The sequence below is a fragment of the Argentina silus genome, assembly GCF_951799395.1.
Source record: "Argentina silus genome assembly, chromosome: Y".
Lineage (NCBI taxonomy): Eukaryota > Metazoa > Chordata > Actinopteri > Argentiniformes > Argentinidae > Argentina > Argentina silus.
Window position 1 is genome coordinate 10,427,682 of NC_139654.1, and position 72,089 is coordinate 10,499,770.

General features: G+C 44.7%; 2 long non-coding RNA genes and 1 pseudogene across 3 annotated transcripts; 2 read left to right on the top strand and 1 right to left on the bottom strand.

Annotated features, from left to right (window-relative positions):
* Window positions 1-15,405: 15,405 nt before the first annotated feature.
* On the bottom strand, window positions 15,406-29,045 carry LOC310823985 (protein phosphatase 1 regulatory subunit 21-like; annotated as a pseudogene). Its single transcript has 15 exons — window positions 29,012-29,045; window positions 24,961-25,013; window positions 24,715-24,864; window positions 24,502-24,603; window positions 24,299-24,387; window positions 24,085-24,221; window positions 23,706-23,798; window positions 19,220-19,398; window positions 18,743-18,835; window positions 18,261-18,509; window positions 17,622-17,657; window positions 17,299-17,415; window positions 16,341-16,439; window positions 16,096-16,224; window positions 15,406-15,435 (listed from the first exon to the last, which is right to left on the bottom strand). The product of its transcript is annotated as a protein phosphatase 1 regulatory subunit 21-like (transcript).
* A 15,417-nt stretch (window positions 29,046-44,462) lies between these two features.
* Window positions 44,463-46,138, top strand: LOC310823848. Its single transcript, XR_014554979.1, has 3 exons — window positions 44,463-45,361; window positions 45,472-45,774; window positions 46,003-46,138. It is a non-coding gene; the product is annotated as an uncharacterized lncRNA (long non-coding RNA).
* A 10,976-nt stretch (window positions 46,139-57,114) lies between these two features.
* LOC310823766 lies at window positions 57,115-60,023 on the top strand. Its single transcript, XR_014554958.1, has 3 exons — window positions 57,115-57,893; window positions 58,214-58,291; window positions 58,734-60,023. It is a non-coding gene; the product is annotated as an uncharacterized lncRNA (long non-coding RNA).
* Window positions 60,024-72,089: the final 12,066 nt, after the last annotated feature.

Sequence of the window (72,089 nt, forward strand, 5' to 3'; positions counted from 1 at the left end):
AAAGTTCCAGGGAAGCACCGTAGGAACTAGAAAATAGCGTAGCAAGTAAAATCAAGGACTTAAAAGTTGAAAAGAGCATTAAAGCAGCATTAAAGCAAAGAGAGGCACGGAGCGCGCAGTAAAAGCAGCTGTCTCTCTCAGGAGAGAACATCACCATGCACAATGCCAAGCATCGGCTGGAGTGGTGTAAAGCACACTGCCATTGGAGCAGTGGAAACGCTTCTCTGGAGCGATGAATCACGCTTCACTATCTGGCAGTCTGACGTACTAATCTGGGTTTGGCGGATGCTAGGAGAATGCTACCTGCCTGACTGCATAGTGCACCAACTGTAAAGTTTGGTGGAGGAGGAATAATGATCTGGGGCTGTTTTTCATGGTTTGGGCGAGGCTCCTTAATAATACAGCATACAATGACATTCTAGAGAATTGTATGCTTCCAACTTTGTGGCAACAGTTTGGGGAAGGCCCTTTCCTGTTTCAGCAAAACAATGCCCCCGTGCACAAAGCGAGGTCCAAAATGACATGGTTTGCGGAGTTTGGTGTGGAGGAACTTGACTGGCATGCACAGATGCCTGACCTCAACCCCATCAAACACCTTTGGGATGAATTGGAACGCCGACTGCGAGCCAGGCCTTCTCGCCCAACATCAGTGCCCCACCTCACTAATGCTCTTGTGGCTCAATGGGAGCGAATCCCCGCAGCCATGTTCCAAAATCTAGTGGAAAGCCTTACGAGAAGAGTGGAGGCTGTTATTGCAGCAAAGGGGGGACCTCTCTCTCTCTCATTTACAATGAGGGTAGGATGTGACATTTCTTCATTTCATGACGTATTTGCCTTGTAATACAATTACAGTTATTAAAGCCACATTTGATTTATTCTCACATGACCATTAGTGCTCTAATCAACCCAAACTCAACAATTCTTTGCAGATAATTCCATTTAATTAACACTGAGTCCGATTATTAATATTACATTTACGGCATTTAGCAGATGCCTTTATCCAAAGCGACTTACAGCAAATACATTTATCTAAGTAAGTTTCCAACATCTTGTGGAATCTATACCATGAAGAATTGAGGCTGTTTTGAGAGCAAAGGGAGGCCCCTACCCAGTATTAGTATCGTGTTTGTTAGAAATTATTTTTTATAAAAACTGTTTATTATTGCTATAATAAAAATACATTACTGCAGTGTGCTAAATTTACTAATGTGATGGCCTGTTGATAAATGAGAGATGAATCAAGCATTAGTTCCATGGTACGTTGGATTAATACATGAAGAGGTTAGGGTCAGGTCATCAAGATGGATGTTGCAACACACACATAACATAAGAATGATGTAATGGAAAAATACTAGGCTAGGAAAGGACAAATCAGAGTAGGTGTATGTTTTCTTCAGCAGGTCAACTCGTTCCCCAGATCGGACCGGCGATATCTCTACCTGGAACGGATCGAGTGTCAGGGGCTAGGACTAGCCTAAAACACCAACGAGAGGAGAGCCAAGTCTAAACCGCGGCTCCTCCCCAACCAAATAGCCAATCAGAATCATTTTGTTTACTGTAAAATGCTTTGTTTGACATTTTGAATGTATCCATTTTTGAAGGGTTGGTTGCAGATTAACAGCTTGCTGACTGTGATTTTCTTCGCCAAAAGTGGTCCTTGTACAAGTCTAGAATTTTGACATATAAATAAATAGCTAAAAGTAAGAAGTAGTTTGTCTTCTCCTTCAAATAAAGAACACGTTTTCTCACATGTTGCTCGCTGAGTGTATATATTCATGTTTTTCTATATTTACTTAAAGTACACTAAAGTTGTACTGACTTTGTACTTTTGTGTATTTCCTCAAAGTATACTCTAATTTCATGCCCTTAAATGTGTGCTTGTAAAAAGTATACTCAAATTGAATGTACTTTAAATTATACTTTAGTATACTTACAAAAAATATTCTTTAGTGTCATGTAATGTAACCTGTACTTTAGTATACTTAGAAAAAGTATACTAGAATTGAATGTCTTTCAAATTGTACTTTAGGATACAGTATAAATGAAATGTCTTGAGTCAATAAGTATTCACCCCCTTTGCTATGACACTCCTAAAATTAGCTCAAATGCAAAAATGTCTTCAACAAGTTACTCAATAAGTTGAATTGACTCCGTCTGAGGGCAAGGATAATAGTTCATGTGATTTTGGAATTAATATCTTTGTTTTTATAGGGTCTCTGAATTGCACAGGAATCAATTACACACTGTTGGTAGTTACAATTACACAGGCTGTCACTACCAACTCAGCAAATTTCATAATTTTCTCTTGATCCTGACAAACTCTCCAGTCCCTGCCGGTGTCCATCTGAGTGCAAGGATCATGTGATTTCCCCATCTGGGACCATATATATACTGAAATATGTATGCACTCACTGCAATGTAAGTCGCTTTGGATAAAAGCGTCAGCTAAATGGCATATTATGTTAGGACTGTCATAGGGGGTGAATACTTATTGACTAAAGAGGTTCTCAGCTTTTTTTAATTCATTAGAAAAAAAAATAATAATAAAATAATTCACTTTGAGGTATTTTGAGTGGATCAGTAACAACAACAAAAAAGTATTAAAATATATTTTAAAGTCAGGTTGTAATAACAAAATGTGGAAAAAGTCCAGGGGGTGAATACTTACTGAAGGCACTGTATGTTTAATATAATGTTAATATAAGACATTTTTATATTTCATGTCATTGACATATTACCCAGCATTCCTGTCTCAAATGTTGGTATAAACAAAAACTTACAACAACTACAGTTTGGTTATTTATTGGATTAAATGTTAATTTTGATATTAACAATGATACCCTTCAGTTTTGTATACTTTGATTCCGACTATCCATCAATTATGTGTATTAAGTTGCTAACCATAACTGCAAATAAATAGGACCAAGATTCAGCCCTATGTCCAAGTCAGATGCCAGTTGACCTGCTGCAAGAGTTGCATGGTTACAAATTATGCACTCATGTTTAGTATTTGGTTGACAATCCTTTGCATGCAATAACTGTCTGAAGTGTGCAAACCATTGACCCCACTAAACACTGGGTATCTTCTCTGGCTCTGCCAGGCCTGTACTGCAGCAATCTTCAGTTGTTGGTCTTTTTGCCTAAAATCTTGTCATCAGGAAATGAAATGCATGTTCAATTAGATTCAAATCTGCAGATTGACTTGGCCATCAAGAACTTTCCACTTCTTGGACCTGAAACACTCCAGAGTTGCTGCGGCAATGTATTTTGGGTCATTTTCCTGCTGTATGATGAAGCGCCGTCCAATGAGTTTGGAGGCATTTGCTTGTACTTGGGCTGACAAGATGTTTCTGTACATTTCAGAATACATTCTGCTGCTGCAGTTAGCAGTTACATCATCAATTAAGCCAAGTTAGCCAGTTCTAGTGCCACATATACATGCCCAAACCATAACACCCTGATAGAATTGTTTAATGATTTCTGTATTCTATTTTCAAGTATTCTATGTGCCCCTCACCTCTGGCCTCATAGCAACCTATCAAGTAAAATACACAATGCAGAGAGTAAATAACACCAGGTGCAAGGGAAAGGGAGTAGAGGGATAAGGACCTGTGGCCTCCAAGGTCAAATTCCGTTGCTAGTTTATTAGAGATGAGTCCCAGAGAGAGACAACCTGCTAGCCTGAAACGTTATTTCCTTGTAACATCGAACAAAGTACCCTCTCCAAAAGACGTCTACCTTCAGATCTCTTTATTTCATCTCATTGCAAACCTGAAAACTATTGTGTTGCTGCGGAAGAAATTACACATATCCAACACACCCCCTCCACCATGTTTCACAGATGAGGTGGTATGCTGTAAATCATGGGCAGATCCAGACATCTGCAGGCTTTTTAGGTACTTTTTAGCAAACTGTGACCTGACCATCCTTTTTGAGGATAAGTGATTTGTGCCTTGCAGTCAAGCCAGGAGGTAGACGTGAATGTGTTGTGATGGAAATTGCAAAAATTAGCTTGTTTGTCAGCAGAAATGTAACCATGTGACTATTGAGATAAGGACGGTGTGCTTCCGTCCTTAGCCTTTGTATGAAGAACATGTCCACCATTTGTGGTCACGAATTATGATGTTGTTGTGCTTTAAAAGAACTTGGGTTGACCTATAAGAAAAGTGCTGTGTCTTATGACTGGTGTGTCCCATGACTGATTCCCCTACTGAGGAACTGTATAAAAGTACAACTGAAACTAGTCAAGTTTGGAACTCCTCTGGCTGTCTCTCGTGCACTATAAATAAGAACATTGCTTGTTCTTAGAACATTTCCGTGTTTCGGTATGAACACTGGTGACTAGAATATGTATACTGAATTCGGTTATGGAGAGAGGGTGGGATGCACAAGTAAGAATGAATACTGGCTCCCGGTAGCAGCTCGCATCAAATTCAAGACCCTGGTGCTTGCCTACCGGGCGGCAAAGGGAACAGCCCCTCCCTACTTGCAAGCAATGGTTAGCCCCCAAACCCCTGCAAGATCTCTCCGCTCCTCCACCTCGGCTGCCCGCCTGACATCGCCGCCTCTATGTGGATGCAGTGGCCGCGCTACTTGGTCATGGCTTTTCACTGTCCTGGCGCCCCGCTGGTGGAATGAGCTTCTCACAACGGTCAGGACTGCAGAGTCGCTTCCGATTTTCCGCCGTAGATTGAAAACCCATCTCTTCAAGCTACCTCCTAAAGACCGCTTCACCCTCACTTCCCCCTTCTATACTAACCCTAACCCCGAGACCGAATTTGATGTGAGCTGCTACCGGGAGCCAGTGGAGGGTGCACACTCCGATGTGTGGATGAGGAGATTTGTGATTACTTAGTCTCAGTCCATGGACCAGGGTCCGTCCAAGTGTGTGGATGCAAAGGATCTGTCCTTCCGAAATCCAGAAGGCACAATGCATCTCCTTTTTTCCGTTTAGATCAAATCAACAAAAAGGACGTTGGGAATGGCTCACCAGTCCACGCTCCGCACAGCTCTTCAAACAGATGCGTAGCAGGACGAGGATGAAATCAAGGATCCAAAGGGAATGAACTCAACCAAGAAACCCGGCCTTGCAGAACAAAGCCACAAGAAATAATTAATATCCTTTCTCTGAATTACATACCTCTTAATTTCAACTTTCAACATGTTTGTTCCGTATCAATTCAAGTGTCAATTTTCTTTCCACTTTCCACTCAACCGAATATTCATTTAATTCCAATGCTTTAGCTTAGCTTAGTTTAAACCGGAGATACTGTATCATTAGCTGGAGTTAGCTCATTTAACTTCACAATTAGCTAGGCATATATGTTGGCGGTGCTAACCATTGAATGCTATTGCTATCACGTTAGTTTGTGACTAGCGCTGCTAATATAATGAAAATACTGACTCGCCAAGGGAAATATTTCCAAGGTTACAGCAGCTTGAAACTGGAACTGTGGAAGGGTGATTCGGAGATTGTGGGTTCGTGGAAGGCTCGTATGTCTTTTAAAACTGAACAACTCCATAGATAACTTTGTTAGCTGAGGCTATCTGCTAGCGGAGCTATGCTACTCCACGCTCTAGTTCACTCGACGCTTGTTAAAGTAACACTAGTCTTTTATATTTTTTTATATTTTATATTATAATAATGGAAGTCAGTAGTTCTAAGCAGATCTTGCTAAGGAAAATTAGTTTTAAAGCATTTCTTCACACACGTGGCAGGAATCTTCAGCGCATAGTACATATACGTCTGATCAGCACGAGAGCTAACACGGAAAAGAGAGTGATATGATTTTTCCATGATCCAACGAGGCGTAGGGCGGATCTACAGCTGTGATTGGTTAACTCACAACGAAACTAGTTCTCATTGGTTGATTGAATAGTTTCTCAATAATGCAAAAACTCATGAAATACTGCTAAATAATAATGATCACCTTTCCAAGTTTTTACATGAAATACCATTTCCAGTTTTTAACCATGAATATATCCCATATCATCTTATCTTTTACAGATTTTAGCTTCTCTTAATCATCGTATCATTCTTCCTTTTAGTGTCTAATATTTAGGACTAATTCAGTTATTTTGAGGATCATTCTATTTATTTAACTAATTTCATAATACTTGAAGTGCATTATTAATAGGCTCTATTTGTCTGGGTTACATTTGCTACACTCTTGACTCTACTGGAGTCTTTGTTCAGTGTTAGAATGTACACAACGATACTTAGAATTCCCATAACAATCTGGTGTCACAAACAGCATAATTAACTCCTCTGTCGGTCATCAGCAGTGATCTGAGGGAACCGCGTGGAGGCTCTGTAAGAGTCTAGGGTAACACACCAAACTGAGGTTGGAAGGGACCCGCCCTGGGAGACTCTGTGGAGGGATGACAGGAAAATAAAGTATCTCCGAACCAGGGTAAGAATATGACAAAGCAATCATAATAAGAGTATTCTGTGTGAACTATTTTTTACAAGAAAACCGGTAATATAGCTCTGTGTGAGTTAAAAATAGAACTCTGTGTGAGTTAACTCGGTGTGAGTAAATAGAAACTCTGTGTGTTAAAAAGAGAACACCTTGTGTAAGTAGAAAGAAAAGTCTGTGTAAACAATTAAGAGATTGACCTGATTAATGAGTGATAACTGAGACTTATTTTTTCTCCTCCTCTGTGTGGGTTTGAATCTGATGGCCTGGTTCAAACTCTCACAGAGAGGCAGAGGCTGGAATAACGGAAATCCACAGCTACCTAGTAGCAATCGGGGCAATTGTGCAATGTCCTGAATCACCATGCAACACGCCTATTTTTCCTGTCCGTAAAGCAACGGGTGCTTGTTCAAGATTTGAGACTACTAAATGAGGCTGTTTTTGCCAGAGCTCCTGTGGTCCCCAACCCTGTAACAATCCTATCTCACGTGCTCGCAGCGGCTAGATGGTTTACTGTGATAGATTTGGTTAATGATGACCTGCTTTTGTGTTCTTCTTGTGAGGGGGAGTGTGAGGTAGACACTGTTTCCCTTCTCCTATTCTTAGCCGAAAATGGCCACAAAGCTACAGCTGGTATCTCAGGAAGTCAGATATCCAGGCCATGTGATCACCCCAGCAGGCCGCAGCTTAGGGAGAGACATAAGCTATTCTCTCGATACTTAAACCAGTTAGCAAACATCAAATGATGTCCCTACTGGGTATGGCTGGCTAATGCCGTTCATGGCTCATAGACTATGCTGAAATAACACAGCCCTTATCTGACCTTATACATGGCTTAAAAATGTCTATGAATGATGTAATACATTGGTCACCCGACGGACTAGCCGCTTTGGGAAAATTGAAAGCACTCTTGACGTCCTCCCCTTGTCTTGGCCTTCCCAACCATGACAAACCCTTAAATCTGTTTGTCTCTGAAAATAATGGTTTCATGTCTTCGGTCCTCACACAGGAACATGCTGGTCAACAACGCCCTATTCTAAACATCTTGACTCTGTTGCCTGAGCACTACTTCCTTGTCTCAGAGCAGTTGCTGCTGCCACTGAGGCTGTGTTATCTTGTGCAGACCTTGTAGCTATGTGTCCTCTTACTGTGAACACTTTGCTTTCTCAAGCACGAACAGCCCACCTCTCTCCGGCTCGTGTCTTACATTATCTGAATGTTTTGCTTACTACGTCTCACATTACTCTGAAGCGCTGTACTGTCTTAAACCCTGTAACTCTGCTCCCCACAGATGAAGATGGTGAACCCCATCACTGTGAACAGATCGTGAAATTATTGTGTAAACTCCGTCCTGATCTTACTGACGTTCGCATCCCTAATCCCGACTTGCTCCTGTTTGTAGACGGTTCGGCTCAGCGCTCACCTACGGGCGATCCCTTAGTGGCATATGCCGTCTGCTCTCCACATGAAATCTTGGAGAATTCCCGGTTACCTGTTCATCTTTCTGCTCAGGCTGCAGAACTTTACGCCCTTACCAGGGCCTGTATTTTAGCTGAAGGGAAGTCTGTTACTGTCTACACTGATAGCAGGTACGCTTCTGTCATGATTTTAGAGCTCTATTGCCCATCATATTCTGGTCAAGAGTCTTCTAGATGCATTATTGTTGCCATCTGCTATAGCTGTGTGTAAATGTCAAGCTCAAACTTCTGCTAATGAACTTCTGCTAGGGAACTCTGTTTCCCTAGGAAATGAGATGGCTGACATGGCTGCCAAGACTGCAGCCACCCCCCCCCCCCGCCTCCCCACTGCTGCTAATGGTTTCACTTCCTGAACCCGGGAGTTTCGCCATGACGCGGCCACAAATGTGTGGTATGGCCCAAATGGCCTGCCCACATTGCCTCGTTCCATGTTCCCCTACGTCGCGAAATTGGCACACGGTTTGGACCATGTGTCAAAAGGGGGATGACAGAACTTGTAAATAGATTTGTCTACTGCAGGTTTTACTACACATGCTGATATTTTCTGTAAAAAGTGTGATTTGTATGACCAACAATGTGGGCAGAGGCATAATGATGCCCCTATCTGCCCACACAAGGCCTGAAGGCCCCTTTGAGCATTTGATGATGGATTTGATTGAACTAACACTGTCAAGGTTACAAGTATTGCCTAGGGATAACTGACATGTTCTCCAAAAGGGTTGAAATATTTCCATCCAGAAGAGCTACCGCTGGAGTGGTAGCCAAGGTATGATTGAAGGAGATCAGAGTCTGACCGAAAGCCTAAACATTGACCTCCGCACTCATTGTAGTTATCATCCAGCTAGCGGTGGCTCGGTTGAGAGGGCCAACCAAACGATGAAGATTAAACTCACCAAACTAATGAATAAGACAGGATTGTCTTGGGTGCAGGTCTTACCTTTGGCTCTGATGTACAGTTGTGTTCAAAATAATAGCAGTCCAACATCACTGTTTTTGGTAGAAATTATATTTCTACATGGCAAATAATTTACTAGTAGGTGTAGTAGAGTAATAGAAAACTAACAGACCCAACAGTCATGACATGCATGCTGCTGATTCTGTGTAATTGAATCATTAATTGAAAGGGGGGTGTTCAAAATAATAGCAGTGTGGAGTTCAATTAGTGAGGTCATTCATTCTGTGAAAAAGAAGAAAACGGAAAACTACCATTCGAATGGATCGAAGAACAGCCAAAATGGCAAAGACTCAGCCAATGATCAGCTCCAGGGTGATAAAAGAAGGTCTAAAGTTACCTGTGAGTACTGTAACAATTAGAAGACGCCTATGTGAAGCCAAGCTATTGGCAAGAAGCCCCCGCAAAGTCCCATTGTTGAAAAAACGACATGTGCTGAAGAGGTTACAATTTGCCAAAGAACACATTGACTGGCCTAAAGAGAAATGGCGCAACATTTTGTGGACTGATGAAAGCAAGATTGTTCTTTTTGGGTCTAGGGGCCGCAGACAGTTTGTCAGACGACCCCCAAACACTGAATTCAAGCCACAGTACACTGTGAAGACAGTGAAGCATGGTGGCGCAAGCATCATGATATGGGGATGTTTCTCATACTATGGTGTCGGGCCTATTTATCGCATACCAGGGATCATGGATCAGTTTGGATACATCAAAATACTTGAATAGGTCATGTTGCCTTATGCCGAAGAGGAAATGCCCTTGAAATGGGTGTTTCAACAAGACAACGACCCCAAACACACCAGTAAGCGAGCAGCATCTTGGTTCCAGACCAACAAGATTAACGTTATGGAGTGGCCAGCCCAATCCCCGGACCTTAATCCAATAGAAAACCTGTGAGGTGACATCAAAAATGCTGTTTCTGAGGCAAAACCAAGAAATGCAGAGGAATTGTGGAATGTAGTCCAATCGTCCTGAGCTGGAATACCTGTTCACAGGTGCCAGAAGTTGGTCGACTCCATGCAACACAGATGTGCAGCAGTTCTCAGAAACAGAGGTTATACAACTAAATATTAGTTCAGTGATTCACAGGAAAGCTAAATCTTCAAGCATTTTTCAGTTTATACTGTCACGGTAGATTTAGAGTTTAACCACCAGAGGCTCTCTTCACCTTAGCCAAAGCTGATGGTTAACCAGGAAAACCCCAAAAATGCAGAGTCAGAAGAACAGTTAAGGGAGGTCCAAGGCTTTTACTCGAAAACGTAGGAATCTTTACAATACACGGAAAAACAGTCTCAGGAATAAACATTCAAAACTCAACAAAGAGGCACTGCTAACAGAGGTATTTAAATACTCCAACTAATCAGGGCTAATGACTAAACACAGGTGAAACATGAACACAAAACACAATCACTCCGGTCATCTGTTCCAGGTGAGTCCCTCAGGCAGGAAGGACCAAATATGGGCCTCTCCAGGTTACTTCCTCTTGGTCCCCCTGGAAGTGCTCTGTCGCCATCTGCTGGTTGGAAAGCCTCGTGACAGGACCCCCTCCTCTCCGGCCGACTCCCGGCGGCCCAGGGCGATCTGGTCGACTTCAATGAAAGTCTTGAACAAGGCCTCGATGCAGGACGTGTCGTGAAGGGACCCAACTCCTCTCTTCTGGGCCATAGCCTTCCCAGTCTACAAGGTATTGTAGTCCCCGTCCAACACGTCTTGAGTCCAACAGCCGCTTGATGGAATAAGCCAGACCTCCACCTATGAGACGGGGTGGGGGAGGGGGGGGCACAGGGGGGGACAGAGGAGAGGTAAGCACTGGCGTCAATAAGGATACATGAAACACCGGATTCACCTTCATGGATCTTGGGAGCTCCAGCTGGTAAGTGACTGGATTCATTCTCCGAATGATGCGGAATGGTCCAATATAACGTGGAGCCAGCTTCCGAGAATCCACTTTCAATGGGAGATCCTTGGCGGACAACCATACTCGTTGACGAGGTCTAAACTGTGGAACCGGTCTCCTGTGTCGGTTGGCCTGCCTCTGGTGGCGAGATGTTGACTGGCTTAAGGCAATGCGAGCCCGTTTCCAGACTCTCCTGCAGCGGGACACGAATGCCTCAGCAGATGGGACCACCACAGAGTCCTGCTGACTGGGGAACAGAGGAGGTTTAAAGCCAAATTGACATTCGAATGGAGACATACCAGTTGATGACCGCTGGAGAGTGTTGTATGACAGCTCTGCCCACATCAGAAATTGGCTCCATCTGTCTGGGTTAGAGGACACAAAACATCTTAAATATTTCTCCAGATCCTGATTCACACGCTCAGTTTGGCCATTCGACTGTGGGTGAAATCCCGAAGAGAGGCTGACCGAGGCATCAAAGAGAGACCAAAAGGCCTTCCAAAATCGAGATGCAAACTGAGGTCCACGGTCAGAGACGATATCTGAAGGAACGCCATGAATCTTCACCACATGCTGGAGGACGAGATCGGCGGTCTCACGAGCAGATGGCAGCTTAGGAAGTGCTATGAAATGTGCTGCTTTTGAGAACCGGTCTACCACCACAAGAATGACCTTATTTCCCCTGGAGGTTGGCAGGCCTGTTACAAAAATCCATGGAGACATGGGACCATGGTCGCTTTGGGATGGGCAGTGGCAGTAGGAGACCTGCAGGTCGTTGGTTACTGGATTTGTGCTGTGCATTCACAAAGGTCTTAACATCTCTTCGCATCTTAGGCCACCAGAACCTTCGCCGAATAAATTCAAAGGTGTGCTGCACGCCTGCATGGCCTGTCAAACGTGTGGAATGGCCCCATTGTAAGACCCGTGACCTGGATGAGCTTGGTACAAAGAGACAGCCTTCAGGGGCCTCAGGGGGGCAAGTCTCGGATTCGAGGGCCTGGCGGACCATGTCCTCAATGGCAAACTGTACTGGCGCCACGATGCAGGAGGCTGGAAGGATGGGCTCTGGAGTTCGATCCTTTTCAGAGAGGTCAAACTGGCGGGAGAGGGCATCTGCCTTTGTGTTCTTCGACCCGGGTCTGTAAGAGAGCACAAAGTTAAAATGGCTAAAGAATAGTGCCCACCTTGCTTGCCGCGGGTTCAGTCGTTTTGCCTCTTGGATATAGGACAGGTTCTTGTGGTCTGTCCAGACCTGGAAGGGGTGTTCCGCCCCCTCCAACCAGTGGCGCCATTCCTCAAGTGCCAACTTGACAGCCAATAGCTCCCTGTCTCCTACCGCATAATTCCTTTCAGAGGAGGTCAAGCGGCGTGAGAAAAAGGCACATGGGTGAAGTCTTCCATCTTCCACTGACCTCTGTGAAAGAATTGCTCCCACTCCGACATCAGAAGCATCCACTTCCACCACAAATGGCTGGGCCGGGTCTGGATGGTGTAGAATTGGAGCAGTCACAAAGTGCTTCTTTAAGGTGTCGAATGCTATCTGTGCCTCTACTGTCCATTTGATCCTTGCTGGGGACCCCTTGGTAAGGGCAGTGAGTGGCGCCGCCACTGAACTGAAGCTCCTAATGAAGCGGCGATAAAAGTTAGCAAAGCCCAAAAAACGCTGTACCTGCTTTAGGGTTGCTGGTTGGGCCCAGTCCAAAATGGCCTGCACCTTGGTGGGATCCATGTGAACACCCTCCTGAGATATGACAAACCCCAGGAAGGAGGCCTGAGTGACATGGAACTCACATTTCTCCCATTTCACAAACAGGCTGTTTTCGTACAGTCTCTTCAGGACCTCTCGAACGTGATGGACATGGAGACTCTGGGAACGAGAAAAGATTAAGATATCGTCCAAATAAACAAACACAAATTGGTTTAACATGTCTCGCAACACATCATTTATAAATGCTTGAAACACCGCTGGACTGTTGGCCAACCCAAAGGGCATCACCAGGTATTCGTAGTGGCCACTGGGGGTGATGAATGCGGTCTTCCATTCATCCCGTTCCCTCATACGCACCAGGTTGTAGGCGCTACGCAGGTCCAGCTTAGTGAATATGGTAGCGTTGCGCAGCTGTTCAAAGGCGGACGACATCAAGGGAAGAGGATACCGATCCTTGATGGTAATCTTGTTAAGGCCTCTGTAGTCTATGCAAGGACGGAGTCCACCGTCCTTCTTTCCTATGAAAAAGAAACTTGCCCCTGCAGGGGAAAAAGTTCTCTGCGGGAAAAAGTTCTCTGCGGCTCCAGAATCAACAAGGGCATTAACAGGTGCTTGCCTGGTCTGAGGATCCCCCCCATCTAAGTATCACATGCAAATGCAGACCAGACACTGACGGGAGTACGGCTCCGCTCCTCAGGGTTTCCCAGCTCCCTGAGGAGCCCTGGCTTTTCCCTGCAGCCCTGGGCATTGGAGACAGAGGTGTCTGAGGAACTGCGGGTGACAGGATTGATGGATACAGGCCACTGAACGCCAGGCTCTTGCCACCTCGTTCTCTTAGGCGCTCCAGTCGGCGGTTGTCAATACGGATGGCAAGGGTGATAAGTGCCTCCAGGCCATCGCCCCAGTCTCGAGTAGACAGCTCATCCTTGATCTCCTCTGCCAGTCCATGGTAAAAGGTTGAGATCCTGGCCTCTTCTTCCCATCCAGTCTCCTCAGCTAGGGTTCTGAACTGAATGGCATAGTCGACCACCGTCCGCGATCCCTGATGTAGGTCTAGGAGTCGTCTGGCGGCCTCACGCCCACTTACGGGATGGTCGAAGACTTGACGGAGAGTATGGGTGAACACATCCAGACTGTCGCAGATCGGGGATTCTAGGGCTGTGGCCCAGTGTAGGGCCCGATCAGACAGCAAGGTGATGATATAGGCGATCTTGGAGGCTTCTGTGGCAAAGGAATAGGGCTGGAGCTTGAAAATCAGTGAGCACTGGGTCAGAAATGGCTTGCACCCACCCGAGCGACCATCATAGCATTGAGGAGCAGGGATCTTGGGTTCAGGGCCTGGTGTCTGGGGGTTTCGTTGTGGCCCAGGCAGAGCAGCCGGCGTTGGTGAGGGTCTTGGCAACCGATTCCCCAGGCGTTGCACCGAGTCAAGAAGTAGTCCCACCGAGTTGGTCCTGGTGCGTCCCCAACATCGCTCCTTGGTATGTCAGAGCCGTTTGGATTTGCTCGGCCTCTGAGGAGGGTGCTGGTGACTCCGCGGGGTTCATGTTGGTGGCTGAGTTTTGCTGTCACGGTAGATTTAGAGTTTGACCACCAGAGGCTCTCTTCACCTTAGCCAAAGCTGATGGTTAACCAGGAAAACCCCAAAAATGCAGAGTCAGAAGAACAGTTAAGGGAGGTCCAAGGCTTTTACTCGAAAACTTAGGAATCTTTACAATACACGGAAAAACTGTCTCAGGAATAAACATTCAAAACTCAGCAAAGAGGCACTGCTAACAGAAGTATTTAAATACTCCAACTAATAAGGGCTAATGACTAAACACAGGTGAGAAACATGAACACAAAACACAATCACTCCGGTCATCTGTTCCAGGTGAGTCCCTCAGGCAGGAAGGACCAAATATGGGCCTCTCCAGGTTACTTCCTCTTGGTCCCCCTGGAAGTGCTCTCTGTCGCCATCTGCTGGTTGGAAAGCCGCGTGACATTATACAGTAAATGTTTGAGTTTGCAAAGAAAAATGCAGACACTGCTATTTTTTTGAACAGCCTAATATTCCTTTTTCTTCACTTTCTGTAAAGTAATAACAAATTTGATAAATTTTTCTTGATGTTTTGATTTGGAATAGAATGTGCAGTGTTCCCAATGCATTTGCGTGTATGGAAATAAAAGCTATTATAAGGATTTTGAGCTTTACTTTTGAACTTTTTTAATCACACTGCTATTATTTTGAACACAACTGTATGCCTGTGTGTGAGTCTAAGTGTCTTTGTGAATTTTTTTGCCTGAATTTTTCAATGCCATGACATCAATACCATCTGGTGCATAGTTATAACAGTGAGTAACTGTTTATAATAATTTAAATGAAAACCAGACAAAAATATTGAGCTGTAGCTCTTTTATTTCTTTCACATATTCAATATGTGCATTCTGTTGGACAGATTACATTGTGAAGACACACATTAGTCAGGCATGTTGGCAAACCACTGCAATTCTCATCAAAAAGGTCTAATGACAAGTAGAGCATGCGTGATTGGTACATCTGGATGAATAGAATTACTGAACAGAAGAGGCTTACAGCATTTGTTTTATTTGCTGTTAATGTTCTTAGAGAAGTCACTTCTCTTTGTAATTTCTTTTAGCTTTTTTTATAAGCTTTTGTAATTTTTCTCTCCCTCCCTCGAGCTCAATGGTCAAGCAGCTTCCTTCCAGTGACAGGAAGCATTTTACAAATAATGTTCAGAAACGTAGAACAAATCTGCTTCATTTATCAGAGATAACCTTATCCCCCACCCACCTTTGCAGCCACTGTCTGATGGTGAAGTCTGGAGGGTTCTTTGTAGCTTCTCCATCCAGTAGTGGTAGTGGCAGGACTGTGTTGGGTGGCTCCACAGTCCAGCTCTTCCCCCAGGACATCCCGGCAGCCCTAAATGGGCCTGCTTCATGGGACAACCTTACCAGCCCTTATTCTTTGTGGCATTTCCCTGGAAAAAGCAAGAGGTGAAATGGGTTTAGTTTTAGATAAATCATGCTAACTCATTAGAATTTCCATTCAACAAATGACACGACACTAGCCTACATAACCTCCATTGTTTAATTGTATTTAAGCGGAAGGGCTAGTCAAGACTTCCAACACTTCTTATTTGATACTCTGGAGATTGTTATGTTGACATACAGTGACAAAAGGCCAGATGGATTGGTCTGGACCAATTGAGACATTATAAGTTATATGTTTCATTCACAACTAGACGATTTCAAGTGGTGTTTCTTTTTTCTTGGGCTAGGGTGGAAAATCAATACCCTCAGAACACACTTTCTGTCCTTCCACTACCCAACACACACTTTCATCTGGGTCTGTTTAACAGGCCTCTCCATTTCAGCAGCCCTTACTTTAACAACTTTCTCAGATGCCTCCAGTAGGTGCATTTCCCATCATACCCTGCAGTACGGCCACCCCACTGCAACCTTCCTGCTTCCCCCAGAAAGGAATAGGAACCCTTGCCCTGCTATACTGATTGCCATATGGAAACCTACATGCGACATTCCACAACTTGTAACAATTCCGAAAGCTGCCATGGCAATGCCTTTACTGTGAGCTGATAGGATTTTGTTCATTTCATCCCTTGAGGGTCTTTCTACTGTACCTTGCTACCAAGTTTAAGTGTGTCAATCTCCTCTCTCTGCTTGCTCAGTGTCTCGTTCATGCTGCACAGGTGGTCACTCATCATGCTCAGTTGATCCTCGTAACTCCTTGTGGTAGTGGCCAGCTCATCCTACAAGAGTAGAGGCTGTGGTTATGTAGAGCTAGAGCGGTTGTATACTGTATGGGAGAACATTGGTGGGAAAGATTTCTACTTCTAGTCAAGGAGTTCGGCAACAAAAGTTGTACCTGCAAGCATGTAATGTTCCGATTGGCCAGTTTCACCTCCTCGGTCAGCGTCTCCCGAGATTTCTCTGCGGCGGCCAGGCGCTTGGCCAGTGCTCGGCACTATGTAGGGAGGCAGCACAGGAGAAATATTATTATACCAGCTTGTACACGAAATAACTTGCGTACGTGAGGCCAGTGTTTTGAATTGACAACAGTTAAAGCAACTGTTCTCAGCACACTACATGGCTACTGCATACTTGGTGCGTCAGGGCACCACAGCCTGTACCAGATGTGTCTGAGTGACTACTTCCTCATGTCTGAGGCAGAATCAGGAGTGTTCTTACTGCCATGATACACAGCACCGTTAGCATGTGACAATAATTCACAATATTGCCTAATGGCAGCATAGGACTTTGTTTCTATGGCTGTATCCAGATCTTAATTTAGAAGCAATCTCACACAAACGTAGATACAGATACACATGCAAAAAAATAATACTGAAATAACAATAATGATATTTAGTTCAGTGAGCAATGAGCACTGTTAAAAGTTGAATGGGTAGTTTTCCCTAGGAGAACACCTGTGTCCGTCCAGCTGGGGGATATGATTGAGAAGGGAAAGAAGAAGAGAAAAGACAAAGGGATCTTTGTCTCCTTAGGGAAACAAGGTAGGCTACAGTCAAATTGTCTGTTGCTGTTTCCATACCCATTTCCCTCAAGACACACATTGAAGGAGATGACCAAAATAGTAGCAGAAACATCCAAATAGTATAAGAGGAAGGAAGATTGTGAGGGAAATGTTAAGTGAGTATTACTGTATAACTATTCTGGTCTTATACATGTGACTGTTTTCCCCATACAGTGGATCTCCCCAGAATGCATCAACATAACACATGCTACCCATCCTCCAAAAGTCACATGAAATAAGAGATTGGTAAGTGCTGGGGGGTACACATATTGATGGTAGTAGATTGTCTCACCTCTGCATGGAAGTGCGCAGCCTTGCTGTCAGAGACCTGGAGCTGATTAGTGAGTTCTCCTACTCTGGCCATGTAGTGAGTCTTTATCAGCTGTTCCCTGGAATCCTCATCTCCCACCTGCACACATGCACACGCACACACACGCACGCACACAAATATGACCTAGCTGTTTGTTTGCTCACTCACTCACATCCATTCATTAATTTATTCATGAAGTGTAAACATTGCTTTACTATTCCAGTTTAAGAAGATGGACTGAGGCTAGCTGTTAAAAAAGAGCTCAGACTTCAGGGGGTATTTTGGTCAAGAGCAAGACAACTTACATCCTCAGTGCTAGGTGTTGTGGTCAACATGCCAACCTGATGACAAAGACAAACAAAGAAACATGTTAGATAATCACTCCTATGAGGAAGCTTTAAAATCCACAACACACCACAAAATATCACAAAAAAACACAGCAGGACTATGTGTAGCAATGTCCGTTATACACAGAAGCAGACGCAGTATTTCGTTAAGGGAATGTTAGTCCCGTTTATTATGACAATGTCTCTGGCTTTTCAGCGCTTAGTAGTCGTCCCACGACTTTTCAGCCGTCTTATCTCTTCTCATTCCTTTTCCGCCGTTCCCAGCCAACCTCCTGAAAAAGCAGAGGCACACCCATCTTAAGCACTCGTCAACGAGGCTTTATTTGCAACAGGTGTGCAACGAAGCCTCGCCGACATAACCCTGGCCACGGTCCTGTAGCTCCCTCTACAGGCCAAACGCTGCATGTCCCCCCACACTATGACATTCACATAACAAACTGGACCTGCAAGACATTAAATCAATACAAGCTAATGGATAGATAGTTAAGATGGTCATAAATGAGAAATGAAAGGGTACAATCTCAAATAATGCAAGTCTCAGCAGATGACTGCAAAGCCATCTTTGTGGGTTAAGAATGAAATGTTATCAGAGGTTACCATCAAAGAAGATGCTACATTCCCTCTCTCCTCTGTCTCTGTGTTGTCCTGGTCGTGCAGGGCTGGGCTCACCGGGGAGGGGGCATTAAGTTGGGTGAGGTTTTCCCCCAGGGCTGAGGAGAGCTGGGCCTCCAAGTCAGTGATGTGCTGGGTCTCTTTCGCTAGGCGCACCCGCCCCAGCTGGGCCTCCAGCAGCCAGTGTTCCTTCTCCTGCTCCAGACGGGCTATCTTCTCCTGGCTCTGCTGCACCTGAGGGCAGGAGGTTAAGGACGGGAGGGAGAGAGGGGAGTGGAGAGTGAGTTCATAGGAAGAGGGTTGAGCAAAGGTTGGGCTGGGATATAAGTCATGTGGGGCAGATGGGGGTGTACCTTTCTCTAACACTTATTTGAATGGTGCCCCTTGAGCAATACAAATAAAGTATCATAAAATGAGACAGGGCCTGGGAACTGAGAGACGGTAGAGTAGAAGAGTAAGGGGAGCACCTGCTGAGTGAGGCCCTCTCTGCCCTCTGTGGAGCTGGTCAGGATCCGGCGGTTGGACAGGGCTTCTCTGTAGGGAACCGATTCTGGCCGAGGCTGGAGCTCAACAAGAAGAGACAGGGAAAAACATTAAACACACCATAGAACTGAATCACATGGCATTAGTTAATGCATATTTATTCAGGTATATTTGAGTCATAGAATAAGCAGGATACACTAGGGATGGCCCCAAGTTAGAGAAACATGTTGAGTGTTGCAGTTGGGTACTCTAGCCTCACAGTCAAGGGGCGGAGCAGATAGACACTAAGCCTTTACCACTAAATTACATCATGTTTAATTGAACCAGTCTTTAGCCAGTCCAAATCCCACTAGCCAAATGGCTCTTAATTACATTTAATTACCGTTCATTGGTGTAGCGTGATTCAACTCAGACAAAGGTAAGAGTTGTGATGTGATCAGCCGAGCAAGGGACATACTGACCGTTTTGACTGCTTGCATGTAGGCAGACGCATCCTTCTTGTTACCCAGCATGCTCTCTGCCTGTTGGGGGTTGAGGGCCACAGCCCCTCCTCTTGGACTGTAGCCCGTCGACAACGTAAAGAAATCCAGGTTGTTGCCAAAGAAGGTGGCCATCTGTACAAAAGAGGCTGCGTTAGGGCCTGCAACATGCAGCCAGGTACGGCCACCAAAACATTATTTAACTATAACTGGGCCACAACATCATAAGCAATATACTGTAACTTTCCAATATGTTCAAGTTAAGACAGGTGACAAAATAGTTTCAGCATTTAAAAAGTATAATCAACACAATAGTTTTACCCTTTATGAAACCAGCTGACCCATAAGACCAAATCATACTGTATTATATGCACAATTATCCCAATGTTCAATAAGGAGGTCAATGTGTCGACTGGAGGAGGGGTTGACAGAATGCAGGCTCAGGATTCTGTATACACACTCCCACTAACCCAGTGGATTCAGTCTCAAATCATCTCAGCCCTCCCCTATGCAGCCCTCCCCTATGCTGGAACTGTTCCACTGTAGCCATACTATCCACCGCTGTCTCTCCAAAACAGCAGTTCTCTCTCTCTCTCTCTCTCTCACACACACACACACACACACACACACACACACACACTCTGTGTCTGGCACATTCATCAGCCAGTCAAGAACTGTATAATTAGTGTCTCAAAAACAAAGCTTCAGCCACCACTATTATGATAACATTTCAATGTTCATTTCAATTTCACGACATTATTCATCACTCTAGCCTAAAGACTCCACACAGGGCCAGACCCACTGATGCTTGACGGAAGGTAACATGTCTGCCAACAGCTCTGTTGGCAGACATGCAAGGACCCTGTACTGGACAGCAGTAAAGCATTCTCTCATTGCTAGGCCCATCCCCTGTCTGGGGTACAGCTGTAGATCTTCTGATATGGTCAGCATCTGTGAACATTTCCCAGCTGCCCAACTGAGTCTCACAATCAGTGGTCATGTGAATGAATAAGCACGGCCAGCCCGATACACAGTTGTTGCTGCTTACTGTACATTCTACTGATGTTGTTTCATACAATTTATCATATTTCAAACCATTAAACCACCATTTAAGCTTAAATTAGAAATCAGACTGGCCTTCTGACTGTAGTGCTCCAACAACTCTACAGACACAGTAAGGAGAAGGTGGGGGCTTACAAATTCCTTCCTTATGACTGGAAATACCAAAACAGGTTGGAATATCCTTCTGCCTCTCTTATTTTCCAAATCATTTAACATGAGTGTATTTCACACTTGACAAGAAAGCCATCTTATTTCTGAATGGTCTATGAATGCATTGCGAACCAGTTACACATAGCATTACAAATGACTAGAGATGCACTGGTCCGATACTGAGCATCGGTATCGGGCAGATATTGTCCTAAAATTCTGGATTGGAAATAGGACATGACTAAAGACAATGAGTGCTCCTAGTATTGAGTGACTGAGACTGCATTTGCTTCAGACAATCAGACAATTTGACATTAGCGACTTGCGGTCGATGTGACGTTGTAGAGGCGGGTCTTGTGCACTTTCTGACACTTGTGCACCTTCTGATGGGTAAATCAGGGAGGGAGATATGGACCTCCAAAGTCAAGTAGGCAAATCCGAGGAACCATTTCACTGAGAGACAAGCAGTTTTTCCCCACCGTGTTTAGAAGCGCTAGACGGCTCTGGCAATATGCAAATCATGCCTGTGCAAGCTTCATGGAATCATCTAAAAAAAATTTGTCTTACTGCTCACAGAGATTCTGCTATAATCTGATTGCCATTGAACATGTACAATTATTTATAGCTTATATGATTGATATAACACATGCTATTTTCTCAACTTTCATACAAACACATGAAACATATAACTAAATTCCCCTGTCCTGAAAAAGAAAATGTGTTATACTTGATAGCTCATTTGGATTGTTATAAAAGATTAATTTATGAAAAGAGTTCTGGAATTCTAAAAAACTGAAAATGGGGCTTTCAATAGGGTTAATATTTAAAAAGTCTAAATAGTATACAAAATCTGTATAGAAGTTATTTTAAGTAGGGTAAGGTCATAAACATGTTGGATTGAGTTGTCAAGATTAAATGATGAGAGATGCATTTTCAAATGAATCATAGGAACCCAATGGTCCTCACAGAAAGTCATGTTAATTCATGCAACTGAAAAAGGCTTAAAGTTGTCCCCATTCAGAGTGAATGGCCATAGGAATTAATAGGATTTCAGGCAAATTCAAGTACAGCTCAAAACATTTATACAGTATAAATGGTGTGAAAATTATTTTTTCAAGCAACTTAAATTACACAAGTCTGGCATTTAAAAGTTGATTTGAAGTTAATAGGTTAAGCGGTTTAGTCTGTGCACGAGGCGGTATAGGCAGTAAAGCTCAAAAAGTGTAAATAGCATCAAACATCTGAATGGAGTCAGTCTACACAGATAGATAGATATGGTTGAGAGTGGTTTTAGTGGGGTAGAACTGGTTGCCAAGAGAGCGCATTGTTGTGTAAGCATTCTAAGAATGTGTTACGTACTGTAAGTCTCCTGCTGTTTTTAACTCAAGAGTTCTGAAAGAGTTCCATGGCAGTTACAGTAACAATGGGGCTCTCAGAATGTTGGCCTAACTCAACATTGTTTTTTTTGTTACCAAAAGTGAATATTATAAAGAGTTGGATTGGTGTAAATAGCTTAAAAGCTGTAGAAGGAGTAGCAGACGGAATAATAATAATAAACGAGAAAAATGAGTTCCAGAAGAAACTTTGTGGGCTTCAGTCTTATTTTGGTTGTGGGAAAAGTTTAAAGATGGTTAACTGGACGATAGAGAAAATGAAATAGCAGGATGGATCAATAGATAAAAGATGGTCAGAGGGTAGCATATAGGCAGATGGATGAGAGAAGGTTGGAAGATAGAAGAAAGGCTTAGGGCTGAATAGTTGAAAGAAAGTGAGAGTAGTGTAGAGAACATGGGGGGGGGGTCACACCTTCTCCTTTGTTCCTGTCGTAAACCATAAACACACACATTCCCCACTCTGAGGCTTCATTGGTGCCAAGACAGACTTCCAATTGGCCTTATCAAAGTCAAAGTGGCTTTATTGTCAATTTTTCACATGTCAAGACATACAAAGGAATCGAGAGGACGTTTCTCACTCTCCCACGGTGAGACAGATAAAGTGCCCAGGCACAACAGATAACACATACTAAAAGTAAAACATTCAATAAAAATAATTTAAACAGTGCAAAAAGAGCAGTCAGTAAAGACAGTAAGTAGCAGCCAAATACTGTGTATTCTGTATAAAAAAAATAATAATAGTGCAATAGTGCATTGTAGCAATAGAATAGTGGATTGTCCAGAGTCCGTAGTGTTTTTGGGGGGGGGGGGAGGGGCTGAAGGGTTGGGAGGGGGGGTGGTGGTTTCAGCTTCTTGACAGCTTGGAGGATGTGGCTGGGGGAAGTGAGGGGAGAGAATTTAGCTTCCTGACAGCTTGGGGTATGAAGCTTTTCGTGAGTCTGGTGGTGTGGGCACGGAGGCTCCTATACCTTCTTCCAGAAGGCAGGAGGCTGAACAGACTGTGTGCGGGGTGGCTTGCGTCGCTCACAATCGAGGTAGCTTTGCGGGTGAGGCGGGTGGAGTAAGTCTCTTGCAGGGAAGGGAGTGGGGCACCAATGATCTTAGCAGCTGTGTTCACAATGCGTTGCAGTGCTTTCCTACTGTGTTCGGTGCAGCTACCGCCCCACACAGTGATGCAGCTGGACAGGATGCTTTCAATGGTGCCTCGGTAGAATGTTGTCAGGATAGGTGTGGGAGCTTTCGCTCGCTTCAGCTTGCGGAGGAAGTAGAGGCGCCGCTGGGCTGTCTTCGCCAGTGATGCGGTGTTGGTGGTCCAGGAGAGGTCCTCTGCGGTTATCTGAGTCGTCATCACCAGGGACCCTTCAACAGACCCTAAACCATGGAGTACTGGCTTTGTATCAGAAGGTGCAAATGGACAACACCACCCCCAAATCCTAAGGAAGGTGTGAAAGAAGGAACATTCAGAGGAGGCACTCAACACTAAACAGAGACGATCTGTGCACATGATTCACTCTGAAGCTGAAGCAAGCCAACGAACAATAATAATTATAAGAAGAAGAAGAAGAAGAACGATGAGCAAGAAAAAAAAAAGCCCACTTATAATAAGTGAAAGTAGAATAAGTAACTGGAATATCAAGAGTTGGACTTGCTAATGCAAACCCACTAATAATGTCTCTATTCACGTCTCACTGTGCTAGAGCAGAACACAACAGAATGCAACACAACAAGCTGATGCAACACTGATGCCTTTGGGCTGCACTGCAGATGTTGAAAGAGCAGCTGAGTTTTATGACTGGTAGGTAAAAGTTTAGATACAGGTCTATTGCTCTGTGATAGTGATTAGCTGCAGGTCAGGTCCTCCTCACCTTTAATGGCATCATGAAGGCAATGCAGACAGGCTGCCAGCTGGGTAAAGACAGCAGAGGAGCTGCTCTGTGGCATGGCGTCCTGTTGTACACCTGCAACAAATGTACACACACTACTGCTGTAATCTGTAGACAGACACTACAAAAGTATCTATACCCATCTCAGACACAAATACATGACCATTACTGACTACAGATGGAAGGAAAGGCAGTTTCTGTAATAATTTAAGCCTAAACCCTCAGTACATCAAATCTGCCAACCACTGCAATAAAGTTAGATATAAATAGGCTGTACTTTGTATTAAAGAAGCATTATTTAAGGTATTAGTTTACCGCAACAATGCCCTCAATTTCCTCTAGCTACATACACATCACTTACTAGGTAAGGCAAGCAGGCTTATGTAGCTCTGCAGTTTCTCAAATACAGATGTCACTTTTCTCATGTCACTCTGCAACTGCTGGTTCTTTGTCGTGAGAGCAGAGGTACACAGAGGTGCCTCACACTCTTCCTCCAGGCTAAGGAAGAGAGGAGAGTGAGGGTGTGGCAAACGCAAACAGAAACGCATGCACATACACAGCAACTGAGAACTGACCTTTCGAGCTGGTAGGGAAGAATTTTCTGCAAAAAGTGGGTGTAGGAGGAGAAGTGATCAGAAAAGTCCTTCAGTTTACCCACAGTCTCCTTCAAATCAACAAAACACAGTTTATGGTTAATCATTCACCACGGACAACAATCCTCCATGTCCCACTCACTGTATTTATCCATAGCCACTGCTGTGTGTGATGAGGCACTCACCAGAACTGTGACTGTGTACTCTGTGATGCTTTGGTGTAGTTGCAGTAAACCGTCCTCCAGGGGGCGCACATAGACTGCATTCTCAAGGAGATACTGGGAAAACTGGGTAGAGGGCAAATGAAAGTAATGTTAATTTATACTAAACAAGGGATTTAATGCATCATCACATTCTCCACATGGTATATCTGTACTGCTTGTGTGCTGTTCCCTCACCTTCTGGTTGAGGGGGGAGATGGCCTCGATGGATGAGTCCAGAGGGTAAATGTGCACCCTCTGCTCAGTGTAGGAATGGAAGTTCAACAGTGCAGCTACCAGATCCTGCACGAACTGTAGGACCTGCCCTGCCACATCTCAAGCCTTAAGCTGAATACAAGAAAGGGAAGAGAGAAAAAGATTACTACCTAAATCAAAACACAATAGACATCAACACTGCATCATTAGGTCTGCTTCCTCACACACCTGGTGCCTTCGATTGTGTGGGGGAACATTTAGGCTGTTGTAGTCACTGAATTCTGGAAAAGAGGGGAGAAAAGGACAGTTTTAGAGCATATTAGAGCTATCATATATACACACACTCACTGAGCACTTAATTAGGAACACGATACTAATACTGGGTAGGGGCCTCCCTTTGCTCTCAAAACAGCCTCAATTCTTCGTGGCATTGATTCCACAAGATGATGGAAACATTCCTTTGAGATTCTGGTCCATGATGACATGATTGCGTCATGCAATTCCTACAGATTTTTCAGGTGCACTTTCAAGCTGTGAATCTCCCGTTCTACCACATCCCAACGGTGTTCTATTGGATTCAGATCCGGTGACTGGGAAGGCCACTGAAGAACACTGAACTCATTGTCATGTTCATGAAACCAGTTTGAGACGGCTTTTGCTTTGTGACATGGTACATTATCATGCTGGAAGTAGCCATTAGAAGATGGGTAAATTGTGGCCATGAAGGGATGCACATGGTCAGCAACAACTCTCAAATAGGCTGTAGCATTCAAGCGATGATTGATTGGTATTAACGCGCCCAAAGTGTGCCAAGAAAACATTCCCCACACCATTTCATCACTTCCACCATGACAGGTGTACAGGTATTCAGAATAAAGTGCTCGGTGAGTGTCTGTATACATTACATATATACACTCACCGGCCACTTTATTAGGTACGTTCTCCGGCGCTACGTTCTCCGAGCAGACAGAACAGCGAGTGACTCCGGTAAGACCAGAGGTGGAGGTTTGTGCATCTATGTGAACAAGACGTGGTGCACGGACACTACCATCACCGAGAGTCACTGCTCAGCTAACCTGGAGTTTCTCATGGTTAAGTGTAGACCTTTCTATCTGCCCAGAGAGATCACGTCCACTGTTATCACGGCAGCCTATATCCCCCCGGATGCTAATGCTAAAATTGCCATGAAAGAACTGCATACTGCCATTAGCAAACAACAGACTCTGCATCCCGAGGCAGCCTTCATTGTCGCGGGTGACTTCAACCACTCCAATTTAAAGACTGTACTGCCCAAATTCCACCAAAATGTCTCATGCCCCACCAGAGGGGACAGGACATTGGACCATGTATATACTAGCATGGCTGATGCTTACAAAGCCGTTCCCCTCCCCCACCTAGGTCAATCTGATCACCTCTCATTGTTCCTACTGCCCAAGTACTCAGCACTCATCAAACGGGTGAAACCTACAGTGAGGACAGTCAAGGTCTGGCCAGAGGGAGTTGACTCAGCGCTCCAGCAGCGTTTTGGAAACACTGACTGGTGTGTGTTTGCCACACAGGCCACCCGTGACTCCCACACAGACATTGACTCATATGCCTCCTCTGCTTTGGACTACATCAATTCCAACATCAATAGTGTCACCACACTCAAACGGATCACCACTTTCCCTAATCAGAAGCCGTGGATGAACAGTGAGGTCCGACTCCTGCTGAAGGCACACGACATTGCCTTCAGATCAGGGGATGCTCGGGCCTATAGCTCATCCAGGGCTAACCTGCAGAGGGGCATCAAAAAGGCCAAGCACAACCACAAGCTGAGGATCGAGGATCACTTCAAGAACAACTCTGACCCCCGACGCATGTGGCAAGGCATCCAGGCCATCACTGACTACAAACCCACTAACACCTCACCCCTCTCCATCGACGCCTCCCTGCCTGATGAGCTGAACCACTTCTATGGCCGCTTTGACAGGGACAACAAGGAGGTGGCCATCAAGGCTGTGCTCCCTGCAGATCACCAGCCCCTCACTCTATCTCCCACCGACGTGTGTGCGGCACTGAGCAGGACTAATGCATGCAAGGCTGCTGGTCCTGATGGGATCCCCGGACGCGTCCTCAGGGCCTGTGCTGTGCAGCTGACTGAGGTTTGGACTGACATATTCAACCTGTCCCTAGCCCAAGAAGCTGTCCCCGCGTGCTTCAAAACCACCTCCATCGTGCCGGTGCCAAAACACTCCACTGCAACGAGCTTAAATGACTTCCGCCCAGTTGCACTCACGCCCATCATCATGAAGTGCTTCGAGAGGCTGGTCTTAGCTCAACTCAAGACCTGTCTACCACCCACACTGGACCCCTTCCAATTCGCCTACCGGCAGAACAGGAGTACAGAGGATGCCATCTCAACGGCACTTCACTCCGCCCTGTCCCACCTCGACAAGACCAACTCTTATGTGAGAATGCTGTTCATTGACTTCAGTTCAGCATTCAACACCATCATCCCCTCCAAACTGATCTCCAAACTCAGTCAACTGGGCATCAACTCCCTCTGCAACTGGATTCTGGACTTCCTAACCAACAGGCCGCAGTCTGTTAGGCTACACAACCACACCTCCTCAACCCTCACCCTGAACACCGGCGTTCCACAAGGCTGTGTGCTGAGCCCCCTCCTTTACTCCCTCTTCACCTGCGACTGCACACCTGTACATGGCTCAAACACCATTGTTAAGTTTGCAGACGACACAACGGTGATTGGTCTCATCAGCAACAACGATGAGTCGGCCTACAGGGAGGAGGTCCAGCACCTAACAGTGTGGTGCAACGACAACAACCTGGCTCTCAACACTAGGAAGACCAAAGAGCTCATTGTGGACTTCAGGAAGTCAAAAGCTAGCACACACACACCCATCCTCATCAACGGGACTGAGGTGGAGCGAGTCACCAGCTTCAAGTTTCTGGGTGTACACATCTCTGAGGATCTCTCCTGGACCCTCAACACCTCTACCCTGATCAAGAAGGCTCACCAGCGTCTCTTCTTCCTGAGGAGACTAAAGAAGGTCCATCTGTCTCCTCAGATCCTGGTGAACTTCTACCGCTGCACCATCAAGAGCATCCTCACCAACTGTGTCACAGTATGGTATGGCAACTGCTCTGCATCTGACCGGAAAGCACTGCAGAGGGTGGTGAAAACTGTTAATACAAACTGTTAATGCCGCCTCAGCACAGAGCACATTACACGCCTCACACCTCCCTCTCTGTCGTGCACGCACCGCGGTAGTCCGCTTTACCGCTTGAGGAAACCCCTCCCAATCTACACCTAGAATCAGGGGATGCGTGAGGCGCGGGCTAACCGCCGCCTGTACACTATGTTTTTTCCCCCCATAATGAATTTCGATAGCGACCACAGGGTATTCGTGAATGTCCCCATGCACACACTTTACCAACACCCTCGATGCAGCATGCAGCCCGAATCCAAGAACGCCTGGTGCGTATCATGCTGTATCCTTACCGGAACACGATACGCCGCTCCTGGTCCGGGGGGAGGGCCCGGTATGTCGCCGATGCGGACGACCTGCCCCACCTCCATCACCGGGCACTCGGCCTGAACATGGCCCAGCCGTCCACATCGCCAACACACCCCCCCTGTCGCTTGGGGTGCTGCCTGTGGGGCCAGGGCTGGCTCTGGATGTGCGCGCCCCCTGCCATTTCGTCCTCGGGGCCGGGGTTGGTCGTCCTAGCTCCCGCGGTGGGAGGGAGAGATGGTCCTCTGCCAAGCCTACGGCGGCCGCGAGATCCTGGGATCGGTGGTACTGGACCCAGGCGGCGGTTCGGGCCGGGAGCCCCGTGAGGAATTGTTCTAACACTACCCGGTCCCCGACCTCCTCCGCCGAGCTGTTTCTCGGGTCCCACAGCCGCTGGGCGTAGGCGAAGGGCCGGCTCCCCTCCTCCATCGTCAGAGCCCGGAACCGGCGACGGTGTCCCTCCGGTGTGAGGCCCAGGCGGTCACGAATTGCCCGGGCCAGGGACGGGTAGTCCCGTTGGGCGGCCGCTGGTAGGCTGTGGGCAGCGAGCTGCGCCTCCCCTGACAGGAGGGGCAGCAGATGGTATGCCCACTCGCCGTCCGGCCACCCCGAGATCCTTGCCGTCCCCTCGAACACCGCCAGGAACGCCTCCGGGTCGTCCAGGTCCCCCATCTTCTGGAGGTGTACCTTGGGGGGACCTTGTGGCGACCCGGGCGCCGGTCCCGCTTTGATGGCCCCGACGAGCTCCCGGAGGAGGGCACGGTCCTCAACCCTCACCGTCGCCATCTCCCCCATTGCGGACTGCTGCTCCTGCTGGAGTTGGGCCTGCCGCTCCAGTATGAGGGCCATCCCCCCGATGGCCGCACTTAACGCCTCCATTTCTCTGCGCCCCACGTTGGGCGCCACTGTAACGAGTTCCATGTTCACAGAGAGGCAGACGCAGTGGTGTGGTGAGGGAAAGGTCCCGTTTATTCATAAAGTATTGTTTTTATTTTTAGTTATTGCTTTTCAGCCCCCATGCACTCGGCAACTTTCCAGTTGCCGTCCTTCCGTCCTCCCAAACACAGAGGCACACACATCTTAAACCCTTTCATTAGCGAGGCTTGATTCGCAACAGGTGCGCAGCCAGCCTCGCTTTTGAACCCTGGCCACGGTCCTGTAGCTCCCTCTACAGGCCGAACGCTGCATGTCCCCCCACACTAATACATGTTGCTAGTACCGGGTTGGACCCCCTTTTGCCTTCAGAACTGCCTTAATTCTTTGTGGCATAGATTCAACAAGGTGCTGGAAACATTCCTCAGAGATTTTGGTCCATATTGACATGATAGCATCACGCAGTTGCTGCAGATTTGTCGGTTGCATATCCATGACACAAATCTCCTGTTGCACCACATCCCAAAGGTGCTCTATTGGATTGAGATCTGGTGACTGTGGAGGCCATTGGAGTACAGTGAACTCATTGTCATGTTCAAGAAACCAGTTTGAGATGATTTGAGCTTCGTGACATGGCGCGTTATCCTGCTGGAAGATGGGTACACTGTGGTCATAAAGGGATGGACATGGTCAACAACAATACTCAGGTAGGCTGTGGTCGATGCTCAAACGATGCTCAATTGGTACTAAGGGGCCCAAAATGTGCCAAGAAAATATCCCCCACACCATTACACCACCACCACCAGCCTGAACCGTTGATACATGCAGGATTGATCCATACTTTCATGTTGTTTACGCCAAATTCTGACCCTACCATCTGAATGTCGCAGCAGAAATCGAGACTCATCAGACCAGGCAACGTTTTTCCAATCTTCTAATGTCCAATTTTGGTGAGCCCGTGCGAACTGTAGCCTCAGTTTCCTGTTCTTAGCTGACAGGAGTGGCACCCGGTGTGGTCTTCTGCTGCTGCAGCCCATCTGCTTCAAGGTTCGACGTGTTGTGCGTTCAGAGATGGTCTTCTGCATAACTTGATTGTAACGAGTGGTTATTTGAGTTACTGTTGCCTTTCTATCATCTCGAACCAGTCTGGCCATTCTCCTCTGACATCAACAAGGCATTTTCGCCCAGAGAACTGCCGCTCACTGGATATTTTCTCTTTTTCGGACTATATGTGTATATATATATACACATGTACAATGGGGGAAATAATTATTTGATCCCCTGCTGATTTTGTTAGTTTGCCCGATTACAAAGAAATGAGCAGTCTATAATTTTTATGGTACTTTTATTTTAACAAATAGAAACAGAATATCAACAAAGAAGTCCAGAAAAAACACATTATATAAAGTTATAAATTGATTTGCATTTGATCGAAGGAAATAAGTATTTGATCCCCTACAAACCAGCAAGAATTCTGGCTCATACAGACCGGTTATATGCCCATGAGGCACACAGATTACTCCTGTCACTTTAAGAAAGTACTCCTAATCTCTGCTTGTTATGGGTATAAAAGACACCTGTCAATAGAATCAATCTCTTCCATTCCATCCTCTCCACCACCATGGGCAAGACCAAAGAACATTCAAAGGACATCAGGGTAAGAGTTGTAGACCTGCACAAGGCTGGAATGGGCTACAAGACCATCAGCAAGAAGCTTGGTGAGAAGGAGACAACTGTTGGTGCAATTATTAGAAAATGGAAGAAATACAAAATAACCATCAATCGCCCTCGGCCTGGAGCTCCATGCAAGATCTCACCTCGTGGGGTAAGGATGATCATGAGAAGGGTGAGGGATCAGCCCAGAACTACACAGGAGGAGCTTGGTAATGATCTCAAGGCAGCTGGGACCACAGTCACCAAGAAAACCATTGGTAACACACTACACCGTAACGGATTGAAATCCTGCAGTGCCCGCAAGGTCCCGCTGCTCAAGAAGGCACATGTACAGACCCATCTGAAGTTTGCCAATGAACACTTAAATGATTCAGAGAAGGCTTGGGAGAAGGTGATGTGGTCAGATGAGACCAAAATTTAACTCTTTAGCATAAATTCGACTCTTCGTGTTTGGAGGGAGAGAAATGCTGAATGCTACAATCCCAAGAACACCATCCCCACCGTCAAACACGGAGGTGGAAACATTATGCTTTGGGGTTGTTTCTCTGCTAAGGGTACAGGACGACTTCACTGCATTGAGGGGCCAATGGACGGGGCCATGTACCGTAAGATCTTGGACGAGAACCTCCTTCCCTCAGCCAGAGCACTGAGGATGGGTCGTGGATGGGTCTTCCAGCATGACAATGACCCAAAACATACGGCCAAGGCAACAAAGGAGTGGCTCAAGAAGAAGCACACTAAGGTCATGGAGTGGCCTAGCTAGTCTCCAGACCTTAATCCTATCGAAAATTTGTGGAGGGAGCTGAAGCTTCGAGTTGCCAAGCAAAAGCCTTGAAACCTTCAGGATTTGGAGAGGATCTGTAAAGAGGAGTGGACCAAAATCCCTCCTGAGATGTGTGCAAACCTGGTGACCAACTACAAGAAACGTCTGACTTCTGTGCTTGCCAACAAGGGTTTCTCCACCAAGTACTAAGTCATGTTTTGCTTGGGGATCAAATACTTATTTCCTTCGATCAAATGCAAATTAATTTATAACTTTATGTAATATGTTTTTCTGGAGTTTTTTTTTTGATATTCTGTGTCTATTTGTTAAAATAAAAGTACCATAAAAATTATAGACCGCTCATTTCTTTGTAATCGGGCAAACTAACAAAATCAGCAGGGGATCAAATAATTATTTCCCCCACTGTGTATAGACATGGTCAAGACGACCTGCTGAAGTTCAAACCGAGCATCAGAATCATCAGAAGTGAACGTTTAACTCTTTATAGGTATGTGTTTGAGTAAAATGAACATTTTTGTTTTAATCTATAAACTACAGACAACATTTCTCCCAAATTCCAAATAAAAATATTGTCATTTAGAGTATTTTTTGCAGAAAATGACAACTGGTCAAAATAACAAAAAAGATGCAGTGTTTTTAGATCTCGAATAATGCAAAGAAAACAAGTTAATATTCATTTTTAAACAACACAATACAAATGTTTTAACTTAGGAAGAGTTCAGAAATCAATATTTGGTGGAATAACCCTGATTTACAATCACAGCTTTCATGCGTCTTGGCATGCTCTCCACCAGTCTTTCACATTGCTGTTGGGTGACTTTATGCCACTCCTGGTGCAAAAATTCAAGCAGCTCGGCTTTGTTTGATGGCTTGTGACCATCCATCTTCCTCTTGATCACATTCCGGAGGTTTTCAATGGGGTTCAGGTCCGGAGATTGGGCTGGCCATGACAGGGTCTTGATCTGGTGGTCCTTCATCCACACCTTGATTGACCTGGCTGTGTGGCATGGAGCATTGTTCTGCTGGAAAAACCAATCCTCTGAGTTGGGGAAAATTGTCAGAGCAGAAGGAAGCAAGTTTTCTTCCAGGACAACTTTGTACGTGGCTTGATTCATGCGTCCTTCACAAAGACAAATCTGCCCGATTCCAGCCTTGCTGAAGCACCCCCAAATCATCACCGATCCTCCACCAAATTTCACAGTAGGTGCGAGACACTGTGGCTTGTAGGCCTCTCCAGGTCTCCGTCTAACCATTAGACGACCAGGTGTTGGGCAAAGCTGAAAATTGGACTCATCAGAGAAGATGACCTTACTCTAGTCCTCTACGGTCCAATCCTTATGGTCTTTTGCAAACCTCAGCCTGGCTCTTCATTGCTTCTCGTTGATGAAGGGCTTTTTTTCTAGCTTTGCACGACTTCAGCCCTGCCCCTAGGAGCCTGTTTCGAACCATCCTCGTCGTGCACTTCACCCCAGCTGCCGTTTGCCATTCTTTTTGTAGGTCACTTGATGTCATCCTACGGTTGTTGAGTGACATTCAAATGAGTTGACGGTCATCCCGGTGAGTGGAGAGTCGTTTTCGCCCTCTGCCGGTGTGTAGAATTGTTGTCCCTTATGTCTGCTGCTTGACCTTGTTCTTATGAACCGCCGCCTTTGAAATTTTAAGGATGGAAGCAACCTGACGCTCACTGTATCCCTCTGCCAGTAAAGCCAGAATTGAACCCTTTTTTTTCCCTCACTCAAAACCTTTCTTTTCAACTCTTTTGGCATGGTCAATAGTTATTTTTTTTATTCCAATTACTTTTGAGGTACTACTAGCACTGTTTTTGCCATCCAGCTGGTCCTATTGCAAGAGGATAATGATGACCACAGCAGTGGTTTTTATATTTTTCCTCATTAAATAAGATTTGGTTCAGGTGATCACCTAATCAGTACCTCATTAAGTAGAATGAGGTGTGCCTGTATTGGAATTCAACAGACACTGGAATGGAATGGCTGCCATACATGTAGAGATATTGATTTTACGAAAAATTTGGAGTGGTCTCTTAATTTTTTCCAGACCTTTATATACATACATACACACATACAGTGGGGGAAATAATTATTTGATCCCCTGCTGATTTTGTTAGTTTGCCCGATTACAAAGAAATGAGCGGTCTATAATTTTTATGGTACTTTTATTTTAACAAATAGAGACAGAATATCAACAAAGAAGTCCAGAAAAAACACATTATATAAAGTTATAAATTCACTTGCATTTGATGGAAGGAAATAAGTATTTGATCCCCAAGCAAAACATGACTTAGTACTTGGTGGAGAAACCCTTGGTGGCAAGCACAGAAGTCAGACGTTTCTTATAGTTGGTCACCAGGTTTGCACACATCTCAGGAGGGATTTTGGTCCACTCCTCTTTACAGATCCTCTCCAAATCCTGAAGGTTTCAAGGCTTTTGCTTGGCAACTCGAAGCTTCAGCTCCCTCCACAAATTTTCTATAGGATTAAGGTCTGGAGACTAGCTAGGCCACTCCATGACCTTAGTGTGCTTCTTCTTGAGCCACTCCTTTGTTGCCTTAGTCGTATGTTTTGGGTCATTGTCATGCTGGAAGACCCATCCACGACCCATCCTCAGTGCTCTGGCTGAGGGAAGGAGGTTCTCGTCCAAGATCTTATGGTACATGGCCCCGTCCATTGGCCCCTCAATGCAGTGAAGTCGTCCTGTACCCTTAGCAGAGAAACAACCCCAAAGCATAATGTTTCCACCTCCGTGTTTGACGGTGGGGATGGTGTTCTTGGGATTGTAGCATTCAGCATTTCTCTCCCTCCAAACACGAAGAGTCGAATTTATGCCAAAGAGTTCAATTTTGGTCCCATCAGACCACATCACCTTCTCCCAAGCCTTCTCTGAATCATTTAGGTGTTCATTGGCAAACTTCAGATGGGCCTGTACATGTGCCTTCTTGAGCAGGGGGACCTTGCGGGCACTGCAGGATTTCAATCCGTTACGGTGTAGTGTGTTACCAATGGTTTTCTTGGTGACTGTGGTCCCAGCTGCCTTGAGATCATTACCAAGCTCCTCCCTCTCATGATCATCCTTACCCCACGAGGCGAGATCTTGCATGGAGCTCCAGGCCGAGGGCGATTGATGATTATTTTGTATTTCTTCCATTTTCTAATAATTGCACCAACAGTTGTCTCCTTCTCACCAAGCTTCTTGCTGATGGTCTTGTAGCCCATTCCAGCACTGTGCAGGTCTACAACTCTTACCCTGATGTCCTTTGAATGTTCTTTGGTCTTGCCCATGGTGGTGGAGAGGTTGGAATGGAAGAGATTGATTCTATTGACAGGTGTCTTTTATACCCATAACAAGCAGAGATTAGGAGTACTTTCTTAAAGTGACAGGAGTAATCTGTGTGCCTCATGGGCAAAAAACCGGTCTGTATGAGCCAGAATTCTTGCTGGTTTGTAGGGGATCAAATACTTATTTCCTTCAATCAAATGCAAATGAATTCATAACTTTATACAATGTGTTTTTTCTGGACTTCTTTGTTGATATTCTGTCTGTATTTGTTAAAATAAAAGAACCATAAAAATTATAGACCGCTCATTTCTTTGTAATCGGGCAAACTAACAAAATCAGCAGGGGATCAAATAATTATTTCCCCCACTGTGTAGGCTAGTGACAATGCCCCCCAAATTTTGAGATACCCCTACCGGAGGTAGAACTAAACCCAACAATGTTTTTCCTCATCTCTAAGGTCTCCCATATATGAAATGGATTCTTAGACAAAAATATTTTTCTGCTAAGGTTGTGAAATTGACAGATATTGTCATATACCTCCAAACAAAAAAAAGCCTAAAATATAGCCTGTCCGTATGGGAGTTAGGACATATAAACTAATGCAGAATAATAACACAAGCTTTGAAACTTGGCATGTTTGTAGCCAGGGAGTCACTTTACCTACTGGAAAAACCTGGATGTGAATATCTTGATGTATGAAGTAGATGGAGACCTATAAACACATACCTAAAATAAGCGGACAGTGAAAAAAATGATATCTACGCAGAATGTTATCATTTACTTTATAGTTGCTTTGCCAGGGATTATCATAGGAACACATTTGATGGCTTGTTGGAAAGGTGGGGTTGTGCTGAATCCAGCAATACCAAATATGTATATATGGTATGAACAATGAAGATGGTATGTCACTCAATGTATGAGGTGTCCAAAATGAAAGAAAATGAAACAGTGACAGCCTCCAGTCCAATGCCCATTATCAGTGGTCAGAGGAATGTTGACAAATTCAATGTTACTGCAAATTAACTTACATGAGGTAATTACTGCTCTATATTATAATACATTTAATAATTCTATTTTTAATATTGCACATTGTATTATATAGTTCATACGGAAAGAAAGATCCAATTGAATCAGGTTATAATTGAAAGATTAGATTAGATTCAACTTTATTGTCATTGCGCAGAGTACAAGTACAGAGACAACGAAATGCAGTTAGCGTCTAACCAGAAGTGCAAAATAGCAGAAAGTGCAATGAACAGTATATACAGGTAGTGTGATATATGAGCAGTAAGTAGTGCAGTATAGTATAAGTAGTGCAGTGTAAGCAGTATATGAGTAAGCAGTAGCATTATAAGCAGAATAAATAGGTTGCAGTATGAACAGTGTAGCAGCATATGAGCTGTATAGGTAATGCAGTCTAGCAGTATATATGTATTAACAGTAACATTAAGGTAGATAGCAGAATAAATATAAATATGGAATGCCGTATGAATAGTATAAACAGGTATGTACAGTATGTACAGATATGCGCAGTGTATTAACAGTAGTATTAAAGAAAATATAGGGATATGTGCATTATGAACAGTATAGACAGATTATGAACAGTATAGACAGATGTACAGAAGAGCAGTGGTACAGTAATAGTGCAATTGTCCGTGTGTGGGGGGGGGGGGGGGTGCAGGGGTTGGTAGGTTGTCACCAAGGTGCAGTGTTCGAGTTCAGTAGGGTGACAGCCGCAGGGAAGAAGCTACCTCTGAACCTGCTGGTTCGGGTGCGAAGAGACCTGTAGCGCCTCCTGGAGGGGAGTAGGGTGAACAGTCTATGGTTGGGGTGAGAAATGTCCTTGACGATGCTGCGTGCCTTACGCAAGCATCGTTTGCCGTGGACAGCCTCAATGGAGGGGAGTGAGGAACCGGTGATGCGTTGGGCAGTTTTCACCACCCTCTGCAGTGCTTTCCGGTCAGATGCCGAGCAGTTGCCATACCATACTGTGACACAGTTGGTGAGGATGCTCTCGATGGTGCAGCGGTAGAAGTTCACCAGGATCTGAGGAGACAGATGGACCTTCTTTAGTCTCCTCAGGAAGAAGAGACGCTGGTGAGCCTTCTTGATCAGGGTAGAGGTGTTGAGGGTCCAGGAGAAATTCTCAGAGATGTGGACACCCAGGAACTTGAAGCTGGTGACTCGCTCCACCTCAGTCCCGTTGATGAGGATGGGGGTGTGTGTGCCAGCTTTTGATTTCCTGAAGTCCACAATGAGCTCTTTGGTCTTCCTGGTGTTGAGAGCCAGGTTGTTGTCGTTGCACCACATTGTTAGGTGCTGGACCTCCTCCCTGTAGGCCGACTCACCGTTGTGTCGTCTGCAAACTTGACAATGGTGTTTGAGCCATGTACAGGTGTGCAGTCGTAGGTGAAGAGGGAGTAGAGGAGGGGGCTCAGCACACAGCCTTGTGGAACGCCGGTGTTCAGGGTGAGGGTTGAAGAGGTGTGATTGTGTAGCCTAACAGACTGCGGCCTGTTGGTTAGGAAGTCCAGAATCCAGTTGCAGAGGGAGGAGTTGATGCCCAGTTGACTGAGTTTGGAGATCAGTTTGGAGGGGATGATGGTGTTGAATGCTGAACTGAAGTCAATGAACAGCATTCTCACATAAGAGTTGGTCTTGTCGAGGTGGGACAGGGCGGAGTGAAGTGCCGTTGAGATGGCATCTTCTGTACTCCTGTTCTGCCGGTAGGCGAATTGGAAGGGGTCCAGTGTGGGTGGTAGACAGGTCTTGAGTTGAGCTAAGACCAGCCTCTCGAAGCACTTCATGATGATGGGCGTGAGTGCCACTGGGCGGAAGTCATTTAAGCTTGTTGCCGTGGAGTGTTTTGGCACCGGCACGATGGAAGTGGTTTTGAAGCATGCGGGGACAGCTGCTTGGGCTAGGGACAGTTTGAATATGTCAGTCCAAACCTCAGTCAGCTGCACAGCACAGGCCCTGAGGACGCGTCCGGGGATCCCATCAGGACCAGCAGCCTTGCATGCATTAGTCCTGCTCAGTGCCGCACACACGTCGGTGGGAGATAGAGTGAGGGGCTGGTGATCTGCAGGGAGCACAGCCTTGATGGCCACCTCCTTGTTGTCCCTGTCAAAGCGGCCATAGAAGTGGTTCAGCTCATCAGGCAGGGAGGCGTCGACGGAGAGGGTTGAGGTGTTAGTCGGTTTGTAGTCAGTGATGGCCTGGATGCCTTGCCACATGCGTCGGGGGTCAGAGTTGTTCTTGAAGTGGTCCTCTATCCTCAGCTTGTGGTTGTGCTTGGCCTTTTTGATGCCCCTCTACAGGTTAGCCCTGGATGAGCTATAGGCCCGAGCATCCCCTGATCTGAAGGCAATGTCGCGTGCCTTCAGCAGGAGTCGGACCTCACTGTTCATCCATGGCTTCTGATTGGGGAAAGTGGTGATCCGTTTGAGTGTGGTGACACTATTGATGTTGGAATTGATGTAGTCCAAAACAGAGGAGGCATATGAATCAATGTCCGTGTGGGAGTCATGGAGTCATCTGTGTGGCAAACACACCCCAGTCAGTGTTTCCGAAACGCTGCTGGAGCGCTGAGTCAGCACCCTCTGTCCAGACCTTGACTGTCCTCACTGTAGGTTTCACCCGTTTGATGAGTGCTGAGTACTTGGGCAGTAGGAACAATGAGAGGTGGTCAGATTGACCTAGGTGGGGGAGGGGAACGGCTTTGTAAGCATCAGCCATGCTAGTGTATACCTGGTCCAATGTCCTGTCTCCTCTGGTGGGGCATGAGACATTTCGGTGGAATTTGGGCAGTACAGTCTTTAAGTTGGAGTGATTGAAGTCACCCGCGACAATGAAGGCTGCCTCGGGATGCAGAGTCTGTTGTTTGCTAATGGCAGTATGCAGTTCTTTCATAGCAATCTTAGCATCAGCATCCGGGGGGATATAGGCTGCCGTGATAACAGTTGACGTGAACTCTCTGGGCAGATAGAAAGGTCTACACTTAACCATGATAAACTCCAGGTTAGCTGAGCAGTGACTCTCTGTGATGGTAGTGTCCGTGCACCACGTCTTGTTCACATAAATGCACAAACCTCCACCTCTGGTCTTACCGGAGTCACCCGCTGTTCTGTCTGCTCGGAGAACGTAGCGCCCCGCTAGCTCGATAGCGTTGTCGGGTACCTCGCTGTTGAGCCAGGTTTCGGTGAAAACCATGATATTACAGTCCGTAATCCATTTGTTTGTGGTGATCCGCAGCCGCAGTTCATCCATCTTGTTTGCCAGGGAACGAACATTAGCGAGGAAAAGGCTAGGTAGTGAGAGTCGGTGTGGAGTTAGCTTTAGCCTAGCTCTCAGCCCACCTCGGCTCCCTCGCCTGTGTTTTCGTTTCCGAGCCAGTCTGGGGCCTCTTCCGGTCGGTGTAGCGGAGTTGGCTGGTCCCGCTGTTTTGGTAATCTCGGGTATAGCATCGATAAAGTTGTCTGGAATGCCGGAACCGATGTCCAGAAGTTCTTGTCGGTTGTACGATATGTACGCTAAACTGTTTTTAGCGAGAATACTTGAGATAAACAAGCAAATAACTACTAATTCGCAAACTCTGGAGAGACACCGGGCGTCGCGATGCATGCGCGCCGCCAGGAACACCTTTATCAAAATATTTACATCCACTTGAATTTCTTTGTAGTCAATTAATTACTGAATAATGGGAAATAATGTTGGCAGCTTTGGTCTCTCCAGACCAGTAGTGGGCAGTAGAGCCCACTACCCCCTTGTTGTGACCTTTGATTAGACATTAGATATACCTGATTTGATATTAATTAAGGTATTAATGTGGTCTTGTGAGTTGACTACTGTTAGGCTATCGGATCCAGCTGAAGCTAGCTACATCATTGTCTTTATGGATATTTTCCTAAACTGACAGGTAAATCATTACATTACAATCATTACATTTCATGTGAAAAGGCTGACCTAGAATCATACAAGTAGTTAAATAGCCTAGCTAAGAAAGTACTTAGCCCTCTGAATTAGCACCATTCTTTCTGCTAGCAACAAAACTGTAGAGTGAATGTGTAATTTAACATTGTATTATGAAAATGCTAATTCTTAAATGTATATTATTTTCCCTTTTCACTAGTCTGTTGAATTATGGAGGATGACTCACAGACATTGGATCCAAATCTTTGTATCATTTGTGGGAAACATTTTGAAAAGGGCAAGAAAAAAGATCCCTATGTCCAAAACCCCACAGTAGAAGGCCCCCAACGCATACTTACTCTTGCTCAACAGAGAGATGATGATGTCCATAAAACCCTTGCCCCATATAGAGATGACATACTTTCAGCCAAAATTAAAGTGTCATATCATGTATCATGTAGAGCGAACTACTGCATCAAGACAAAAAACAGTGAGCAGCAAGTTGCAAATGTTGAGAGTAAGAGCACATCTGTGCCAAGAAGGCTGAGTAGGGCTGATACAACATAATTTAACATACGGAGAGATTGTTTCATTTGTGGGAAGGCCAGCACTAGACCAGAACCTCTGACAGCCATTTCAACTGGTACAGGCGCGAGTACCAGAGAAAAGGTCCTTCATGCAGCTTCTGAAAGGCTTGATGAAGATGTACATCTTCGGATTCTTTCATGCCCAGATCTCTTTGCATATGATGCTAAATACCATACAAAGTGCCTTGCACACTACATCTCTGAACGAAATATAGCAGCTGCCAGACGAAGAAAAGAATCAGAAAAGCAGACCAATGTCTATGACAAAGCCTTTATCAAGCTCACTGAAGACATTGATAAAACAGTGTTGTCCAAGGATATGAAAGTGAGAACTCTCAACTATTTGAGTGATAGCTACGATGACATACTAATGAGCTTTTCTGAGGAAAATGATGTGTCCATGGTCCAACACAAGAAATACAGATGCTGGAAACTAAAGGGAAAGCTGAATTACAAAGCAGCATTACAAAGACAGGCTGGTATTTGTTCCACGTCCAGGAAAGTCAGATCTGGTGTGTTCGGAGACTATGACTGTAGGTTGTGCACTGAGGGAAGCTGCTCAACTCAGAGAAAAGACTAAAGAACATACAGAAGACTATGAGACAACACTTCCAGAGACAAGTCAGAGTCTTTCTGAAACTCAATTATTACACAGGGTTGCAGACATATTGAGGAAAAGCATGGAGCAGGTAGAGCATGACAGTAAATCATATGTCAGCAGTGATCGTCTATCACGTTGTCAATGCAACAAGTATGTACCAAACACCCTGTATGATTTTGTGAACTGGTGTGTTGATTCACGTGCCCACAGAGGTTACCAAACATGTGATGATGACCCAGCTTCGATGGACAATCTGTGTGTGATAGCAATCTGTCATGATCTCATTGGGCAGAGCCGTCACATCCATACGCCAATCACACTGGGACTCGCCATTTTGATTCATCATGAGTTTGGTAGTAAGGCACTCATCGATGAGCTCAGTGCAATGGGGCACTGTGTTTCCTATACAGAGGTTAGGCATTTCCTCACATCTGTGGCAGCAGACCAGATATCAAGGACAGAGAGAGGTGTCTACATCCCAACAGGCCTCACTGGAGTCGCTGAACATGGAATTGTTGATGCAGCCATCGACAACTTTGACCAAAATGAAGATACAACTCATGCTATGGCTTCTGTTGTGTTCCGAAGAGGCCAAGTCTCCACAGCAGATACATGCCTAGCACGGGTTCCAGAGAGGTCCCTCACCACCTTAAACACATTCGACCTGAATGGAGATACACTTTACAGGTACTTATTTTTTTTATTTTTTCTCTGAAATCTATTTTTATGTTTTCATGTTATGGTATCCACTTATTCACATGCACTGCTAAAAAATAATGGGTGGGTGAAATGTTTAATAGTGAAGTGAATGTATGCTATGAGGTTTTAAAGTGATATAATATTCAATGCATATGATCACAAGATTATCCTCTCATTTCAATTGACAGATACATCAAATCAACAAAGCGACCAGAACCACCTGAACTTCCCCAGTCTGAGTTACTAAACACAAACACAACAGTCTCTAAAGCAGCTGAAGACAGAGATCTGGTATGGAAGCTGTCCCGAAATGTAATTGAGAATCGGCAGCATGTCCCTTCATGCTCTGCATTCAATGCCCTCACGTCAGACACTGCTTGTTCAGTAGCCAGTGTACTCTACATGCCCTTCATAAGAGAATCACCCTCAGAATTGTCCACCATCTATACATCTTTGATAAGACTTGTACAGCTTGCTGCAGACCTGGGACAGGACCATATTCTTGTGACTGCAGACCTTGCTATTTATAGTAAAGCACAACAGATACTGTGGAGCAAACCACTTCCTTTACAAGGAAAGATCACAATGAGACTGGGAGGTATGCATATCACGATGGCTTACCTGGCAAGCATTGGAAAGCTGTATGGCGATGGTGGACTCTTTGACATACGAACTGAGTCAGATGTGTATGCAGAGGGAACAGCTCGACAGATGCTTCAAGGGAAACAGCTGGCAAGAGGAGCATAAAGGTAGCCTTTGAGGCTCTGTTCAGGCTCTTCTGGAAAGCTATGCAATCATGGCTTGAAAAACAAGGCCAATGTGCAATGACTGAAGAACAAGAGCAACTCCTACGAGATGTACAGCATGCATTTCATGGTAATGACAAGGCCACTGCTCAACAGCTCATCGGTGAGGTGGAGACTGAACTCCATGAGATTCAGAAGAAAATCCAGAAGTTCACAAATGAGGGAGTTAAGCAATCAGCAACATTTGGATACTGGATAATTTTCCTAAATGATGCTGATCTGTTGCTACGGATCCTTCGTTCAGAACGCGAAGCTGACTTTCAACTTCACCTGAATTGCATGTGTGAAGTTATGCCTTGGTTCAGAGTTGCTGGAAGGACCAATTATTCCAAGTACATGCCTGTCTGGTTAGATACCATTTGTTTGATTTGAAACTGTAATTTGATTTGTGCTCTGTGAAGTTAAGTTATAGTTTTATTAAAAGGCTCATCAATGCCAAACTGCAATCCTGACTCCTGGTCTCTTGTATGTGCTATTGCCAGGCCCTAAGCCTTAACTAGACTCACCGATCTCTGGTGATGTTCTCAGACAGGACACTACAGCACATTGCAATGCAATGAGTTCTTTCATTTGGGACAGCTCAAACATCTAATTATGAATGATTGCATGGTTTATTTAAATATTTGGTTGGCTGGATTTAGCACAACGACATCCTTCCAATAAGCCATTTTATGAGTTTCGAGGACAGTACAAGTAGTCACTGTAAAAGGTGTCATCTTTCAATTTCAATCTTTGTTTCCATATGAACTGTATAGTACAGTGTGCTATATAGAGCAGCACTAACCTCAGGTTACTTAATTTGCAGAGCTTTGGACTTTTATATCAGTGTTTCATTTTCTTTCATTTGGACACCTCATACATTGAGTGACATACCATCTTCATTGTTCATGCCATATATACATATTTGGTATTGCTGGATTCAGCACAACCCCACCTTTCCAAAAGGCCATCATATGTGTTCCTATGATAATCCCTGGTAAAGCAACTATAAAGTAAATGATAAAATTCTGCATAGATATAATTTTTTTCACTGTCCGCTTATTTTAGGTATGTGTTTATAGGTCTCCATCTACTTCATACATCAAGATATTCACATCCAGGTAGGTAAAGTGACTCCCTGGCTACAAACATGCCAAGTTTCAAAGCTCTCAGAGCTTGTGTTATTATTCTGCATTAGTTTATATGTCCTAACTCCCATACGGACAGGCTATATTTTAGGCCTTTTTTTGTTTGGAGGTATATGACAATATCTGTCAATTTCACAATCTTAGCAGTAAATATTTTTTATCTAAGAATCCATTTCATGTATGGGAGACCTTAGAGATGAGGAAAAACATTGTTGGGTTTAGTTCTACCTCAGGTTGGGGTATCTCGAAAACTAAAGCCCTTTTTGACTGTTTGTCACTAGCCTAATAGCAAGCTGCTCTCTCTCAATTTGTAACTCCTTAGACAGACACAGTAATTACAGGAACAGAGATATAGACACAAACGCGTCGGAGTGACACCCAGAAAATCAGGTTTGCTTTTGGTTGAATGATGATAGATAAAATATATTTAATTTGCAATCCATGCATCCATTGCACACTAGAATCAGAGATCGGATTAGCCAGTTAAAACTGTAGCTAAAGACAAATTGTCACTTACTTACTTTGGAATACTCCTGTGCCAATTTGCTATTTTGCTTGCAGGTCTGCAGCCATTGTTTTGGGAATATGTAACGTTAGCTTGCAAGCTAGCTCACCAATAGAATAACATAAACGAATAGATACCACTGCTGGCCAGCAAGTGAGTAGCTAGCTATGCTAGATAACTGTTTTACGTTAGCTAGCTATTTTATCGGAATGACAGCTGGTGCATGTGACAGAGGCAATATTGTGTCATGTAGCAAATGCTGGCTGTGTGCTATCCTATCTATATACTACATCTGGGCCCGTATCTCTAAAGAATTTTTGTGCAAAAAGTGGCTCCTAGCGGCCAAATTCTAAGAAAATTCTCAGAGGCATGACGTTTTCTTAGAATTTCCCCTAAAAGTGACACGAAAATCCCAGTTAATATAAAAGCTATTCCTCAAGAGTCCTAGCGCTTAAAAGGGCTCCTAAGGCGAGATCTGCTAAGAGCAGGGAAGAGGACTTTTAGTGGCTTAGGAGTTACCCTAAGCAGCTGCACAAAATGGCCAACAGAGGAGTCAGGAGAGATGTCCTGCAAACACTGGATGACAGGGAATTATTGAGACGCTACAGATTGGATCGTGCAGGAATCATGTTTGTGGTGGATCTCCTTAGAGATGCAATTACTTCACCAACTCGACGCCACAACGCTATTACACCGGAGAAGAAAGTAATCACAACCCTGAGGTATTTGGCAACAGGGAAAATGCAACAATGCAGCAGTGATGACTTCGGTCTGTCCCAATCCTCCGTCAGCAGAGTCATCACCCAAACACTGACAGCTTTGTCACAACCTAATATTGTGACACAATTTGTTTCATTCCCGCTGGATGCCCGCACTTTACACACACATAAAAGGGCATTTATGGACATTGCAGGATTCCCTGGCGTTGTGGGTGTAATTGATGGAACACATGTGAGAATAATTGCGCCATCAGAGGACGAGGCTGTCTTTGTTAACAGGAAGAATTTCCACAGCATCAATGTGCAAATAGTGTTCAATGCGGCCTGGAAGATTTTGGACATTGTGGCTAAATGGCCAGGCTCCACACATGATGCGAGAATGCTCTCCGAGAGTGGCATCAGACAGCTTTTTGAGAGACGCTATGTGCCAGCTAATTGCCACTTGTTAGGGGACAGTGGCTATCCATGCAAACCATGGCTCCTTACACCTTACCTCCAGCCACGCCAAGGGCCCCAACTAAACTATAACAGGTAAGCCAAACAATACAAAAATCATGGAAATGAAATGCAAGCAATATGTTAGAGCATCCAAGTAGTGCAATATTTCCATCAAATAATTAAAGGTCTGTATTCTATTGTAGGGCCCACAAGACAACAAGAGCGGTGGTGGAGCGTGGCATAGGCCAGCTTAAGAGGCGCTTTCATGTTCTCCACGGAGAGGTGCGGCTGAGGCCTGAAAAAGTCAGCAAAGTCATCATAGCCTGTGCAATATTACACAATATTTGCAAGGTTAGACAGATTGCAGAACCTCTGGAGGATGGCGATGAGGATGAGGATGGAGACAACGATGAGGATGGTGGTGAAGAAGATATTCACATTCCACAGGGGAACCTAGCCCAGAGTGGACTGCCTTACAGGGCAAACTTCACAAATTTACATTTCAGGCAAGCTGTAGCCCCATGTCATTTGAGAACTTGTGATGGTATTAAGAACTACCACAGTTTTACTGCACATCACCTGCAATTGTTAAATGCAAGACACAGAACACAATCTCTAAATGGTTTATTTTTTAGGTGTTCAATTTTAAGGCGGTAGTACTCCTCCTGAAGGGAAAGGACTTTTTTTTGTTGTTCAAACACATCAATTGTGAGTTGCAATCTTCTCTCCAGCAGGGATGCTGACGGAGCAGGTGCTGCGGATGGGAATGGTGTTTGATCCGCCGGGCTATCCTGAGTAGCAGCTGCAGATGGTTCAGGCGGCAAACTTGATGGGCCCGGTTCTTGTGATGGCTCCATGCTACAGAAATACATAGGCCTAGTTTAATTATTGTTTTGATTAAATTAATTTAATACAATGAGCATGGATAACACATGAAATGGCTTCTGCAATGAATAAACACTGTTGATATGAATAACCCTGTGTCCTACCTTTGCTGCATTTCAAGGGCCTGCATCATTGACGTGTCAATGCCTGTTGGCAGCCCGGTGACACTGACCTCAGAGTGTCCCAGGACTTGAAAGACAGTGTCGGCCACCTGGGACAGCCGCTTTGCAGGTGGTCCACCCCCTAGAAAGAAACAGTCAATGAACACAGTACTTAGGCATGTAAATTAACTTTGCCAGCAGGAGCAAGTTGCCAGATTATGTGGTAGGCCATAGTATTTTGCTCACCTGTGAGTGAGGATTCCCGCTTGTGTGCTGCAATCTCATATTTTGCCTTGGACTGCAGCACATACCACCTTTTCTCACAATCGTCGCCTGTCCGCACCACCAGTGGAAAAGAGGCATTGATTGTTTGGGATATTGTGTCCCAGGCGCGCCTCTTGCCTTGGCTAGTGACAGTTGGGCCAAATTTTCCTCGTAACATACCTTTATGTTCGTTCACCAACTGGGCCAGCAACAAACCTTGCTCCTCAGTCCAGTTCGGCTTGCGATTCCTTTTTTTCTCCATTTTCTGTGTTTGTAGGATATTTGTTAACAAGCCTTCATAAATAGACCAGCCAGCAATCACAGACATTGTTAAAAGCTGAGCTGTGTTACCCTCGTTAAGTTCACACTGAGTTGTAACGTTGCAATTTCTACTTCATTAAGGACAGCCCCTTGAGATAGGCCATCTTGTTTTCAATGGGGTCCATATGGAAGTGAAAGTACAAAATATGCCAGCTAGGATATTAATATGAGCAAATGAGACACAAATCATTATTTGAACAGGGTGTAATGAGCTTAAGTTTTCACATATTTTAGATTCTAATGTTAGGCTATAACCCCTACAGCTTACTATTCATTTTCCAGATATTTTCTTGAATGTGAAATATTATTTACAATTATAGTCTGCATAAGATTAGAGTGTATAATTATGTTTATTGATTTGAGGGTACATCCTTTGCTCATTATCACCAAAAGTTCATTTTCATCAAACTTGTAGGATCAACCAATCACGGCTTTTGAAATGATGACTCATACCTAGCAACGGGGTCAACCACACCCCCTCACTAAGATAGGATTTTTCATCCATTCCTGGCTCAGAGTTCACTGAAAATGTTCTGGAATCACTTCTAAGCTAAAACTCCTGGCAAGGAATTTTTAGGTTAAGTTAGGAGCTCTCTGAGAGGATTCTCAGAATCTTTAAGGATACGGGCCCTGATTTTACTTGACCTAATGTTATCGACCTCGCGAGCAAAACAACTCAGCGCCCCCTAACCAGTCTATTCATTCGCGAGCTAGCTAGCAGCGATAAAACGCGCTACAAGCGCTAGCCAAGAAATTACAACAACAGAAGCTAGAGTAGCTGATATAACAATGATTGGCAGCATTGACATACAGCTCAAATATTTTCTATGTATAATCCTCGACCCAATGTAAATGAGGATTTCTTCAAAATAAGAGCACCCAAGTTAAACGTTATTTAGCATTTAAACATGGTAAATAAGGATCAAGGAACTACAAACAATATGCTAATCACGTTAACAAATATATATCAATGATAACTGTTAGAAATTATTTTTTATAAAAACAGTTGCATTATAATGCTCTGTAGCAGACAAGTAAATAAAGCTATTCAGTTCTTTATTTAGGGTGATTAAATTTACTAATTGTATTTGATATTCCATATGCAAATCAATTGAATTAATATGTTTTTTTAATCATCTGAAATGTACTAATGTGATGGCCTGTTGATAAATGAGAGATGAATCAAGCATTAGTTCCATGGTACTTGGATTAATACATGAAGAGGTAAGGGTCAGGTCATCAAGATAGATGCTGCAACACACACATAACTTAAGAATGATGTAATGGAAAATATTAGGCTAGGAAAGGACAAATCAGAGTAGGTGTATGTTTTCTTCAGCAGGTCAACTCGTTCCCCAGAGGGAACGGACCGGCGATATCTCTACCTGGAACGGATCGTGTGTCAGGGGCTGGGACTAGCCTAAAACACCAACGAGAGGAGAGCCAAGTCTAAACCGTGGCTCCTCCCCAACCAAATAGCCAATCACAATCATTTTGTTTACTGTAAAATGCTTTGTTTGACATTTTGAATGTATCCATTTTTGGAGGGTTGGTTACAGATTAACAGCTTGCTGACTGTGATTTTCTTCGCCAAAAGTGGTCCTTGTACAAGTCTAGAATTTTGACATATAAATAAATAGCTAAAATTAAGAAGTAGTTTGTCTTCTCTTCAAATAAAGAACATGTTTTCTTACATAACCATATACTATTTGGTATAGTATACCACTCTACTCGGGAGCAAATCTAAAGCGATGTCATAGCAAAGAAAAGCTCATGAACTGAGTAATAATTTTTAAAGTTTTAAAATAGACAGTGTTTGGGAGTAGTTCCACTACATGTCGTTCAACTATCAGTTTAACTGCATTTTGCAGTAGCTTGTGGTAGTTAAACTAATTTCAAATCCTAGTAGTTTTTCCCATGTAGCAGTGTAGTAAGCTACTGTCACTACTCATTTTTCCAAAAGAAAACCGTGGAATTTAACTATTATTCCAGCCCTTGAACTTCAATTTCCCCTACTGTTTATTCTCTTACTGCTTCCGGTCTCCCCACTTTGCTCCACCTTTTTCTCCTCTCCCAGTGATTTCAGTCACAGCTTTCTGTCACATGGACTGATCATCTTTCAGTAACTGACAGTCCTGTGTTGGACAAAGTAGTTTCCATGTAGTGAACTACTTTTTCAAAGTAGCTTTAGTTTGTGTTAGAAATTATTTTTATAAAAACAGTTGCATTATAATGCTCAGTAGCAGACAAGTAAATAAAGCTATTCAGTTCTTTATTTAGGGTGATTAAATTTACTAATTGTATTTGATATTCCATATGCAAATCAATTGAATTAATATGTTTTTTTAATCATCTGAAATTTACTAATGTGATGGCCTGTTGATAAATGAGAGATGAATCAAGCATTAGTTCCATGGTACTTGGATTAATACATGAAGAGGTAAGGGTCAGGTCATCAAGATAGATGCTGCAACACACACATAACTTAAGAATGATGTAATGGAAAATATTAGGCTAGGAAAGGACAAATCAGAGTAGGTGTATGTTTTCTTCAGCAGGTCAACTCGTTCCCCAGAGGGAACGGACCGGCGATATCTCTACCTGGAACGGATCGTGTGTCAGGGGCTGGGACTAGCCTAAAACACCAACGAGAGGAGAGCCAAGTCTAAACCGTGGCTCCTCCCCAACCAAATAGCCAATCACAATCATTTTGTTTACTGTAAAATGCTTTGTTTGACATTTTGAATGTATCCATTTTTGGAGGGTTGGTTACAGATTAACAGCTTGCTGACTGTGATTTTCTTCGCCAAAAGTGGTCCTTGTACAAGTCTAGAATTTTGACATATAAATAAATAGCTAAAATTAAGAAGTAGTTTGTCTTCTCTTCAAATAAAGAACATGTTTTCTTACATAACCATATACTATTTGGTATAGTATACCACTCTACTCGGGAGCAAATCTAAAGCGATGTCATAGCAAAGAAAAGCTCATGAACTGAGTAATAATTTTTAAAGTTTTAAAATAGACAGTGTTTGGGAGTAGTTCCACTACATGTCGTTCAACTATCAGTTTAACTGCATTTTGCAGTAGCTTGTGGTAGTTAAACTAATTTCAAATCCTAGTAGTTTTTCCCATGTAGCAGTGTAGTAAGCTACTGTCACTACTCATTTTTCCAAAAGAAAACCGTGGAATTTAACTATTATTCCAGCCCTTGAACTTCAATTTCCCCTACTGTTTATTCTCTTACTGCTTCCGGTCTCCCCACTTTGCTCCACCTTTTTCTCCTCTCCCAGTGATTTCAGTCACAGCTTTCTGTCACATGGACTGATCATCTTTCAGTAACTGACAGTCCTGTGTTGGACAAAGTAGTTTCCATGTAGTGAACTACTTTTTCAAAGTAGCTTTAGTTTGTGTTAGAAATTATTTTTATAAAAACAGTTGCATTATAATGCTCAGTAGCAGACAAGTAAATAAAGCTATTCAGTTCTTTATTTAGGGTGATTAAATTTACTAATTGTATTTGATATTCCATATGCAAATCAATTGAATTAATATGTTTTTTAATCATCTGAAATTTACTAATGTGATGGCCTGTTGATAAATGAGAGATGAATCAAGCATTAGTTCCATGGTACTTGGATTAATACATGAAGAGGTAAGGGTCAGGTCATCAAGATAGATGCTGCAACACACACATAATTTAAGAATGATGTAATGGAAAATATTAGGCTAGGAAAGGACAAATCAGAGTAGGTGTATGTTTTCTTCAGCAGGTCAACTCGTTCCCCAGAGGGAACGGACCGGCGATATCTCTACCTGGAACGGATCGAGTGTCAGGGGCTGGGACCAGCCTAAAACACCAACGAGAGGAGAGCGAAGTCTAAACCGTGGCTCCTCCCCAACCAAATAGCCAATCACAATCATTTTGTTTACTGTAAAATGCTTCGTTTGACATTTTGAATGTATCCATTTTTGGAAGGTTGGTTACAGATTAACAGCTTGCTGACTGTGATTTTCTTCGCCAAAAGTGGTCCTTGTACAAGCCTAGAATTCTGACATATAAATAAATAGCTAAAAGTAAGAAGTAGTTTGTCTTCTCCTTCAAATAAAGAACACGTTTTCTCACAAATTTGGTGACGCCCCGACGTGATTTGAAGAGAAGAAATTGGACCGAATTGAACCGACGGCGAAGTCCGGGAGACGGAAGCCAGACGGAGTTGTTTTCTTGTAACCCCTCACCACTCACAGAGACTGGCCAAAAACAAAAAGGTAAGCAGAAACCTGTTGTTATAAACCGAATTCTGCATAGTTAACTTTGAATAGTGTAGACTGTGAGTGTGGAGGAGGTAAGAGTAAACCAACTACCAAATTTACAAATCTATGTATACGTAATGAAACCGTTAATGAAAATTTAACAATCAAAGTAATATATGTCAGAATTCTATTGTTCAGGGTTAAAGTCCCTGTACATTTTTTGTTTTGGGTTAAAGTCCCATTCAGGTTAAAGTCCTGATAAATGGGTTAGAGGCCCTCAGGGTTAAAGTCCCTGTACATTTTTTGTTTTAGGTTCAAGTCCTTTCAGGTTAGAGTCCTGATAAAGAGGTTCAAGTCCTTTCAGGTTAAAGTCCTGATAAAGAGGTTCAAGTCCTTTCAGGTTAAAGTCCTGATAAAGAGGTTCAAGTCCTTTCAGGTTAGAGTCCTGATAAAGAGGTTCAAGTCCTTTCAGGTTAGAGTCCTGATAAAGAGGTTCAAGTCCTTTCAGGTTAGAGTCCTGATAAAGAGGTTCAAGTCCTTTCAGGTTAGAGTCCTGATAAATTCTATTGTTCTGGGGTAAAATCCTTTTCAGGTTAAAGTCCTGTAAATTTTGTTGTGTGTTAGAGTTAATCTTGTTATGAATGGAGAGCGTATGGGACCAGGTTGTGTGAATAAATAAAGCATTGAAGCTGAGGGAGGTGAGAGCGTTTGGAGAGTAATTGTGTATGAAGGTAAAAAAGTGACATACTGATGAAAACATATTGGTGTAAACTGTTATAGAAATTGTGCGAGAGTTCGCTCTACTGTTGGTTGTTCAGTAAGTGGGAGGCCGGCCCCACCCTGAAAAGTTTTCTTTGTCTCGTTACTTCCTTAAAACAGAGCAACTAGTGTTTTGGCTTCATCTAGTGTTCAAGTTCAGCTTTATTGATTAGCTCCATTTAATGTTCATGTTTAGCAATTATTGATTAGCTCCAACTAGTGTTCATGTTCAGTAATTAATGATTAAGCTCCATTTAATGTTTATGTTCAGCAATTACTGATTAGCTCTATATAGTGTTCAAGTTTTGCAACTACTGCTTGACCCCATCTATACAGGCCGCTGATTGACACTAATTTGATTAAAATCAAAATTCATCCACACATGACCAGCATGGTGGAAAACTATGTGACAGAATGTGACACATGCAATGACCACGACCCAAAGATGGTCTACAAGTGTCCCATGGGAAAGTTCCCAGTACCAGACGCACCATTCAAGGACATCAGATATGGGTGCAGACAACAGAGTGAAAGGCTACAAATACCTACTAGTAATGGTGGATAGGTTCACTAAATGGGTGGAAGCCACTCCCAGTAAAAAGAGACAGCCAGCACTGAAGTAAAATGGCTAAGGGATGAACTCATTCCCAACCAGTATGCCACGACACCAGATTGACATGGCTAGATGCACTTCCCCTAGCACTGATGTCGATGAGGAACTCACCAAACAGCAAAACACATCTAACGCCCCATGAGTTGTTGACAGGTCGCTCAAATGCCAGGTCCTCCAAGACATGGAGGCCACCTGCCGTCCTTAGACATTTGGCAAATAAATTGCAATGACTACATGAATGCATTGACTAACTTGTCTCGAGTTTTGTCTAACCAGGTACGGCAGGTGGAGGCAGAGCCTGAGACCGCAACACCCAAGACTCCTGTGGTAAAGGTTTAGTTCACACCTTAAGGGGTGTGAAAGGAGGGTTTTGTTGAGAATTTTTTATAAAAAACAATTTATTTTTGGTTCACACCTTAAAAGGTGTGAAAGGAGGGTTTTGTTAGAAATTATTTTTATAAAAACAGTTGCATCATAATGCTCAATAGCAGACGAGTAAATAAAGCTATTCAGTTCTTTATTTAGGGTGATTAAATTTACTAATTGTATTTGATATTCCATATGCAAATCAATTGAATTAATATGTTTTTTAATCATCTGAAATTTACTAATGTGATGGCCTGTTGAGATGAATCAAGCATTAAATGAGATGAATCAAGCATTAGTTCCATGGTACTTGGATTAATACATGAAGAGGTAAGGGTCAGGTCATCAAGATAGATGCTCCAACACACACATAACATAAGAATGATGTAATGGAAAAATACTAGGCTAGGACAAATCAGAGTAGGTGTATGTTTTCTTCAGCAGGTCAACTCGTTCCCCAGAGGGAACGGACCGGCGATATCTCTACCTGGAACGGATCGAGTGTCAGGGGCTGGGACCAGCCTAAAACACCAACGAGAGGAGAGCCAAGTCTAAACCGCGGCTCCTCCCCAACCAAATAGCCAATCACAATCATTCTGTTTACTGTAAAATGCCTTGTTTGACTGTTTGAATGCATCCATTTTTGGAGGTTGGTTACAGATTAACAGCTTGCTGACTGTGATTTTCTTCGCCAAAAGTGGTCCTTGTACAAGTCTAGAATTTTGACATATAAATAAATAGCTAAAAGTAAGAAGTAGTTTGTCTTCTCCTTCAAATAAAGAACACGTTTTCTCACAATATCCTCCTGTTTCCAGTGTTTGTTTTGTGTTTCACCGTGTTCTCCTGTGATCCCCTAGAACCCTTGCCTTTCTTTGATTCTCCCTCGTCTACCTTCCACGGACCTAGCCCATTCCTGTGTTGACTACCCGCCTGCCAACCCTGACCCCTGCTTGTCTGACTACCCGCCTGCCTGCCGAACCCCTGCTCGTCTGACTACCCGCCTGCCTGCCGAACCCTGGACCGACCCTGGACTACTCTCACTTGGATTATCCTTCTCTCCCCTACCCTTTTCCCTTTTATTATTAAATACGCCTTCGGGCTAAACCCCACCACCTTCTCTGTGTGCCGTCATTTGGTTCCTCAGAAGTTCCTGTGTAACAAGGCCTATTGTAAAATAGACTTTCCTAATTAGGTTTTGGAATTTCAAACGTCGTGAAAGCATTACTAAACTGACTAAGCGGATAGAGCCAATAGAGAAACATACCCATATCAATACTGTAACAATGATAACGCATTTGTAGATGGTAAAAGCGAGACCCTTTGGTAGTGGAAAAGCAAGACCCAGAAGAATGCCAACCGAATGTATTATCCCAATACATAAGAAGGCGCTCGTTGGTGTAGCCTATCTTATCTAAATAAACAAAACTAAGCAACGGAGTCAATTCTAAAGTAGAAGATGCAATGCTCATGGGCAGCCCGGTTCGTTTGAGCCCAAACCCGCCAATCGGCCCAGAACTGTGGGAGATTAGGCTACCTCTTGCACGTCTCCCCTTGCTTTTAGAGGATTATATGATAACCTTTAAATAGACGCGATAGAGATTAATTCAAATTGTTTCAATGTCCTCTGAATGCTGACCATTTTCTCTTCATTCATAAGCTTGACCACCTTAATTTCAGTATGTTTTCCGTGGTACTGCTGGTGGGGAAATGCTTTCAGGACAAATCTATAAAGCATCAGCAATTTATGTTAGCCTTCTCCTACTGTGATGTAATGTGATGATGTCACACACACTTGTGAAGTGTGTTCCTTGACAGTGAAATGGAATGCAAGAAACCAAAATGCACCTAAAAAACGTATCTGAACACGTTTCTTGCAGGAGTGCGCAAAATGTTGAGTCTTTAGGCCCAGGCTGCTGATCCAGTTTTCCCCGAATCAAGGGAGAGACTATGGCTGGGACGACAGAGACACATTATTAAGTGAAGCCTATTTAGACTATAATTTATGGTCCGTCATTTAAAAAATGTGAATGTGAACTGTACACAGACATAACTGTACATTCATCATCCATAAAATAAGTAGCTGTGTGCCACACTGCCGCACATCGGCCGCCACAACATGTCTCAATGTTATAAGGCCTTGTACTCACAAACATGCAATTATAATGACATAATCTTGAATCTGGTTGACTACCAGACTTAATACTTTTGTAATAGTAGGCTATGTGACAGCATGGGTGGCCGTTGAGTGAAGCTTTGGCCATGAAAGTGTTGTGGGTGGGCCCACATTGGAAGCTTGTACTGCCTTTCACCAGCATAGAAATTACAGAAACAGAATAAAGTCTATTTTCCTGTCTTTGTATTACTGTTATTTGATTTTGCAAAACTGAACAAAATAAAAACAAGCCATTCTTTGTTTTTGGGGTGGAGATTGAAAACATGAAATTTCCGTTTTGAACATGCGGACCAGACAGCATAACATTTTCTGTAGCCTATGTCACGTTGAAGAGCTGGTGCACGAGACTTGACATGTGCACTGTCATTTTGGAACATGTTTGACCTTTCTTCATCCCTCTCTCATGCAATATCACAGTCCAATACATTTCAAAATAAAGTGTTTGTTTGTCAGTTTATGCACTTTATTGATGCCCGTTTCATTATTGAGCAGACAACATCTCTGTCCATAGGCATGCAATTGTTAGTAATACTCAAGGCTATTAATCTGTAAGACCATGCAAAAACTGTGCAAAAACTGCTCAAAATGGTCAGGTAAAGGCTATGGCAAATTAAGGGATCAGAATTGTGTTTAAAAACAGTGTGTTAAATGCAAGCCTATACATTGACTGATAACAAGACAAGACTCCTGTCAACTCATAATGAATAGGCCTAATCTCATGAGAGAAATGTACACTCACCGGCCACTTTATTAGGTACACCTGTTCAACTGCTTGTTAACGCAAATATCTAATCAGCCAATCACATGGCAGCAACTCAATGCATTTAGGCATGTAGACATGGTCAAGACGACCTGCTGAAGTTCAAACCGAGCATCAGAATGGGGAAGAAAGGTGATTTAAGTGACTTTGAACGTGGCATGGTTGTTGGTGCCAGACAGGCTGGTCTGAGTATTTCAGAAACTGCTGATCAACTGGGATTTTCACGCACAACCATCTCTAGGGTTTACAGAGAATGGTCTGAAAAAGAGAAAATATCCAGTGACCGGCAGTTCTCTGGGCGAAAATGCCTTGTTGACGCCAGAGGTCAGAGGAGAATGGCCAGACTGGTTCGGGATGATAGAAAGGCAACAGTAACTCAAAGGTTGGTGGTGGTGGTGTAATGGTGTGGGGGATATTTTCTTGACACACTTTGGGCCCCTTAGTACCAATTGAGCATCGTTTAAACGCCACAGCCTACCTGAGTATTGTTGCTGACCATGTCCATCCCTTTATGACCACAGTGTACCCATCTTCTGATGGCTACTTCCAGCAGGATAATGCGCCATGTCACAAAGCTCAAATTGGTTTCTTGAACATGACAATAAGTTGACTGTACTCCAATGGCCTCCACAGTCACCAGATCTCAATCCAATAGAGCACCTTTGGGGTGTGGTGGAACGGGAGATTCGCATCATGGATGTGCAGCCGACAAATCTGCAGCAACTGCGTGATGCTATAATGTCAAAATGGACCAAAGTTTCCAGCATCTTGTTGAATCAATGCCACAAAGAATTAAGGCAGTTCTGAAGGCAAAAGGGGTTCCAACCCGGTACTAGGTGTACCTAATAAAGTGGCCGGTGAGTGTAAAGTGCAATGTGATGGTTGTGTTTTGGTGTTACAATAATGACTGTAGGCCTAGGCTACTTCTGTACAATCATAGACCTTGTTAACATCCATAGGCACACAACACTATTCTGGAATGTCAGGAGGCTGTGTGTGATTGGGTACAAATTGCACAATACAAAAGAGCACTGTTCATCATAGCCGGATAACATCCTCCTCTATGCAAGTACTATGGACAGATGGAGTCGTAGACTATGGCCCAATCCCATTTCTTATTTTTACCCCTACCCCTCTTTTTCGAGTGCCCCTCGCTTTTCGACTTGCCCCTCGGAACAGAGTTACAAGGGGTAGTGGTTGAAATCTTCTCCAATGAAATGGACAACCCTTCAAACCCTGATACGTCATCAGTAGCCGTCGATGGCGTTTACGTAAACAGACGCGACGAGTGTTGTCACGTGTCGAAATAAAAATAAAAACACGGGTCACGTGATGATGGCTGACAGAAGGACGTGTTTTCGCAGAGCTCCCGCTCGACGATTTTCTTTATTATTTTATATTTAATCTACTCCTTTTAGCTCATCTCAACATCCCAGTGTTGAGCGAATATCAGATCAGCATAATATTCCGGCCTCTTACAACAAGCATGTCAGACGAAAAATCAACAACGAAAAAAATACATCTGCTCAGCCTGGGGCCGCGGGGTGCGCGACGAGCCCGGTGATAATCAAACTATACAACTCCAGGGACAAACCGAGGATCATGGCCGCGATGAAGGCAAAACCTAACCTGGAATACGAGGGCCAATGCATCCTCATCCACCAGGACCTCTCCTCCGCAGTTCGAGTGAAACGGCGCGTCTTCAATGCCTGCCAGGGTCTCATCAACAAGAACATTCGATTTGCGATGCGTTTCCCGGCTACACGGACTGAGCACCATAATGGGACAAGTTTGAGACACCGACAGATGTTTTGCACACGCATAACATTAATTTCGAAGAGAAATGTATCGTCGCGAAAATAATTATTAATTTTGAGCAAAGGAAAATCTATTTTGTACTCAATAAAAGTTTATTTGCATGTCTGCTAAAGTCCATATATACACGCACTACGCCTGACCTGCTCGCTCAAAAACATAGGACAGCCTTAGATTTGTGCCGAAAATTTCTGATTGGCTGGCTTGACCTTCAATCACAACATTTCTGGACCAATGGCGATTGGAGGATGTTCCTGATGAAAACGTGGGAATTTGAATGACCAAAGATGTCAGACTCTAATCCACAGCACCCAGTAAATTATGCTTTTGTAATCGTTTAGATATTAAGATTATGGTGTTCATATCTTCCTATGGCTGTTGTTTTTATGACCATGTATTTAGCCAATTTTTGCTATCTGATTTTACAATGTTAAAAGCTAGGCATAGCTAACTTAGCTAGTTAACGTTAGCTTGCTAACTGAGGCTCATTTACGGTATCTGACCAGTTATGATGACATGTCTAACTTGAATTTAAAAATGTGTTATCTTAATTCATGGCTCATTATCTGACCAGTAATATGTCTAGCAACTAATTTGAATTTGTAGTAACTAACGTTGCTAGTAATTTGAACAGGAAGAAGAAGCTGATAGCTGTCAGCTAGTTACAATGTCTTCTGAACGGCCACATCAACACAGCACACTACAGCCACATGTGAGTAATTAATCATTCATTACATAAATAGGCTACTTTAAATGAACCTTTATGAAATCCATTTTTGGTGTGTAGTACATAATTAACTTAACTTAGCTTGCTCGCTAGCTATCAAGGTATGGCCAGAGCTTGGCATGGCTCTGTTATACATGGTAGCTAGTTAGATTTAACACTAGGTGACATTAGGCAAATGGCATATCATCTGTGACATCCTTTTGTAAATTTAAGATATGACTTACTTGGACAGAATGCGCTACATCTAATTTTAAAGCATACTTAGGCTGTGATGGGATGATAATTGTGTGTATGAGATGGCAAATAGTAACTACTAGCATCCACATCACACATACTGTTATCCACTAATGATATTTAATTAAATCTTTCCACTACCTAGAATATTGCTTTTGTTTGGGAACTTAATTTGACCTTGTCTTTCCAACAGGATATGCTGAGACAGCAGTTTATGGAGAGATTTATGACAACTACAATCTGCCATAAACCAGCAACCACTGAACCTGGATTACTTGGAGTTCCTGAGCTGCCATGAGCTTATTTTATTTGAATCTTTTTCTGAACAGAGACATTCCTCCAGAGATTATAGAAGGACCTAAATCTTCTGGTCAGTTCTGAGATTGAGGCCAGCTCTACGGCCATTGTAGAACTGGAGAGAGAAGTTGGTCCAGGTGCTGGTTGCCCCAAAATTGAGAGAGGAAAAACTCAAGGATTTACTAGACACACATCTGCCTGTCTTTTCCATTGCCAACTGCCTTGGTGTTTCTAGAAGGACAGTTTACAGGAGGATGCCAGAATTAGATTTGTCTGTGAGAGGATCATACACCACAATGACTGACCAAGAGCTTGACAATGTGATTTAGACTTTCAAGACTGATATGCCAAACGCTGGGTATCGCATGGTTCAGGGACAGTTGGCAATGGGCCTCTGCGTTCAATGGTTTAGAATTATGGCATCCATGCATCAGTTTGCATCAGGGATCTTTTCATGGCTCATGCAGTTAGGATGTGTTGTGTAGAGGAGCTATTCTGTGCAAGGCCCCCTTTCCTTGGTCCACATTGATACAAATCACAAACTGATGAGGTAAAATTCTTAACATTCAGTTAACAACAGTGACACACAAATGATGAAACTTAAAGCTTGAACTGTCTTGGAGCGGCTCACAAACAAGCTCCCTGCCTCTCACTGACTCTGGGACTTCCACTCCCCCACCCCACCCCACCCCACCCTGTCTCTCTCACACACACAATGCACTGACAGTGTAATTTATAATTATTAAAATGTATTCTAATTTATAGTGTACATGCCCCATGCCCATTTCACAGCCTCTAGCCTCATTGCCACTTAGCCTCGCACAGCCTACAAAATGTATTGTTTTATTGTTCTATTTTGTAAATTTGTTATTACTATTTTGTTAATATTTAGCTGTTTTGTAAATTGTTAATATTTGCATATATATATATATATATATATATAGACATACACACACACAGTGGGGGAAATAATTATTTGATCCCCTGCTGATTTTGTTAGTTTGCCCGATTACAAAGAAATGAGTGGTCTATCATTTTTATGGTACTTTTATTTTAACAAATAGTGACAGAATATCAACAAAGAAGTCCAGAAAAAACACATTATATAAAGTTATAAATTCATTTGCATTTGATCCCCAAGCAAAACATGACTTAGTACTTGGTGGAGAAACCCTTGCTGGCAAGCACAGAAGTCAGATGTTTCTTATAGTTGGTCACCAGGTTTGCACACATCTCAGGAGGGATTTTGGTCCACTCCTCTTTACAGATCCTCTCCAAATCCTGAAGGTTTCAAGGCTTTTGCTTGGCAACTTGAAGCTTCAGCTCCCTCCACAAATTTTCTATAGGATTAAGGTCTGGAGACTAGCTAGGCCACTCCATGACCTTAGTGTGCTTCTTCTTGAGCCACTCCTTTGTTGCCTTGGCTGTATGTTTTGGGTCATTGTCATGCTGGAAGACCCATCCACGACCCATCCTCAGTGCTCTGGCTGAGGGAAGGAGGTTCTCGTCCAAGATCTTATGGTACATGGCCCCGTCCATTGGCCCCTCAATGCAGTGAAGTTGTCCTGTACCCTTAGCAGAGAAACAACCCCAAAGCATAATGTTTCCACCTCCGTGTTTGACGGTGGGGATGGTGTTCTTGGGATTGTAGCATTCAGCATTTCTCTCCCTCCAAACACGAAGAGTCGAATTTATGCCAAAGAGTAAAATTTTGGTCTCATCTGACCACATCACCTTCTCCCAAGCCTTCCCTGAATCATTTAGGTGTTCATTGGCAAACTTCAGATGGGCCTGTACATGTGCCTTCTTGAGCAGGGGGACCTTGCGGGCACTGCAGGATTTCAATCCGTTACGGTGTAGTGTGTTACCAATGGTTTTCTTGGTGACTGTGGTCCCAGCTGCCTTGAGATCATTACCAAGCTCCTCCTGTGTAGTTCTGGGCTGATCCCTCACCCTTCTCATGATCATCCTTACCCCACGAGGCAAGATCTTGCATGGAGCTCCAGGCCGAGGGCGATTGATGGTTATTTTGTATTTCTTCCATTTTCTAATATTTGCACCAACGGTTGTCACCAAGCTTCTTGCTGATGGTCTTGTAGCCCATTCCAGCCTTGTGCAGGTCGACAACTCTTACCCTGATGTCCTTTGAATGTTCTTTGGTCTTGCCCATGGTGGTGGAGAGGTTGGAATGGAGGAGATTGATTCTATTGACAGGTGTCTTTTATACCCATAACAAGCAGAGATTAGGAGTACTTTTCCTAAAGTGACAGGACTAATCTGTGTGCCTCATGGGCATATAACCGGTCTGTATGAGCCAGAATTCTTGCTGGTTTGTAGGGGATCAAATACTTATTTCCTTCCATCAAATGCAAATGAATTTATAACTTTATATAATGTGTTTTTTCTGGACTTCTTTGTTGATATTCTGTCTATTTGTTAAACTAAAAGTACCATAACAATTATAGACCGCTCATTTCTTTGTAATCGGGCAAACTAACAAAATCAGCAGGGGATCAAATAATTATTTCCCCCACTGTGTATATATATATATATACACTGCTCAAAAAAATTAAGGGGACACATCAGATCTTGATGAATGAATTATTCAAGTTGAAAATCTTTACTGATGTACATTGTATAATTTGTTGAGAACAAAATGACGTAACAACGGTCAATGGAAACCAACCCATTGAGGGCTGGATTCAAAATCACACCGAAAATCAAAGTAAAAAATTCAAATCACAGGCTGATCCAACTTATGTGAATTTTATCACGGCAACTCATGATGTGATTCAGTAGTGTGTATGGCCCCCGCGTGCCTGTACGCACTCCCGACAACGTCTGGGCATGCTCCTGATGAGTCGGCGGATGGTGTCCTGGGGATCTCCTCCCAGACCTGGATCAGGGCATCAGTGAGCTCCTGGACAGTCTGTGGCGGTACTTGGTGGCGTCGGATGCACCGATACATAACGTCCCATAGGTGCTCAATTGGATTTCGGTCAGGGGAACGAGAGGGCCATTCAATGGTATCAATGCCTTCTTCATCCAGGACTGCCTACACACTCTGGCCACATGAGGCCGGGTATTGTCCTGCACTAGGAGGAACCCAGGGCCCACTGCACCAGCGTAAGGTCTGACAATGGGTCTGAGGATCTCATCCCGGTACCTAACAGCAGTCAGGGTACCGTTGGCTATAACAACTGCCAAGAACAAAGGCAGACTGCAGTGGAAAATTCAGTCAGTCAAGGAGGTCATCGGCTGCAACCTGCCGTCTCTCCTGGACCTGTTCCACTCCAGGACCAGTAAGAGAGCAAGAAAGATCATCGCTGATCCTTCCCATCCTGGTCACCATCTCTTCCATCCGGCAAAAGGTTCTGGTCTATCAAGACCAAAACCTTGCGCCACCTGAACAGTTTCTTCCCCATAGCAGTGGGGCTCACAAACAAGCTCCCTGCCTCTCACTGGCTCTGGGACTCCCACCCTCCACCCTGTCACACACACACACACACACACAATGCACTGACAGTGTAATTTATTTAAAATTATTCTAATTTATAGTGTACATGCCCCATACCCATTTCACAGCCTCTAGCCTCGCACAGCCTACATAATTTACTGTTTTATTGTTCTATTTTGTAAATTAGTTTTTGCTATTTTGTTAATATTTTGCTTATATATTGTGTGTCCGACGCACCAACCTCACCAAGTCAATTTCATGCATGTGCAAATATACTTGGCCAAATAAAAGAATTCTGATTCTGATTGTAATGTTTGAAAAGTGTGAAAAGGCGTCAGTGTGTCACGCAACGTTACTGTTGATGTGTATCTGTTCATGATTGTGTAGGATCTTCAAGACCATAGACTGGGAGACTGGGAGAGTGCCATACTATGAGAGGACTACAGTGGTGTAAGTTGAGGTTCCTGAAATTGAGTGCCCACTAGACGAGCTAGCCCTGTCAGAGCAACAGAGAGCCGTCAATCCTCTTGAACATTCTCCCTCACATGGTCGTGACTTATACATACAGTGCCTATAGAAAGTCATCATACCCTGTGAAATCTTTACCTTTTGTCACATTACACCTTGGAAATTAAAATCAAATCAAACTTTTTTGAGCTGTATGTACACGTTATAAACCTCATCATCAAAGTGAAAATAACAATTTAAAAAATTCTGGACAATTATTAAAAATGAATTAGTAAAATACCTGGTTTGGTTAAGTGATCAGCCCCTTAGAGTATACCATTATAAACTTGCTCAGGTGCAACCAATCAACTTCCAGATCAAACACCAGGCTAATTGCCCCCCACCTGACATCAATTGTAGTGGTTTTGATTACTTCAGAATAAAACCAGCTGTTTCTTGAGGATTCCACTACTAGAAGTGCATGGTTCTGCAAAGAATTCACCATGGTTGGAAAAGTACTTTCAAAAGGCCTCTGGGATAAAGTTGTAGGAAGGCACAAGTAAGGTGAAGGCTACAAAAAGATTTCGAAGGCTTTAGCTATCCCTCTGAGTACCGTTCAGAGCATCATTACGAAGTGGAAGGCGTATGGCACCACCAACACCTTGCCTCGATCAGGTCGTCCGTCCAAACTGGATGACCGAGCCAGGAGGACATTGATCAGAGAAGCTACCAAGAGGCCAAAGGCAACTTTGAAGGACTTACAAGTCTTTATGGCTGGGACTGGTCTGTCTGTGCATGTGACAACAATCTCACAAGTGTTATGGAAAATACATTCATAGAACTATTTTCAGGTTATACACTTTCATATGACTGATACAACTTGTGTAACTACTGTGATGACATTTTCTCTTGCCACACCTCTAAAGTTCTATAGCCATTGTTCTGAGAAGCACTGTATGATTTACCATATGAACAGCGGTGATCTCTGAGGGAGTGGTAGGAGAGAGCAATAATGGGGGGACAGGCGCATCCTGTCGATAGGTGTGAAATGTTGAACGGCGATTAATCAGTAAGAAAGCCTCCCCATTGTTCATTCTCTCCCGCCCTTTCTCACGTAAGCACAAGCCCATCAGCCGATAGCCTTGTGGGTGCCTGGCAATATGTTCAAACTGTATAAAAGACAAACCTGATCATTGTCTCTTTTGACTTGTGCTGAACGGACCCCCGGTTCTACGCTGGGCTGCTGTTACGCTCTTGTCTCTTGTTTGCAAGCAATAAATACCGGACTCAGATATTGTGGCTACTCAGGACTTGTTTCTTACCTCCGAAGAGCTAAAGTACAGAGTGGTCAATCCTAGACTTCCACCACACAAGCTTTACACAAAGCTGGCCTGTATGGCAGGGTAGCAAGAAAGAAGCTTTTTCTGAAAAAGTGCCACACTCAGTCTCGTTTGTGCAATGCAAAAACACACCTGGAAGATTCTGGTGCCATGTGGAAAAAGGTTTTATGGTCAGGCGAGACGAAGATTGAACTTTTTGGACTGAACTCCAAGCGCTATGTTTGGCGAAAACCAAACACAGCACACCACCCAAAACACCATACCTACTGTGATGGTGATGGCAACATTATGTTGTGGGGATGTTTCTCTTCAGCGGGGACTGGGCAATTGGTCAGGATTGAAGGGAAAATGGATGCTGCCAAGTACACCCAAATTCTTGAGGACAACCTGCGTCCCTCTGCTAGACAGCTGAAGATGGGCAGGTCATTCACCTTCCAACACGACAACGATCCTAAACATACTGCCAAAAGAACAACGCAGTGACTTATGGATAGAAAGGTGAATGTCCTTGAGTGGCCAAGTCAGAGCCCTGACTTAAATCCGATAGAAAATCTGTGGATGGACTTGAAGAGAGCAGTCCGTCGCCGCTCACCACGGTATTTGACTGAACTCGAACAATTCTGCAAGGAAGAATGGGCAAATATTCTCCAATCTAGGTGTGCAAAGCTAGTAGAGACATATCCAAACAGATTGATGGCTGTAATTGCAGCAAAAGGTGGCTCTACAAAGTATTAAATCAGGGGACTGATGACTTTTCCAACCCTGTTATTCTTGTTTTTCATTTTTTATTAATTTTCAGAACTGTTGCCTTTTTTATTTTCATTAGTTTGATGTTGTATGGCTAAATTTGTACATAAAGCTGGAAAAAGTTTTTTTTAATGGGTTTTGATTTCAGGCTGTACGACAAATATAGTAACTATTTCAAAGGGGTATGATGACTTTCTATAGGCACTGTACGTTTCTTGCACAGTGTCTGAGGTATCAAACCAGCGTCAAACCATCATGCTGCTGCCGGATATGCAGTAGATAAGGAGATTACTTTAGCAGTTGTTTCTAAAGCCATTTAGCCAACAGATGTGTTCTATACTGTATCAGTAGTATCTTGTGTTTATGCATGGTGCAGTTATTTTATACAGGACGATTCTTCGTGTGTACTGCCATTTTTTTTCGTGTGGGTATCTTTTTAAGCTACTGGGTGCCTACATTTCCAGGATTAATAAAGTATCCATCTATCTATCAGTGTAATTTACAGCTGAATCTTGTCCCACCCCCCCCAATTCCCACAGAGATCCATTCAAATGCAAAGAGGTTTTAGAGTACCTGAAAATAAGATCGCACGAGTCTGGTGATGTTGATGGGCCACAGACATCAGGAATTAATGGCATGCAAAGGATATGCAACCAAATGTAGTGTGTAGTACTGTATGACAAATAAATGACTTTCTTTCTTTTCAAATACAAAACATGACTTTTATTTTACATTAACAAGTTTCTGTTTTGTGAAAAACAAACACACAATACCATAACCAACAAACATTGACACACTGATGGCAACAAAGCACTTTCAGAAGATGTCTCTTGATTGTTCTTTAGCTACGTTATTGCAGAAATGTAACATTTCTTAACATTTCGGTCATTATTCTTCTGAACTCTGTGTAATTGGGAAGATGCTCAACAGGAAAAGTAACTGTACAAGTGCACGCACTCACAGTCGGGTAGCACACAGAGTGATCACCTAGCTGCTCCCTACATTTGTGTTCAAAATTAATTGATTGATAAGAGTGATTTTGAAATCTCTCTTTTCATGTGGGAGGATGGGGATGTGTGCTTGACCATCCACTTGAGTACATCCTGCACTGAGAGGGGTTCTGTGTCAGCAGCAGTAGTACTAACTGTCTCACCTGCAATGTAAGATTCATTTTCAAATAAAATGAAGAATAGACAAGAGCAACTCAGGATTGTGGTCCAAAATGTTTATACGTGTCCTTGTAAAAAAATTTTCCGAACAATACAGATAAAGAAATGCAGCACAGCAGGTTAACTCTAAGTCTGAGAAGATAATTTGAAATATCTAAGGGTGTTTCTTTGTGTTCCGCACAGTAAAACCATTATAAAACTGACATTGTAATACGTTATTTACCTGCCGTTTCAAGCTCATCCAAGAAATCTTGCAGGAAGTTGATAACCTTCCTCTCGGCGCTTCTTCACTGTTCCTTTTTTACTGAAATGTGGCTGGCAGTGCATCATGATGAAATTGGTATCAGGCTACAAAGAAAATAAACAGTAAATGAAGCAGATTTGATGAATATCTTCTCAGTGTTTAAGAACTAGAAATACAGGAAAAAGAGCAATGTCAGGAAGAATAGACTATGTAACAATTCTAACTAATGCACTTACTTTGATGATCTTCCCAGGAAGAAAAAGGGATTTGCAAGCCTCAGAGTTTGCAGCCATTTGATCCACCAGGCCGTACAGTTCCATACCCTTGCGCAGTTGCTGCAGGATTGGGATCAGTCTTGTTGTAGAGTGCAAGACAATAGCCCTTTGAAGAAAAATCATGCAAAATATTTTAAAAAAATAATAATAATTGTATCACAAATTACCTTTATTCTCAAAGTCCTTACCGAATGATGTTTTCTTTCCACTCCTGCTTAATCTGGCCAGGATATCCACAGGTTACGATATCATCAGCACACGACATCAGAAATTCAGAATCCGCAGCATTTTCAACCTGAAAAGACAAAATAGTGAAAAGAAGGTGAGGTATTATGTTAAAAATGTTAGACCTGATGCATATCTAAAAAGAGTAAAAGTGAGTGCTTACCCTGCTGATGAGAAGAGAAGATTCTAAATCTGTCACATCCTCCTTAGACAGAGAATGAATGTTCACTTCTATGCAGAGGAAATTGTAGCACCACTCTCTCAAAAATGCAGGAGCTGGGCCACCTTGTGCTAGGCTGACAGCCAATATTTCACCAACATGACATTAAAATATAAAAGACTTCACTTGAAAGTCTCGTTATCAAGGTGTAACAAGTTCCATTGTACACAGAGGCGGACGCAGTGGTGTGATGAGGGAATGGTCCCGTTTATTCATAAAGTTATTCGTTCTGTTCGAATCTGGCTTTCCAGCCCTCCAAACACTCGGCAACTTTTCAGTTGCCGTCTTCCTCCTGAAAGCAGAGGCACACACATCTTAAACCCTTTCGTTAGCGAGGCTTCATTCGCAACAGGTGCGCAACAAAACCTCGCCTCCGTAACCCTGGCCACGGTCCTGTAGCTCCCTCTACAGGCCGAACGCTGCATGTCCCCCCACATACCCCCACCGCCCGACACAGGCCGGGGACACGACGGCCGACAACCTACTCCCCCCCCCCCCTGCACGGGAGAGGAAGTCTGCCACGACCATCTGCGCCCCCGGTCTGTGCACGACCGAAAAGTTGAAGGGCTGCAACGCGAGATACCACCGGGTGATCCTCGCGTTCACATCCTCCATGCGGTGGAGCCACTGGAGGGGAGCATGGTCGGAGTAGAGGGTGAAAGCGCGACCCAGCAGGTAGTAGCGGAGGGCGCCGACCGCCCACTTGATGGCCAGGCACTCCTTCTCCACCGTGCTGTACCGGCCCTCCCTCTCCAACAGTTTGCGGCTCAGGTACAGCACCGGCCGGTCAGCACTGCCCCCAGGCCTCTATCCGACGCATCCGTCTGTAGGGAGAAAGGGAGGTTAAAATCAGGCGCATACAGGACCGTTTCTCCAGAAAGAGCGCCCTTAAGGGCCTCGAACGACCCCTGGCACTGGCCCAACCATTGGACCAGATCCGGGGCACCCTTCCGTGTGAGGTCCGTCAAGGGACTGGCCAGCTCTGAAAATCCCGGCACGAACTGCCGGTAATAGCCAGCCAGCCCCAGGAAGGCCCTCACCTCCTTCTTCGTCTTGGGCCGCGGAGAGGCGGCGATGGCCGCAGTCTTTTCAATCTGCGGCAGCACCTCCCCTCGACCCAAGTGGTACCCCAGATACCGGATCGATCTCCCTCCGCCCGATCACACACTTTTTCGGGTTGGCCGTCAGCCCCGCCTGCCTCAGGGACCGCAGAACAGCAACCACACTCTGCACATGCTGCGCCCAGGTGTCACTGTGAATGACAATGTCATCCAGGTAGGCCGCAGCATAGGCAGAGTGCGGCCGCAGAATGCGGTCCATGAGGCGCTGAAAAGTGGCTGGGGCTCCGAACAACCCGAAAGGGAGCACCGTGAACTGGTATAGCCCGAGCGGAGTGGAGAATGCAGTCTTTTCCCGGGATACCGGAGAGAGTGGAATCTGCCAGTATCCCTTCGTACAATCCAATGTCGTAAAATATTTGGCCCTGCCAAGCCGGTCCAAGAGCTCGTCAACCCGGGGCATCGGGTAGGCATCGAATTTGGAGACCGCATTAACCCTTCTATAATCCACACAGAAACGTATAGACCCATCCGGCTTGTTAACAAGCACGATGGGGCTACACCAGTCACTGCGGGACTCCTCGACCACACCCAGCTCCAGCATGGCCTCCAATTCCCTGCACACAATGTCTCGTTTGTGTACCGGCAAACTATAGGGACGCGTGCGCACCGTTAAACCCGGCTGCGTTTCTATATGGTGGTCGATAAGCGTAGTCCGACCGGGCAGGGGAGAGAACACGTCAGCGAACCTAGCTTGCAAATCTGCAACGTCCGTGGCCTGGCTAGCAGAGAGGTGGTTATCAATACCGACCGGAGTGCTAATTTTTGATTTTGGGACTTCCGGTCCGAACTCATCTCTCTCTGGAATTATTGTAGCCAGAGCAACAGTGACCACGTCGTTCCATTTTTTAAGGAGATTTACGTGATACACCTGCAAGCTATCCCCCCGGTCCGAGCGTACTACCTCATAATCCACGTCCCCCATGCGACGTGTGACCACAAACGGCCCTTGCCACTTCGCGAGTAATTTCGTGCTGGAGGTGGGTAACAGTACGAGCACCTTGTCTCCCGGTGTAAATTCTCGCAGGTTAGTTCCCCTGTCGTGTAGGCACTTTTGACGCTCCTGGGCTTGCAGCAAATGTTCGCGTGAGATAACCCCTAGGGCGTGGAGCTTTGTGCGCAAGTTCAGGACGTATTGAATCTCACTTTTACTGTCGCTAGACCCTTCCTCCCAATTTTCTTTAAGAAGGTCTAGGACACCCCGGGGCTTACGCCCGTAGAGTAATTCAAACGGGGAAAACCCGGAAGCTTGGGGGACATCCCGTACCGCAAACAGCAGGGGATCTAGCCATTTATGCCAATTCCGACTATCCTCGTGTACAAACTTCCGGATCATTGATTTCAAGGTCCGATTGAACCGCTCACAAAGGCCATCAGTAGCTGGGTGGTACACGCTGGTTCGAACCGCCTTGATGTTCAACAACCCGTACAGTTCCTTAAGGGTGCGTGACATAAAATTAGTACCCTGGTCGGTGAGAATCTCTTTCGGGATTCCCACGCGGGAGATTACTTGAAACAATGCCTGCGCTACACTCCTGGCAGAAATATTGCGCAGCGGTATTGCCTCGGGGTATCGGTTGCGTAATCTATCAAGATCAACACAAATCGATATCCCTGTGTACACCGATCAAATGGCCCGATAATATCCATGGCAATGCGGTCGAATGGGTTCTCGACCAATGGTAAGGGGGCCCGTGGAATGGCTGGGGGATTTACCAACTGACATTCGCGACAAGAAGCGCACCACCGCCCGAATTCCCGGCCAATAAAATCGAGCCATTATACGGTTCAGTGTCTTATCATAACCTAAATGGCCCGCCATGGGGTTGAAATGAGCCGCCTGGAAGACCATTTCCCGGCGGCTACGGAGAACTAACAACTGAGTTACTTCCTCCTGGCTATGTGAGTCACGACTTACTCGGTACAACCTGTCGCTGATAATCGCGAAATAGGGGTGGGCGCGTACTGTGTCTGGCCGTACCAAAGTACCATCAATCGCTATCACTTGGTCATAGGCCGATCGTAGGGTCTCGTCACGAGACTGCTCGAGGGGGAAGTCACCTAGCAGCGGATAGTTCGGCGGGGAAATCTCGGGTTGAGACCCCCCCCCGGCTCCGGCTCCTCGGCAGTGTCGCGAGGCGCCGCCTCAGCACAGAGCACATTACACGCCTCACACCTCCCTCTCTGTCATGCCCGCTTTACCGCTTGAGGAAACCCCTCCCAATCTACACCCAGAATAAGGGAATGCGTGAGGCGCGGGCTAACCGCCGCCTGTACACTCTGCTTTTTCCCCTCAAAATGAATCTCTATCGCGACCACAGGATATTCGTGAATGTCCCCATGCACACACTTCACCAACACCCTCGATGCCTTTAACAATGCCCCCGGTCGAACCAGGCGCTCCTGGATCATGGACTGCATGCAGCCCGAATCCAAGAACGCCTGGTGCGTATCGTGTTGTATCCTTACCGGAACACAATACGCCTGTCCTGGGGGGGAGGGCCCGGTATGTTGCCGATGCGGACGACCTGCCCCACCTCCATCACTGGGCAATTCGCCTGCACATGGCCCGGCCGTCCGCATTGCCAACACATCCCCCCTGCCGCTCGGGGTGCTTCCCGTGGGCTGCTTGCCAGGGCTGGTTCTCGACATGCCTGCCCTTGCCATCTCGTCCTCGGGGCGGGCGCCGGCCTCTCTTCCTCCGGCAGCACGGCTCCTTCCTGGCGCGGGGCCGGGGTTCCTGCGGCGGGAGGGAGAGATGGTCCTCCGCCAAGGTAACGGCGGCCGCGAGATCCTGGGGCTGGTGGTACTAGACCCAGGCGGCAGTCCGGGCTGGGAGCCCCGTGAGGAAGTGCTCCAACACCACCCGGTCCCCGACCTCCTCCGCCGAGCTGTTCCCTGGGTCCAGCCACCGCCGCGCGCTGTCCCGCAGCCGCTGGGCGTAGGCAAAGGGCCGGCTCCCCTCCTCCATCGTCAGGGCCCGGAACTGGCGATGGTGTTCCTCCGGGGTGAGGCCCAGGCGGTCTCGAATCGATCGGGCGAGGGAGGGATAGTCCCGCTGGGCGGCCGTTGGCAGGCTGTGGGCAGCGAGCTGCGCCTCGCCCGACAGGAGGGGCAGCAGATGATACGCCCACTCGAACACCGCCAGGAACGCCTCCGGGTCGTCCAGGTCCCCCATCTTCTGGAGGTGTACCTTGGGGGGACCTTGTGGCGACCCGGGCGCCGGTCACGCTTTGATGGCCCCGACGAGCTCCCGGAGGAGGGCACGGTCCTCGCCGTCGCCATCTCTCCCATCGCGGACTGCTGCTCCTGCTGGAGTTGGGCCTGCCGCTCCAGTATGAGGGCCATCCCTCCGATGGCCGCGCTTAACGCCTCCATTTCTCCTCCATCTCTCTGTGTCCCTTGTTGGGCGCCACTGTAACAAGTTCCGTTGTACACAGAGGCGGACGCAGTGGTGTGATGAGGGAATGGTCCCGTTTATTCATAAAGTTATTCGTTCTGTTCGTATCTGGCTTTCCAGCCCTCCAAACACTCGGCAACTTTTCAGTTGCCGTCTTCCTCCTGAAAGCAGAGGCACACACATCTTAAACCCTTTCGTTAGCGAGGTTTCATTCGCAACAGGTGCGCAACAAAACCTCGCCTCCGTAACCCTGGCCACGGTCCTGTAGCTCCCTCTACAGGCCGAACGCTGCATGTCCCCCCACACAAGGTCTGTCAAGGAATACTTGGGATTTTTGCCCTGGCTCCCAGTTCCCTCGAAGAATCTGTTTAACATCTTAAGCAAAGAGCAAGACCTGGTTTTAGATTACCCATTGTTATTGTTATCCATCAGAGCAAGAAACGTACATAAACTTACCAGTCAGAAACTCTTTCCTAAGAGCTCCAGTATTAATGCCTGGCTCTCCTATGTAGACCACTTTGACTGTCCTGACAGGAGCTGCTTTCTCTTTCACTGAAGAATGCCCCTCTCTAGAAGGTCGCCGTCCTCGACATGCCTGCTGTTGACAGTT